This window comes from Pseudopodoces humilis, chromosome 1 (assembly GCF_049639895.1).
Source record: "Pseudopodoces humilis isolate 2021_Gansu_Grassland_sample_001 chromosome 1, ASM4963989v1, whole genome shotgun sequence".
Classification (NCBI taxonomy): Eukaryota; Metazoa; Chordata; class Aves; order Passeriformes; family Paridae; genus Pseudopodoces; species Pseudopodoces humilis.
Genome location: NC_142200.1, coordinates 13,250,373 through 13,320,594, shown reverse-complemented (window position 1 = coordinate 13,320,594; position 70,222 = coordinate 13,250,373). Strand labels below are relative to the sequence as shown.

General features: G+C 39.8%; 1 protein-coding gene across 1 annotated transcript; it reads right to left on the bottom strand.

Moving 5' to 3' along the window:
- Window positions 1-31,978: 31,978 nt before the first annotated feature.
- TNFRSF11B (TNF receptor superfamily member 11b) lies at window positions 31,979-48,063 on the bottom strand. Its single transcript, XM_005516944.3, has 5 exons — window positions 47,844-48,063; window positions 38,369-38,738; window positions 34,748-34,942; window positions 34,203-34,427; window positions 31,979-33,158 (listed from the first exon to the last, which is right to left on the bottom strand). Exons 1-5 carry the CDS (start codon window positions 47,871-47,873, stop codon window positions 32,770-32,772), a joined length of 1,209 nt encoding a protein of 402 aa, XP_005517001.1. The 5' UTR covers window positions 47,874-48,063; the 3' UTR covers window positions 31,979-32,769.
- Window positions 48,064-70,222: the final 22,159 nt, after the last annotated feature.

Genomic DNA, 70,222 nt, shown 5'->3' with positions numbered 1-70,222 from the left:
GTGAATTCAGTGTTAGTTCCCCTGAAACCCAATGATTCCAGAAGTACATTTATTTGAACCTTTTGTATATGCATAAAGTCCAAACTTAGGAAAATTTAACTGTTTTTAGTTATGGATAGATATGCAACAAAAACACTTCACCAGTGCTGGCAGCCTCTAATCCCAGATAGTCCCCTTTATGTTACCACTTCCTTCCTGTTTTTGTCATTGTTGGACACAAGCATGAGTGCATTGTCTCGTTGTTTGACCTTCCAATCTCCTGTGACAGTAATTTTCATCTGTCCCACATCTAAACATGTGGGTTGCCATCCAGCTAATTTTATGCAAAATTTGAAAATGCCTCAAACTAATTTAATTTCCTTTGGAGCTGGGCCAATAAAGCCTCATGGTAATCCTGAGTGCTCAGATGATTTTCAGAATGGTGGAAGGAAGGGAAGGAAGGGAGGGAGGGAGGGAGGGAGAGAGGGTACATTAACATAAAGCAAGCAATAATTCTTTAGGATATTGATCCATTTCTGACAATTTTTACTAAGCAACCATCAGGCCCAGTTAGGTGGCTATACTCAGGTATTTTGAAGTGATAGTTAACCTCTCATGTGTAAAACCTTTTATGAATGGTGAAGGAGTTTTCAGCAGTCAGTTGACCAAGCTTATCTTCCTGGCTGGCTGAGTGAACATGCTTGATTTTAAAGGAAGGGAGAAGTACTTACGCCATACACATGTATGTCATACTTCCTTATTTTTTAACTTACTTTACGTCAAATACCTAGAAGTATCAATTCCCATGTTCCCAAGCTTATTTTAATATTGACACTATTTTTACCCAAATAAGAGCTCTTTCTGATCATTAAGAGGAATAAAAAAAAAAAAATTGGCACACATATAAAGCCCCAGGAGCTTTCAAGTAGCATTAAATCATACCTTTAAAAAACCTATGATTTCTCCCAACTGACTTAATTATCTGAAGAGTGCCTTACCTGAGCAACTAACCAGAAGCATTATTTTAAAAATCAGAGTTTCTGTACTTCTTGCTTAACTTTTTCTGGAGTTCTTAAGGTATGCTAAAAATGTGAACTTTCACAACTCTGTCACATCATCACCTGGGCATTTTATTGCATCCATTTCAGATAAGGGCATTGATATGGACAAATTAGAAGTGACTTGCCTGGTAACAGTGAATTTTGTCTTGGTGGGGAGGGGGGCTGGTATGAGTACAATTAATTCTGTCCACTGCCGATAAAAGAATTTTAATCACATTTTTTATCTAAAGTAATTCTTGACTTTAAAGGACTATTTTTACCTTTGCACTTCAATAACTACCTGAGTTAGCATGATCAGACTTCCACACTCTAAATCCCTTAGGAGAAGGTCCTATAGTGTTCCTGCCTTGTGCATACTTGGCATGGCAGAAATCATAACTGGGATCCAGCCAAAGGCTCGTGACTTCCCATTTTTGGCTTTGTGTGAGACCTCACCCTTTCCTCAGAGGCCATGAATGCTATGGGAGTGAGCATGCTGTCGGGAATGCTGCATGTTGTAAACATGGCCAGTGCTCCAGCTGGGCTCATGGCCCTCATTCTAGGGATTGAAGCAAAATATTTCTTCATCACTTCTGAATTTTAGAGCAAATACAGAATAAGCCCATGGTCTTTCCAAACCTCAGGCAATTTACTTTGGCTACCAATACACCCACAGAAAGAGTTTTGCGATTTATATATTTATCCTTTCCTTACTTAGTATTGATTCTAAATAAAGAAGAAACCATGCTTGACGGGAAACCTATGAGTAAGGACATATGAATTAAAGAGTTTGTTTTATCTACCCACTTTCCTTCTCCTGTTGCCAAAGAAAGTTTTCTTCTTTGTAGTAAAAGTAATGGTGCTCTGCATATAATCAGTATGATATAGATCAAGTAGAAGCTTCTTTTTCAGATACTGAGTACTGGAGAAACTATCAAATTATTATTCTACTCCATTATTCATATTTCATTTATCTTATCAAATCTACCCAACAAGGAACATGTACTGACAAGCATTCAAAAAATTCACCTTTCTTATTTGCCTATCACTATAATCCATCATTTTATAAATCTAATTTATTTATTTTGAGTTTAGTTTGACAGATCTTATGTTTGCAGCAGAAAAAAAAAAAAAGAAGATACTTCTGTGACAGCAAGTGTCATGGGGAAAATTAATCTGAATAGACAACACTGTTATGTTTCTAAAGTACCAATGATTTTAGTTTACATTCATATGTTTCTATCAGTGGTAAAATGCTGCCATTTTAACTCAATGGATAAGTTTAAGATAATATTTTTGTTATGTCTGTGGAGAACTATAATAACCTTGAACCAGCACTCCAGATGCAGGTTGCACTATATAATTAGGTACCCTAGATAAACATTACTGTAGAAGTTAGAACTGAATGAACTTTTAAGGAATGGAAAGAAAGGGAATTATGATCCAGTGGTAAGAATACACTTCAGGCAATGGTCATACAACAGTGTTTTCCTGATGATAGTTTCATCCATTTGTTTTAGTAAATAAGCAAATGGACTTGGAAAAATAATTAGGTTTTCTTTTATTTTTTTTTAAATGTATGCTCACTCTTGTATTTGAATTTCAATGGGATATATATTATTCCATGATGGGGTGAAAAAGCTGTTCAGCCCTAAGCACTTGCATGCACACACTTCTCAGCTTCCTTAAAAATTGAAGTTTAGTTTCATTGATATAATTCCAACATTTGCCACTACTGCACTATATAGAAATGGTCATCAGGCGCATGTTGGACCCAGTGATATGGTTAATGGCAAGAAAAATAAAAATATCCCACAGAGAAAACAAATCACCAGAGGAAGATACTTGTGGGATTCAGAACCAATGGTACTTTTTAAACATGCCAGGTTCTTTCTTCTCTGTCCAGTAATATGAAATATGGGTGGATGCTTCTCTGCTGCTTTGGCTTTGGAGTCCAGGTGATGAACTCATCAAGGCAACAGAGGTGAATATCAGGTGATATAGCTCCATGCAACAAAAATGGGTACATTTGTGTTGAGACCAAAAACAGTGCTGACTTCAATCCCACAAATTTCCAGATGTTTTGGAGGAGGCTTAAAAGTTCAACAATGCAACGAGATACCTGTACTACCCAGATGAATGGTCCTTCCGTGTGTTTGGCCCAAATGAAGAGGTGATTTTTTTACTCCCTGTGTTAGTCTATAAAGTTGAAACTCAATTTAACAACTGACAGACTATTTCCTCCTATGCCAAAATAAAGCTGCCTTAATGGTAGCTCTGAATTGGCTTGTCATGGTGATAATAAAGGCCTCACTTGTAGCAATGGAGAGCATCTACTCCTCACTGGTGCTCACACTCTGCATGCCATTTTCCTTACTCATGCCTTCATTTTAGTTCTGGGAAAGTGGCCCTTACCTAAACTGAACATGAAGGAAATGGGTGCCTGCAACCAAAATAAGACTGTAAAAGGAGAGAAACATGAAAGTAAAAAAAAAAAAAAAAAGGGAGAGAGAGGGAGGTATTCTTACCAAAGAAGCAGAAGTCAGAAGTATTCATACTAAACTTGAGCAGCACATATTAGAGGATTTGTGAAGCATACATGAAGCTACCAGCTTAACTTCTGTGAACAATCTTGGGAGAGCTGCTCTGTGGCATAAATCTAGGAGTGACTAGATACTCAGTTCAGTTTTGGTGGGTGTTTAAGGATGGGTATTTTAATCAGTTGACTTAAGTGTTGCAACGTGTAGTAGTATAACCAAGACATGTAACGGCTTATAAACTACTTCAGGTCCCTAAAATAATTAAATAAAAGCTGTATGTTTATTATGTAATTTCAAGATCTTTTCCCAGAAAAGCACTGAAGTTAGGGGCACAGCACACAGCTGGGAGTGATCACCTGCCTTTCACAAAAACTTGAATAACTTACGCAGCCCGCATCAGATAGACACATGCAAAAGCACCTACTTCAGCTATAGAAATTACTACAGACACCATGAAAGCAAAGCTGTTGCCTTCACTTTCATGTACAGGAAGTAGCCAAGGTGATCTAACATCTCCCATGTACCACACAGTGCTGGCTTTCTTATTTTCTTTTTTTTTTACCTTTTTTTCCCTCTTAGAATAGTTGGAAGTGGATCCCTGAACCCTGATGTATGTGGTCCTTGCTTGATGCTCTATAAAGGCTTTCTGAAATCATCTCTATTTTTTCTTTGGAGCTGCAATTGTCATCCTTCAGGGCCCAAATCTGCTTTCAATCCTATCACACTGCTGCCAGGAAAAACAGCAAAAAAATTCATAGGTTTCCAGTGTCTTGTTGCAGCGATGAGAGCCTTTAATGCTCATTCCATCCTTAACCCTGTGCCTCTCTGCAGCATGATTCCTTTTAAAGGAGGTGATAAAAGTATAGAAATTGACTTTAGATCAAAAAAAATAACCTGAGAATCTTTATTTGTCCTTTGGGAAATCCCTTATTTTCAAGACAGGATCATCTGTCAAAATAAACTATGGTGACATTTCAATATTCTTCCTTAGTAATTATGTTTCACTTTGCTGTTTTGTAATTAGTTGTTTTTTCTAATACAGTGTCTGCAAAACTCTACAGGCTCATAACTCATGCCTGAGTTTTTGAAATGAGATGTTTCTTCATGTGAAGGGGAATCAGAAGTGCTTCTGTCATTCTAAATCACAGGGTTGGTGAGGGGAGAAACAGCAGTTTGTCAGTGACTGGAATAGTACAGCCTAAAGGCAAGTTGCAGAAAAGTTGATGTGGAAAATACAATTTACATTAGTGTTCAAAAAACACCCCTCGTAATTTTTTAATACTCCAAATATCCACACTACAAATGGCTGTAGTATAAGTAACCATAGGGCAAGAAACCCTTGGCAAAGGCTTGGAAATGGTTAATCAGTGGAAGGCTGTTCCTTGGCTCAGAAAATAAATGAATCATGGTATAAAGCCAGGGATTGTTTCTGGGACTGGGGGTATCTCAGGCATGGATGACCTGCAGGAGGAGGCAGACAGCCAGCTAATTAAAGTCTGCAGATGACTAAGTTGTTTTCAGTAATAAAAACTATGGAGGCTTGTGAGATGCTAAATGATTTGTACACATTGGAAATTTCCCACATGATTAACTTGTGTAAATACATTGCTATCAATGTACTTTAAACAGAAGAACCTTCTTCTGTATATATAGGACCCAGAAACTGCCAAAAATTTTTATGGAAAAGCTCAAGGACATGGTGACATCCTCTTTGATTAAGTGAAGAGGAGATCTGTGTCTTCACAGCTGCAAATCAAAAACCAGGACAAGCTCCTGAAAGACCAGGACCACACCTGGGTCTCTTGCACAAGAGTACATTCCCAGCCACAGAGCTGGAAGGAAATGCCTGTTGTGGCAGAGGGAAACCCTGTGTGCTGCTGTCATGCACAGTACCACCTCAGGCTTACCCACAGCATCCCTGCAGTGTCACCAAAAGTGTAAATGTGGCAAACAGAGAAACCCAGAGAGCCACAGTGTTTGACTGCAACTCCACTGCGTAAGTTGTGACACCACAGAAAGGTCAAGCACATTGGATGCCCATTTGGCTGCCTGCCTACTCACTCAGGTAAAGACCCCTCAGCCTCAGACTTCATTGCCACATTTAGCTGGTGTCAACAGGAAACAGCCTGTGATGGTGAGGTGTCATTGCAGAAGGAGGCTATATATAGCTGAATACTCAGAAATGGTGTGTACTTTCAGAGGGCAAGTTCAAGGAACCAGGATAAAAATTTCCACCAAGCTACGAGGAAATGGGGAAGCCTTCAAACTAGTCTGAGTCAGGCCTTCAGGGAAACCTCAGGGAAGCAGCCTGTCTGGATGCTCACCTCACTTTCCTCACTCCTTTGATGTTGTCAGAAGAAGGTTTTCCTCCACAAGGGGTGGCCTCAGAGCAGACAGCTCTGCTCTAGCTCTGGCAGGGCTGCTGAGGCATCAGGGCCCAGGGCAGCCACAGACTCTGCTGCCTGTGGCGTCCTGCAATGCATCCTGCTCCCAGTGCCCCTCCTTTCCCCATAACCTTTTGACTACCAACACTTTTGGTATGACTACCCATCTCCTTTTCACCACCTGATGATCTATTTCACAGGAGTTTCCATTTCACAGATTCCCAGTTTGTATTGTCACTCATCTCTGGAGTTTCACTCAACTGGAAGTGCAGGGCACTTATTAAAGAAATCTTTGCTAACTCCTTCCCGGCCATTCGCATGAAAAATAGCAGAATGTGAAATATAAACCTCTGTTTAGGCTTCATAAGTATAAGGTTTAAGCAGCAACAAAGCATTGAGAACATCTGAAATCACTGAAGAAGCTAAAGAAAACAAACAAGACTTGTTTTCCTTCATAGGTACCAATGCATTTTCATTTACTTCTTTCTATTAACTGGGTTTCCTTGACTGTGTCTGCAGCCATCTCAATTGTAATTATGTAGCAGTTAACCTGTTCCTCATGCCTAACACAACCCATAATTAGTTGTCTTGTGTCCACAGTTTATGACTCAATTCCATGTGGTTTTTCTTTATCAAAGGTTTGGTTACCAGATTTTTTTTTCCCTACCACAGTACTTGTGCCTGCACTGGAGGAGGGCAGCAAAACCTGAGCACATCTGTTTTGTTTGAGGACAAAACCACCAGAAAACCAGACAGTTTTAAGAAGATCTTACTTGGGTGCTTTCCAAATAGTACACAGGCTTGTAGGAGAAACTGTTTTCTTGAGGAATGACCCTTATTTTTATATAGTCGTCACTTGGATATAGATGTAAAACCTTCTCAAAACAAATACTATCTTTGTGCCTTATCTGGAGACAGAGAGAGAAATTCACATCCTAGGATGGAGATGAGCCATTCTTCATTGACAGGCAAGAATTTTATATCATGAATTCATCAACCTCTACATTAATTATGTTTCATTATCTCTTAGAGTTCCTCATGTGGACAGATAAGATCATTCCAAATGAGAAAACAGATTACTTTGATAAATAGAGAGCTTTGCTGAATGAGAATGAAATGAACATTTTAATAAATGTTTACACAAGTTTTCCATTTGATTAATTTTGCAGTGACACACGGGGAGAAGAAATGTACGAAAAATAAACAGGTCCTTTAGACTGATATAAGAAAACAGCCAACCTCTACTGGAGAATGTTTAGATATGAACAATTAAAGGAACTGACCTAAATATTAGCTCCAAGGCCTGTATATGAAGGCAAGCCTGACCACCCTGGATGCTGCACGCTCAGCTCAGCTGCTGTGTCAGAGAAGTGGTTGCAGCAGAGGAGCAGTGTCATAGGCACTGAGTTATGTCCTCTCCACCAGACTGGAACAGAAACTACTGGGAAAGCCTCACTTTGTTTATCTTTGCAGGAGGGATGTATTTGGCCTCAAATCACAGCTGGAGACATTATCTCAAAGCTGTGATGTAGCCATTGCTGAGTACTCATTAATGAGGCTTGTGGTTAAAGGAACGCAGCAGTTATAAAGCTCCAATATCAGATAAGAAAGAAAAGTGCCCTGGGAAGGACTTCTTTTTTCCAAATGAATTGGCCGTTAATATGAGCATTGTTTATTGAAGTCTCCCATTTGACCATCAAGGCTGTATGTTTTTGCTCAAGGACATGATAAGCAAAGATGTATGCCTTCAATGCTTTCACAGAATGGGCAGTCTGTCTTTCCTTGATTTTCTGTTTTTTGAGTACACTTCTACTGGCAGCAGAGCAATGAATACAAAGTCCCTTGTATAATTTTCCTGGAAGCAAGGAATAAATGATGTACTAATGCTTTGGCTCTTGAAGGATTATTAATTAACATGTATGAATAACTGAATTGTAGTTCAGTAGAAGGGGAAAATACCATGGCAGATGATTCAGTTAATGTGGCCCAAATTATCTTGCCCCAAAATATTTATAAAAAGTTGAACCCTGATGAATTTTGTGTATGTTTAACCAGATCAGAGCCATGATCAGAAAGATCTAGGATTTCCAGCTTCTAGTAGGACCCGCTCAGAGCAGTAGTCCAGACAGGAGGAGTTGTTCAAGTGCAGAATCTACTGCACATTTCAGATTCCTATACAGTGAGGGAGGAAGCGAGATAGCAAGATGACCACCTTGCATCAGTGTTTATAGTAACCTGGATAGACCCTTTGAGTTGGGCTTATGGACAGGTTCTGACAGAAACCTAAAGGGGAACAGCTACGAGCTGTACTTAACAGAATGAGCAACAGTAAAATCAGCCATGATGTTAATTTCCCTTGAAGCTACTGCTATTTTTCAGTTGGTTTTAATATCTATTTTTAATAATACCACACAGTTTCTTTTATATTTAAAACCTGAAGTGAAGGACTGATGCTCCAGCTTTTCCCTTCTCAGCAGAAAGGGATGCTTACTGTCATACTCTCTGGATAGCAGTGCAAGGCATCCATGTATGCATAATGGCCAGAGTACTTTTTCATAGCTAAAAGTAGAAAGGGGACTTAATGCAGAAATGTAACAACTATGGCATGTAAAGAAGTAGGTAATGCTGCCTGTTTCCTGGTTGGCAAAACTTTAAGTAGGACTTTCCATTAAAGTAGTGACAGCAGGAATTCAAGTGTCATTATCATACAGTTTTAGATCAGCCTCTAATATATGCTGTTTTGATTCCTATTGGCTAAAAGAAATGTTATTTATATCAAGGGGAAAACCTATGGCAAATCAGACATAACTTTTTGAATTTCTTTCCAAGGAACATTTTTTTAAGGTTTTCTGTTTGTTAGATCATCAGATATTTTACAAACAAAACAACACCAAACTAAAACCAGGACCCATAATTTTTTCAGCTGGAAAAGGCTAAAAAATCAAACCAGCCAAGAAATGGTAAGAAAACATTTCAGACCTAAGGGCAACCAGATGGCCTAAATTACTGGTAGTTCAAGGATTTTTACTTAAAGTAGAGGAACATGAACAAGACTAATAAACTATAAATTAAAAAGACACATTAACATAAGAGATTGTGGGTTCTAGAATTTAGGCTTTAGGAGATACTTTCTTGTGGATGCTAACTCTGAAACAGAGAGCACGGTGCCGGTGGAAATTGCAGGCCGCATAGCTTACTCAGCCTTGCCTGAGAAAGTGGCCTGGGAAATCATGGGGAGGAATTAAAACAATCCTCAGAGACAGGAAACAGCCTTGCAGGTGCTGTTTGTCTGTTCTTCATTTTCTTGCAAGAGAAGGTCGAGGGGTGGTGAGCCCCCCTGACCAATGATGGTGATGTGTTAGTTTACTAGCCAATAAGAGTTTCTTTTCTGTACTTTTCACGTATCGGTCTATAAAAAAGACCTGAGGTAATAAACCGAGAGAAATTGTCCCGATCGACTCCCAAGAGAGTCTGTGTCGTTCTTCTCGCTGTTCCTAATAGAGCGACATCTTCTCATTAAATTTGATGTGAGCTTGGGAAATTATTTGTGTTTTATGTCTTTTGCAGACAGCATTCAACTACAGATTTGGACTTTATTCCTTTGTCCTGAAAATAAAGGACAAGATTTTACCTGAGTTTATACGTGTGCATTGCATATCTAACCTAAGTAATTTTATCCCTTTTCTGGGGGTCAATTTTCTTATGGGGAAATAGAAATAATTGCTTGCTTCTTAGGAGTGTGGTGCATCTTTATGTATAGAAATACCTTTAGGTCTCCATATAGGAGGCACCTTGCATCTGCATTAGAAAGAAGCATTTTGTTCTGAAAGTCTTCTGAGGCATTTCCTTTGCTTCATGGACAACGTAGGCACTTAAAAATTACTTTTTTAGGTTCTAAAATATTAAACAATTTCCTTGTGCAGGATGGATCCTACCTAGTGTTTTCACACTTACAAAGACTGCTAAGTTTTTGAATGTTTGTCCATGAATTGGGTTAAACACAGCAGTGAAATGACAAGCACTGCCACCTGGGGTTTTTGGTTTTTGTTTTTTCAAAACACTGAAGTGAAAACTTTTAATTTGAATATTCAAAGAGAAGCTTGAAAAATAGAGCAGGCTGTTTTATTTGATCATTGAATTCTTCATTTCATAGATGGCTGCTGCAATAAGCAACCTCTCCCTGTAATTGTGGTAGTGCACAGTCACTGCTCTCTCAAGTTGGTTGGCTCATTTGAGATGGGAGTCAAAGTATGCTGCCTATTTTAACATTTAATCCGAACAGTTTAGAATAACCACAGTTTTGTAAGCATATAATTCATCTCAGTTTCCTATGAAAGTTTTAAGTGTTTTCATGGTCACCCCAGTTTTCAAAGATTAACTTTACAGGTCACCAGCAGCTTATATGAACACCCCTTTGTAAATTTCCTCTCCTTATTTTCCACCTCCCAGATTAGATACTTGCTGCTGTGTTGCATGTTGTAGAGGTCAATACCATCCAACTTCTCAATAAGCCCTCTATTTAGAGGTCTATGTTTGCCAGTCTGGCTTTCAGCAGTGATGCAGCTTTATTATAATAATAATGCATTTTAATTTATGGGCATCCACGCCTGAAGCATCTTAACAAAAACAACTAAAATCTAAATGGCAATAAACAAAGGCAAAAGAGGGCTTGGAAGCCAAGAACTGAAAATCCCTGCAAAACAAAACAGGAAAGGAAATGAGAAAGTCAGAAGCCTTGCCTAAAAAAGTGTTCTGGCATAAGCAAGAGACAGTGTGTTCCTGAGGCAAGGGAGGAGACCATCTCTTTTGACCTTCCAACAGACAATGACCAACAACATCAGCTTGAGTTACTGAGAAAGGGCACAGAGGTATAGGAGGTGAGTTTCTCTTACCTCAGAACAAGGAACTTCATTGGAAAAGCCACAATAATCTTGAAGTTATGTTGTGCAACTTTGCTTCCCTGAAAATATACACTGCAAATCTGTCTTCCCCTCTAGGTTTTGTTTCATTTGTTTGAAGACTAAGCAACAGATCTCTCAAAAGGCTGTGATGGTCCTGCAGCATTAGAGCTTAAATTAGCTTATTTTGAGAATAGCTAACTATACTATGTATGCACACATATATAACTATACTACACATATATAGCTAACTATGCTATATATACACTAACTACATCAGAACCCAAAGGATTAGTAGGTTTAAGGAAAACATAGAAGGTGTGTTAGCATAGGTTTTTTTTGTCTCTTCAGCAGCATTTTTTTTTAATCGATTTTATTATTTCTGTGCCTCAAGTGTCTGATCTGATCTGTGAATGAGAATATTTTTCTGGCATGATGAAAAATACCATTGACATGGCAAACCTTCTCTTCTTCACTTAATTCTGTCTGCAGCAAATCCTAGCCTTGGCTTGGAGCTCTGCCTTGTGGCACACTAAGCTACTTAGTGCCTAGAGGGGACCTTCTGCCAGGGTCCCCTCCAGCACCTTTCCTAGGTCAATTAAAATTTTAACAAAGTCCTTGACTGGAGGTTTTGTCCCTGTCTTGGAGAAGCTAATACCAATTTTTAAAAAATCCACTGAAACAACTTTAAAAAATGAGACTTTTGGGTTTTCAGCCTGTAATTACAGCATCAGTTCCCTTTTATGCTTCTAAATTACAGAGAAGCAAACTGCCCTCTGTTCTGATGTTTTATTTTTTTTAAATTACTCAGTGGCTTTGTGGGGAAAGAGTAACTGAATATTTTTGGTGGTGTTATATAGGCAACGCCTTCCCCATTAGCTCTTAGGGAGTGACTCTTCCTCACTCCCTAAGGTTCACTTCAGGGAGAATGGAAATTAATCCGCTTAAAGAGAAGTGGTAATAAAGAATGTCCCCTTTTCATGGTTCAGCCAGCTTGAAACAAACTCTTAAAAATGTGCACATCATTTTTAACAGAGGCTTTGCATTAACGAGGATTAAGCAGGCTCTGTTCTTGCTTCAAAACATAATTTTCTGGGTAGCCTTGCAGCATGGTTGGCATGGGCCTTGGCACAAGGACTGAAATGGCGCCTTTGTGCCAGACAGCCAGAAATGTCACCCCACCTACCCCTACTGGTTTGTCCCAGCTTGGCACCCACATGCCCCTGCACATGGGCCTTGCTCCAGCTGCATCATTGATGCAGACGCTGGATCCAGCTGCAGCCTGAAGAAACATGTTGAGATGTTTTTAGAGGTTATAGGGACTACTGATCCATCTTCTACAACAGTTGACTATGTTTCAATTTTCCGTGGGAGTCTTGCCTTTTGCTGTTATTTTTCCCCCATCTCTCCAATTTTAGAGTGTCTGTCTTTCAGGTTTTCCCCTTTACACTGAGGACCTGGCTTTCAGCCGATTGTCATGACAGCCTGTCTCACAATTTACACCAGCAGCTGTCCCCCAAAGTCACTGCAGTAGGGCTGGGTGGCAGAAGCTGGGTTGGCAAGGAGACAGTGAAAAAAATTTGCAGCACCTTCATATTTAAATACTTAATCTCCGCATCCAGAAAATGTTCCAGCTGAGGAATTGCACACTGCTGGTAGAGAGCACAGCAGGTTCGTCCATCCCACCAGTTCACCAGACTGTGTAGAATAGAATGGAATAGAAAAGAGTAGAACAGAACAGAAGAGAATAGAATAGAATTCAGTACTATAGTGGAATTGGAAGGGACCTACAACAATCATTTAGTCCAACTGCCTGAACAATTCAGCGCTGATCAAGTTAAAGCCTGATATTAAGGACATTGTCAAAATGTCTCTTAAATACTCAAAGGCTTGAGGCATTGACCATCTCTCTAGGAAGCCTACTTCAGTTTTTAAACACCTCTCACTAAAGAAGTACTTTCTAATGTCAAGTCTAAACCTCCCCTGGTGCACCTTTGAACTATTTCCACGTGTTCTATCACTGGATACTAGGGAGAAAAGATGATCACCTCCCTCTTCTTTTCCTGAGGAAGACACTCCTCTCCCAATTTATTCTTGTGCTTGGCATTACCTCATCCTAAGTGTGGAGTCCAATACTTAATGTTTTATCCCATTAACCATAGCTCAAAGTTCCAATGTATCTCGATCCCCCTGCAAGGGATCTTGTCTCTGAAGTGACTCAATAACACCTCCCACTTTGCTATGATCGGCAAAATTTCTAATGACGCAGACAGCACACATTTCTGGGCTGACAGTGCATAGAGCTGGGCATTAAGTCCACTCAAACATGCTTGTGCTGTCTGTCCATCTCATGGAACCACTGTTCTCTGCCATGCCTTTCCTAACTTTTAAAACCAGTTTGTACAGGCCTTTGCAACCAGCAGGTTGTATATGACATTGCTGAAATGTAGTCATGGGCCCATAGCCATGAAATTGTGCCTATTCATGACTTTTTTTCCAGCATGGGAAATGAGCAGCATAGACTTGTCAAGTAAAGAGTTGTCTCAATTTACTGCTTGGTTCAAAGAAAACATCAAGCACTTCAGAGACTCTAATTTCTAAAGCATTTCTCCAGTAACTCATGGATTTATATTTACTTATGGATCAGTAACTGGTTTGATTCATTTCTGGTATTTTTTGCCCAGGCTCTTCTGTTGTACCTGGACGATGATCCAGCCAGACCATTGACTTTAATAAATTCTAGGATTGTCTTTGGACCCCAGACTTGCCAGATGGCAAAAAAATGAACACTTTCCACCACTTTCAGATTTTAATTTTCCTGGGCTATGGCAGACATTTGAATTTACAAAAATTACTAACTCTCTGCTTTACAGTCAGGCCTCCTTATTCTTTTAATATTATTTTTATTCTAAATTTACTTTTCTTTAGTTTACTGTACTCAGTTTACACATACTCTTATGTTGTTCCTCCTCCCAGAATTAACTTTATATTGTTTTGTGTCAGCCTCATGGAAAGAAGGCTGGATGAAGACAAATCCAATGGTTGTTATACACAAGTCAGGAAGATCTCATAGGCTGAGGAATTCCTTTTTTTCTGGGATTATTAAAATTGTATTGTAAATTATATTGCACTGTGATGAATCATATTATTTGTAATGAGCTTTTGATTGCCTTTGTATGACTAGATATCTGGTTGGGTTTCATGTATTTTGTCGTTGCAGAGTGCAGCAATACAATGAGAAACAAGTAATCATTCTCTATGATATCTTTAATAAAATCTGATTTTTCTTTTGAGAACCCTGAGGAAAAATCACTATTCTCTGTCTGTCTTGCTACAGCAAAAAACAACTCCACAACACCTTCAGGTCATTATAGTCCATTGTTGCAACACTGGGATTAAATTTTGACCCAAATAGCAATTGTTCAGTCCCTTGTAGAATACAGGAAACAAGAGAGAGCTTTCACAACTGTAGGTAGGGGCAACATTTGAATTTTGGCCTGCAAATTAGCAGAGGTGAGCTTTACTACAAGGAATCCAGTGCTTCCATAGCCACTGTTTGGCAGAAAGGGATGATTTTGGCTGCCCAGCTCAAATGTCCATTCAGGCTGATCACACATTCACACACCCAGGGACATCCCTGAGATGGCCCTGCGGGGACAGAGACCTGCTGCCCTGGGGGAGGGCTGACATGAGCAAGGCCAAGCAACAGCCCTGGCCTGTGGGAGCCCCACCCAGCACACTGCTCACTGAGCACCTCAGGACTATTGTGGTTCAATTGAAAAATGAATATTGAAAAGACTGTTTGCTTCTGTGGCCACTCATCCTCATGCTGGTCCCAGGACAGTCTGCAGGGGTGGGCAGGGTCTGCAGTGGTGGTGCAGAGGGCATTCTTCTCTGTGGTGCAGGGCAAGGGACTGCAGGAGAGAGGAGGCAGCTGGGACATAAATATCATGGAAAGACAGAACTGGAGGGGAAACTTCTAACTTGTGTTAGTTCACCTGATTCACCACTATTACCACAAACTCAGATTGGTTTATTCAGATTGTTGAGCCTAAGGACTTGGTTGTCAACTAATGTGGGAGAGGGAAAAGTGAAACGTGGGGGTGGTGAGATGTGGGGAGCTTGAGGACTGACACTGCAGGGACATCCCTGGGTTACAGGCCAGGGAGGAAGACACAATGGTGTGTAGGTGGGAGGGTGAATGGCAATGTGTAGGGGAAGGCAAAGGCCTTCCTTAGTCTGACCAAGGCATCAGAAACACAGAACACCCTCAGGCTGCTTGGGAAATCCATAGGGCTTGGACACCAGTACATGGTTGTTCCCAATGCTCGTGGTGTCCCCAGCATGGGGACAGTCAGGGCCAGATGGTGCTTGCCCAGCTGAGGCTGGGACATGGCTTAGAGGCCACCACTGCCAAAGACCATGTCAGTCTGGGGCCAGGGCATGCTCCAAACACTTGCCCAAGTGGGACAGATGTGTGTATTTCAGGACATACTATGAAAGAGGGCATTTAGCCATGTTTGGAGGATGCAGCTTCGAGGAATATCATTCAGTCTTGCAAAATGATTCTCAGTAATAGGTGAGCTTGATGTGTCAGTAAGAAAACCAGTGTTAATCTCCATTATATTTCTGAAATACAGTTTTAATTCATCAAGATTTAAATTCATCAGATTAGAGTTTCATTGCTGATGGGAGTCACAATTGTGGAGAAATTGTGAAGTGGGAGAAACTATGATCTGATGCCAGAATCATCCCTTGATTCCACTGTGATCCAAGTGTTCCCAGAGAGATGCACTTTCTGTATATTTTCAAAGAGATGATTTAGGCATGATATGAGATCAAGAGCTAAATACATGCTTTCTTCCTGGCAGAAAGGAGATTTGCTTTGCACAGTAGTCCAAACCATGACTTTGTCATCAGACCTTCATGCAAGAGTGACTGACATAGTCTGTATAGACTGTGCTCACCACTTTTGACTATCAAGAGAACAAAGAAGTATGCTGATAGCTTGATTTTTCCAGGTGCACAGGAGTCACAGAGCTGTCAACATCTTGGAAAATGGTTTTATTAGTTTCCTTCTTGCTGTAGAAGTTCTGTTCTTTCAAAGAGCCAGAGTGGATGAGATAACCAGAAATGGCAAAGGGAGGATAAGACAAATGAGTGAAAGCAGGAAATTGCAAAAGACTCTGAGCCATTTTTTTGAATCTTCTTGGAATATATATCTTGATGTCCACCTTCAGCTTAATGATTGGCTGCAGGACTGGCTTGCTTCTCTAAGCATTTAGTATAGATATTTTAATGAGATGACAGAGTGGAAAATGCAGTCAACAGATTGTGTAACCCTGCACGTAAAAGGAAAATTTTACAGTGATGAGTAGATGGATTATCATTTGCTTGTGAGGCAGATTTAATAGACTTCTGGTTTGCTGTTGGAATAAATTACTCTGAAACAAGCTTGGGTCTATTTGCAGGCCTGTGGTGCTTTGACAGCAGTAGCCAGTACCTTACTGGGACCTAAGTCCAACAGTAAAGACACAAAGGACAGCATCATGGACTTTAGATGGTTTGGCTGTTGGAAGAGCTGACTGAATTTTATCTTGGAAGGAGATGAGAAACATGCAGACTCAAACAGCTCAGATTGAGATGGGCACAATAAATTAAGCCATGTTACATTTCTTGAGGGCATCTCAATAAAAACTAAATAAACATCGCTATTAAAATCTATTGAATGTCAATATTGGGAACTATGCTTTTAAGTTCAATTAAGTTTAAGCAAACTCTTTGTGAAACATTTTAAGGACTTCATAAGTAAAAAGATGATGATAGTAACATCAAGGTTGACATAAAAGCTTTGTTATCACAAATGCATCTTTTGGCTCTCAGCATATGCTGCTTCTGAAGTCTTGACTTCTTAGGCAGGAATAATTTCAACTGTAGTCTGTTTTGTTGCTCATTTGGGTTCTGTTCTTTGATAGAAAAGACATAAGATCCCAAAGTGGTAGTGTATGGTGAGCACCATCAAGGAATATTGGGGAAGGTTATACAGGTACGTAGAGACCTGTTAATATCATCATGATGCACAGCTGAGACATTATTCTGCATGCTAGTTCATGCCCACTTAATCCAGAATTATAGGGGGTATTGACATTTTTTCAATGTTCTTTACTGAAATTGATTACTATAACTCAACACCTTGGAGCTTAGGAAATACACACAAAATGTGCCAGACTTGAGTGAGATCTGTATTTTGTGTTCAGTCCATGGACTTGTTTGTTCTTCTCCATTGTAAGTGCCTTCACATTATTGTCTTTCTTTGGTTAACATTCTCTCAGTCTCTCCTATTTTGTTTACTACCAGTGGTATCTTTCCTGGAGCCAAGGACTTGACTTCAGATCTCTCACACCCCAAGTATGTGCCTTGACAAACAGCCTATTATGGAGACTGAACAGCCTGTTTTCACTGGAAATTCCAGGTAGACACTGCAAATTTTTTCCCAAGAAAGCTGGCATGCAAGCTCTCACTGAAATGGGTTGCTTTTGACAAATACACACTTTCTAACAAAATGGAAAATTCCATGCTGGCCCTTCACTTGCAGAGATGCTGATTTAAGCACACTTTGCCTGGCTGGACAGTGCAGTAGTGCCTAGAACCTCAAGAAAATGAGAAGGAAAAAAATCCCAACCCAACCTCAAAAATCAAGAGAAAGGTTAAATGTGAACCCATCATTCATAACATGCCAAGAGCATTGTGGTCAGCCAGCAAGACAAGGTGACATGTCACACTTCTGTCTAAGCTTCATGCTCACTTCTGATGAAGAAATCAACATAGAGTGTTGGTCTCTTCCCACCTTTATTTGTCTGGAGTCCCTTTGCGACTGGTAATCAGATCCTTAGATCCTGCTGCATCAGACAGGCCAACAGATCTTTCTCACCTCTCTTTTTGTTTTCAAAATTTTCTGAATTGTCTCAAATTTTCTTTGTTCTGCTTCCCTGTTCCACTCACCAAAGGCCACCTGCCACTCATACGGTGGGACATGCATGCATTGACACCCAGAAACAAATTTTATGTCAAAAGAACATACTGAGAAAGAGTTTCAATGGACATTCATAACCCTCCTATACTCAACTCCTCCATACTTGGCTTTCTCCTGTCCATGTTCCTCCTCTCTTGCCTGAATCCACTGCTCTAATCTGAAAATTATCTTCATGAGCTATGCAAAGCACTACACCAAGGAGCAAATAATCACAGGACCGTTTAAATTGGAAACAAGTAAGAATGGACAGTCAGGTTAACGGCACCTTATTTGCTTTCTTGCAAGAATAAGGAGACACTCAGTCATTTTTAAAGCACTGCAGTGTAAATCTTACCAAAGGGGAATCATCTTACATTATGCAGAAGCACTAATGCACAACCACAGGATTTAAGTAAAGCCAAGGTCAACAGGAATAATGACGGGAATTCAACATTTGTATAAGTAATAAGACTGTAAAATTATGTCTGATATAATCTGTTGGGTTTTTTTAAAGAAATGTTAAACCAGCACGTTTTTAAAAACCATCTGGGAGTGTTGCTGAACACAACTCATAAAGAAAGCTGATGAGAAATGGAGGACAGGCCATTACACAGAAGAAGTGGAAGAGGAAGGGGAAGAGGGAAGTGATATGACTCTCTTCCAATATCTAAACCTGTAGACAGAATAGTAGAGAGTTCCAGACTTCCTGGTCTGTCTGTGGCAAGCAAAAAGCCAGCAAGAGCCATGTGGACATTCAGCACTGTCATTCAGCCATTGTAGAGTGCCTCGGTCCAGTCAAGATCACACTTGCTACAGCTGGTTAAGTGGAACAAATCCCAACCACCAGACTGGAGACCTTGGTGTTTGGGATCAGGCAATTGCATTTATCATATCTTACCAAATAGAAATTACAACAGAAGCTCCGCTGCATTGCTTTCTGTAGCATCTTGCAGAGCTGTTTCACTTGAATTCTGAAACCACCTAAATTATTGTATTTCATTTCTTCTCTATGTAAACAGATTGGCAAGACTTAGCTGTCTAATGAGGTAGAAACCCTTCATCTTAAATCTCTGGAAGTTTCTACTGTCTGGAAAAAAGGCTTTTGTGAGAAATTGTTTAATTCTTAATTAATTTTTATCACTGCTTTATCTTAACCAGATAAAGAAAACATGAAAGAAGTTTAAAGACATTTGCTTAACCTTGTTTTATATAAGTAAATGAGGGATTTTCTTGTAAATTGTGTTCACTAAAACTGAGTGTTTGAGGATTATTTAATAGCAAAATCAAGATAAACAACAGCACAATTCTGAATATACCTAGGGTCTATTTCTGAATGTTGAGCTGAACATATTCGTCAACATTAGAATTTCAGCATTTGAATTGAAGAATTAGGGACTGAAAAATTTAGCAATCACTCCAACCAAGCTGAAATGTCACATTAGTAAGGAAATGAAAAGCTTAAAATAAAGCCAGTCTGTATTTATCTGTCTGCTTTAAAGCAACTTTTGCGCATGTGTTAACAATGTGGACAGTGCTTTCAGAATAACAATCCTTGTGAGTACTGGGTGTGTAACAGGAAGGATTTTTTTATTTTTTTTTTTTTTTAATGTTCAATGGAGAAAATAGAAAGATTTTCCCACCCTTATGCTAAAAATACAGAATAATTATCATCTGAGGAAGGTGCACTTCTGACCTAAGCGTAAATGCACACCGTGTATTTTCAGGTCCTCTTTGTTAGAATAAACAGATGAATTCTTCCTCAAGTACAGACTTTAAAAGCAGATGCAAGTGGCTTTTCTGGGGAAGGAAAAACACTCCCAGAGAGGCAGAGGAAAATGGACTCTTGATGTGTTTGACACCTTGTTGCACTGTTGCTTCCCCAGCAGCACAGTGACTGTGAAACATGTGCCACAACCCCTCTGAAGATGGTGCCAGGTGACCTGGACCTTGGTGACACAGGCCTAAATCATGTATGGCCTGTGCTCCTTCTGGCCAAGGACCAACACAGTACAAAGATACACTGTGGCATTCACAGAATCACAGAACCACAGGATGGTTGGGGACAGAAAGAACCTCTGGGGGTCAACTGGTATAACCCCCCTGTTCAGACAGGGCCACCTAGAGCCAGTCATCCTGGACTGCATCCAGAAATGTTTCAAGTATTTCCAAGGATGGAGACACCACAGCCTCCCTGGGTAACTTCTTCCAGAGTTCAGCCATCCTCACAGTATAAATAAAGTTGTTTGGTTTGGTTTTTCATGTTCATAGGGGAATATGAATAAAACCCCTGATGTTCATAAGGGATCTCCCATTTTTCAGTTTGTGCCCATTGGCCATTGGGACAGTCTGTCTGGTATTTTGCTATTGTGAAATCTTTCAGTAACCTCAGCAATTAATGGAATTTGATTCCTGATTTTTGACACACTGTAGGTCAATAAACAGTTTTTCCAATTGTCTGAGTGGATGCTAAACCTTCAGAAAACCAGGAGTCATGTAATAATTGAGTATGTGTAAAGTCAGTGAATATTCAGCCTGCATATTTTTGGTGAAAGAAGGTGAAATTTGCTGCTTTCTTCTTTCTGCTTGGATTCTGGTTTCAGTTTGTCAGTGTGTTTCACTTCTGCTTTCCTCCTTCTCAGGGTGCACTTGTGGTCTTCACCTCTAAGCATGTAGGTCACCAACAGTCCCCTCTGGAACAGCTCTTTTATGACCAAAAGGGTATCTAACACACATGAGATGTTCCTTGTGAGAGCTACAACACAGCATCCTATTCCAAACTGCTCCTTTAATTATACTGACTGCTATTTTATCCTTGATCATTCAATAGTGTCTAGTTTTTTTGCAGTCCTAGTCTCCTGCACGTCCCTCAGACCTTTTTTCCTTCTCAGCCATTTTGTAACAGAAGACTATTTAGCCATGGAATTGCTGTTCAGCATGGGCAATTGGATGAACTACCTGCAGAAGACACATTTCAGACTGCTTGTCCATGTCCATGAAGCCAGTAACGCTTCAGACTCGAAGCACAGGTTTTTTTCTTCCCACCTCACTGAGGAGTGCATGGTTGGGAGAAAAAAAAGATGGGAGAGGCTTTGGTGTGCTTGGTCATAGACACCAGGGCAGAGCTGAAAGCCTGGACCCCAATCACAGTTGTGCCAGAATCAAAAGGTGGCTCAGATCCAGGATATAGGTCTGGGCTCAAATATCTTCAGTGTGTCAGCTCTTCTGAAACATTTCATTACTACATCATTCCTCATCTTTTCTTCCAGGGCCACAGGAAGAAGGACAAGTTACACTCCAAAAGTGTTAAGGCCTTTTTTGTTTCAGGGCAGTGTTAATGCATATAGGCTACTAAAGCAGAAACATCAGCAGTTATTAAAAAAATGAAAGACCTTTCTTCCAGAAAGGGCGAAATAACTGATTTCCTTCATGCATGGTCTTTCCAGAATTATTAATTTGTGTAATAAAAACCAGCTACACTTCTGAGAAAGAAACAGTCTTACACAATGGCAAATAAAAGCCACTTTCACTGTTTGTTGAACATGAATTTTGTCAGAAATAAGAAGTAATGGATAACCCAGGTAAAAAAAAAATATATAAGAATGTCTGTATTTGAACTGTCTTGAAGGTAATCAACACCCAATTTTTGCTCTCACTTGGTAAGAAAAGCTCCTTCAATGCCTTCTGCCAACTCTTAAAAGTTTGGCTTCTCTTCTGAAGAGACACAGGAGTGCAAGCAAAATCCTTCATACTTAGCAACTTTGGGCCTTATTTGTTTTGGATATGATGGTTAGTGGGTTTGATTCACTAATTTGACTTTATTAAGAGGCTGTACAAGGTATCCCAGAAAGAACAGCCTGCAAGACAGAGAAAAACAGGGATGCACCAGGGACAGGGGGCCTATACAAACCTAACCTACTATACTGTAACAAAATTGGGGCTTAAAAAAAAAAAGAAAAGAAAAAGAAACAAAGAAATCGAATCTAAGCCAAAGGTAAATTTGTTCATTTTATTCTTCACAGTCCTCTCAGCCAGAAGATGTAAGCAACTGACAGAAGAAACCTGCTACAGTAAGAAACCTAGGGATACCTTCTGTCCCCATTTTCTTTAGTCTTTCTTCATTGTAGGCAGTTTTAGGCCAGTACTTTCAGTCCTTTTTGCACAAAGCAACTAAGTATTTCTGTCTACATCCCACAAATTGTATGTGACAGTGCCTGCTAAAGGAAACCAGTTCTGCATCATTTAAACTAAGAAAATATATCCACAATGTATGTACACTGTGTAAGGTAACACCGGTTTTTTTTCGGTCCCCCTGCCTTCTAAGCAAACAGATCTAACCATTTGCTGTATTAGCATAAGCACACACAATTTACATACAATTTAATTCTTTCTAAAGGTTTAAATAATTTTTCCCCTAATTTTACAAATATATACAGCTTTTGTGTGGACAGAAACCATCCCACTTACTGCAGTCAAGTGGAGTTATGTCAGCTGATCTCTGACACGGTTCTGCTGGAGCTCAGGCTAGCTCAGAGAAACACACCGGCAGCCACGCCAGGTGTGGGGAACTACCTTGGCTTTATCAGTGCCAAAGGCAGAACCTTTGAGCCTTGTGCTCAACAGGCAGGATTGTCAGCCGCAGTCAAGGAGTGGGTAAAGAAGGAGGAGGCTCTCAGTGTGAGGTTCCAGCAGAGAGAGGTGTATTGCTGAACGGAGTCAGGGACCAAAGAGCCCAGAAGGTGCCTGTGCTCAGGATTTTAAACAGCAGTAACACAATGGGAGGGTACAAACAAACAGCCAATGGGAAATCCAGGAGGGACCAGTGAGGGAGGGGGTTACAATGCAGGGACCAACAGGGATGAGGGGGAGGAGAGGACCGGTCACGCAGGCCAATGGGGCCTCAAGGGTTAGGGGATTGACAGGGAAGGATCCAGAACAAAGGGCAGGGTTTACAATGATGGACAAAGAGTAGGGGCAGGGTTGTGGTGACAGGCAGGGAAGGCTCAGGAATCAGGGTCTGGGTTTACAATGAAGGGCAGTTCAGGGGAGGATACAACTCTTAGGGGCAAACCAACTTGGGAGGACCAGGGGGGAGCACAAGAATGAACCATATAACTGACAAAATTACAACCATGAATAAACTTAAACAATCTCCACAACATATCTCTTATGCCTAGAAAATAAAAATACCTTTCTGAAAAAAAAAATTTAAAAGTGAAGATGTTTTTTCTCTTTTGTTTTAATTTAAAATGCTTTAAGTTAAACATACTACATTTGCTTTTGTTTGACTTGGTGGTGAGGGAGACAGAATTACCCGTTCAAATAAATAATTCTTTTCAGAAAGAAAAGCTAAGTTTAACCCCTTGCTTTGAATTCAAGAGTGCTTTCAAATTTTCCTGTGTGAATGATCTAAACTCTCTGACTTTTGCAGCTGGGGTTCCGTCAGTCCCTTGTGGCAGAAGAAGGAGAAATTTCACATTAGATGAAATCCTTGTACCCCTCTGGGCTCTGCCCACTCTTGATTACAGCAGGCTCTGCGAGTGAGGTGGCTCTGTGGCCATGGGGAGAAACAGAGCAGTGCCAGACAGATGCATTTAGTGACCATCCAAGCCAAGACTCCCTCTCTGGCCATATTCAAACAAACCTTGGTGCCAAATCTTTCTGAGCATAAAGCCATTGGACTGAGCAGTGAAATGTGAAGTGTTCACTGCAATTGACAGAGACAATATGAAATACTTTGCTTCTCCACTTGTAGCATATTGATATTTAATTGAGCATTTAAAAGGAAACCAAACTGTTGACTCAGATTGAGCTGGTGAAGTGACCCATGGACTTAAGCTGAGATTACTTTTTTTCTCTGTTCTTGCCATCAACAAGCAGCAAGCAGGCACTAAGCTTTCCTTGAGCTTCCTGCTGCTTCTGTAAGCAAGTAAGCTATGGAAACAGGAATTCCCAGAGTCTGTTTCTTAGTGGTAACTCCTGATTTGTCCTCTAGCTGGAAATGCATCTCCAAGAATTAGACAATTTGTTCATTATTCTTTCATATTATCTGGGGCCCCTTTCTACTGGTGGAGCTCTAGCAGGAAGAAGACAAGGTTGATCTGGGGTAGTCTGTAGAGCCCAGTCATTCACTTATGCTTCCAGTAAATGAAAAAAGCTACAAATCAAGATATACAGCTGTGCAATATGTACAGTCTGTGCGAGACCAGAATCACTGAAATTTCTATTCACAGAGAAATTCAAAAGAAAAGAGGAACTGAAACAGGGTTCCCAGAAAATTTACAGAGACCAGACTGAAACCAGACATATTAGCATATCCCAGAAAGTTTTTGGATAATCAGGTGTCTGTCTCTATGGATTCAAAATTCCCCTCTGGCACAACCAGCAAATGTTTGCTTGGGAGGTAGAAGTGAAAAGCCAGTGGATCTGAAATCTGAGCTTCCACAAGAATTTCTCTGGTCGGTGCTCAGCGTTGCCTTTGGGGGATGAGAAGGCTGGGAGGCAGGATGTTGGCTGCTGGGCTGACTCCCAGTGCCTGCGGTTATTGCTCGGGTAATCCCGCATGGTATAGCTGAGCTAAAACTAAGTTGGATCCATTTCTTCTCAGTCCATCTCTCCAGAAGCAAGGAGATTTTCTTACTCTGAATAAACATCAAAATAGTATTTTTTTCCCAATAATTCTTCGTCTGAACACTGTAGCTGAAAATATTTCCTTTTGTAGCAATGACTGTCTATGCTGGCAATAACTGCACTGGCAGTGGTGCAGACTGGCTCTATTTTATTTGCCTGTGGCAATTTAATTTTTCAGTAGCTCTTTCCTTTAAAACATTTACAAATCCCACAGAAACAAGTAAGCCTTGGACATGTGAAAAATTCCAGGCATAAACCTTAAATTATAATTTAAAAAGAAATATAAAAGGTAAGACACATCTTTTCATGCCTGACATGGGCCTGAAGATTGCCTTTTACTTTTGAGAATAAGCTGTGCACCTGAAGCAGTGATAAATCACACATAAATAAAAACATATCATAATTCAGATGCCCTCCCACAAAAAGCAATTCTAAAATGTTCATTTAAAGAGGCATTTTTTCATCCATTTCAGGTTTTCCTCAGAGAATGGAGTACTGCAGTGTGTTCAAAGTCTGGTGGAGAAAAAGGGAGAGAAGACTTTTTTCATGGCTTGGAATAAAAGCAGAGTTAAATGTTCAACAATTTAAAATTCAACACTGAATTTGTATTCCCTAGGCATGACACAATGAACCTGAATAAAACAAATTCATGCAGATCAGCTAAAGCCATGTATGACAAATGAGTCTAACTTCACTCTTACAATATGACTTCATACATAGGTCTTTTCTTCATCCTTGCTTTCTCATTTCTATTTCTTTCTTCTTCTGGCCTGAATAATGTGTCTATCCTAACTCTTCATATCAGAGCTCAGTATTGGGCCATCAATACGAGTGAGTCAGCATCCTTCCCCACAAGATTCAGTACTTGGGATTTTTCAGGGAAACACTGCCAGCTTGTTTGTTATGTCTCAATGGGAATTTTTTTGGAAAACACCTTGCATTTGGAACATTAAAAACAACCGTTGAGCGTTATGTAGATGAGGGCCAAGGACCCATTATATTCCCAAAGGACACCTTACCAAGGAGGTAGTAAACTGCCCTGGAGGTGGGGAAATTACTCCAAACCTTCCTCCAGTGTTTGCAAGCAGTTCCCTTCAGGCATCTCAGGATTGAACATTAACTTATTCTAGAGAGAGTGAAAAATATCTCCAGGGTTGAATTTGAAACTCAGTGCTCTCCTACAGAAAAAGAACAGAAATGGCTAAATGGCTTTTAAAGAACTGCATTTATTTTTTTTATTCTTATTATTGTAATTTTTTTTTAAATTAATGTATAAATAGCCAGCTCTGGAAATATACATATATTTCTACAGTTAAACTTTCTGTGGGAATGGTGTCTCTGGGGCATGAGAGCAAACCCAAGAAACTGCTGATTAAATACTTACTGTACTGAATGGGCTTGTAGATATTTTAACCTTAAGCAGGGCTAACCAGGTAACAGGACTGATGGTTTTTCCTGTGTGCATCAGATTTATTGTTGCTTCAGCAAAACTGGAGCATGCGTCTTATAATACTATCACTGTGGGAGCAATGAAGATTCTTCACAGGGCTGTATTTTCCTAGCATGAGGGTTTTCCTAGTCATTACCCTACATATAATCCAGGCTTTTTGTTTGTCAGAGTCCTTTTACTCTGTATTCCGTGGGTGTTTAAGTTTGTCCTGTACCCTTCAGGATAACACTGTGGGATGTTGCAATAACCACCCTCTTATCATCATGTGAGAGGGAGCAGGGACATTTCTGCGGGAATAGGTGCAATTTCTGCACTTCCAAAGCAGCTTGTAAATACAGTGTAACACAGAGCAATAGCACAGTGCTCTGTCATCCTGATCATTGCTGATGGAGCCTTTGCAATAACAAAGTATTTTTTGTAGGGTTGGTTATTTAGAGTGCAGTGGCTCTGTGGTTAATTGCTGCTTCTTGCAGCCACAGTATGTACCTTGCAAATTTTCTGTGTGATGATGTGAGGATGACAGCATGGCTAATTGGGAGAGGGTAAAATGCAATGTAAGAACAGAGCCTTTCTCTCTGCCAGAGCAGGATAAAGAATTGCATCAACAAACGGTGAGCAGTGTGAAAGCAGAAAGAGCTGTAATAGAGCTATTGTGTGATTATAATGGTTTTTAAGGGAGCAAGGAAGATGGGACATGAACAGTCAGACCTGTGTGTTTCACCCAATACTGTTGCATTTGAAATTAATTTCTTTGTGCACGTAGAAATACTCTACAATTAGTTTAACTGAAGAGAACACTAAATTAACAAGTTAACTCAGAATTTTAATTCATAGAGCTGTACAAAAGGGTTTTGATATTTCCCTGGTTGTGGTTCTTGGACATCACTTTTTGTCTGAGCAGGCACATTTTTTCTATGCCTGTTAGATGCGAATGCAGTTCCTGCCTGCCCATTTTTCTATGACTGTTTAATATGCACTCAGCCACTGGTGTGGCCCAATTCTGGAGGATGGTGTGTCCTGCCCTTTCTTCAGGCTGTCAGGGCTCCCCTGAGGCTGGGGAGGAAGAATTTGACTCCTGTTACCACCTCTCTTCTGTGTGTGCTGTTGGACAATTGGAGGTGGACACCAGCAGCTCCAGATGTGGCAGGAAAGTGAAGCAATTATCTGCACCCAAAGGAATCACTTGGCTGGATTGCACCCCAAGGGAGAGCTGGGCCAATAAGACCATGTTTCACTGAGACAGTGATGGGGTGGAAAGGGAGGAACCCAATTTCAGCACACAGACCTTTGCAGCAACTTCCTTGGTGGGACTGAACTCCCCCGTGTTGTGTTTAAATTGTCAAGTCCATGGACGGTAGAGAGAGAGAGCCTGGGAGCATCAGTGGGTCGTCACATCTACAGCTGGGCATTGAACCACTTTGATGCTGCCATTGATTGCCTGTGAGCATCCTCTGTCAACACAACATCACCCAAATACTGCTATGGGGTCTTTGTCAATAACTGCCAAAGATATCTTCTTTTCTGAGTACTTGGATTTTGTGATTGTTTCAAGAGACAAAGTCTGGTTTTGAGGCACCAAGTGCAAAATTTTTCTGCATCATTCCTCTGTCTTCTTGAGGTTTCAATATGTCAGTCTTCTCAGACTTTTAAAAACACTTCTCAACAACAGTAACTACCCATTCCTTGTATCCCGTGTTGGGTTGCAACCCACGCTGCGTCAAACCAAGCTTCTTCTCTCTAGCTCCAGAGACGGGAATAGCCCAGTTTCCCAACGGCTCCACCAGCCTGCCAGCTACTCTCAGTTTATTTTGCTGCAATCCAAAAAACACACCCTACTTTGAGTATTGACACATCTCCCAAGTGTGGACACCCTTCCCAAAAATGTGAGCCTATGTTAGTCTTCCCTAACTGCGGCCAGGAGGAGGCTTCTGCAAAACTGCTGGTGTTTAAGCACCTTGACTTTTGATGTCTCAGTCTCTCCCTGCCAAAGAATGCAAAGACCTGATCTATCTTTTACTGACACTGAATTTCCATTGTTTTAAATGGGATTAATCATCCTTTAGGATGTGTCATTTCGCTCATCTAAAGTGCCATAGGCAGAGTTATAGCACAGCCCAAATACGAAACCACTTATACTGTCAATGGACAAAAATTTTGTTGTCTGCTGACAAAGTTCTGCATATCCAGAATGATGTATAGCTTACTTGCCAGAAATTTTATTTATTTATTTAAAAGCGAATGTAGACTTTCCTTCTTAGATAAAGAAATAAAGGAGAAAAATATTCTCCAGAAACTTCTGTCTTCACCATTATTGAACCACACCCTGTCTTCTTCATATAAGAAATATTGCCAAAGCCACAGTCTTTCATCATGTGGTTCCTTTTAAATAACCTCCTAGGTACTAAAGGTCAGGATGATTTTAAAAAAATAGCGTGGTAGTATGAAAGAACTTTTTTTAAATGCAAAAAGACAAACAGAGGAATCCTACGCAAACTTGCCATAAATACAAGGGATGAAGATGATGATGAGTAGAATAAACTACATTCAAGTTACGTTCATCTGCTTTACTTCATCTCAAGTTTCGTTCAGTTCAAAAGTTTAATATAAAAACAGAATCATTCAATTAATTGCAATTCTGCATCCATTTTTGTAGTGCTTTCCCATAGATTTGTCCTTGAACTCCACTGTGAATAGTCACACAATGACCATAACCTTAGCTCTGTACATATTTTTTTGTCTCCTCACTACTGAGCTTATTGCCAATATTGCTTCTTCATCTAAGGTAAAGGAAGAAAATAAAAAACTTTTTTTTTCACCAGTCATTTGTGTCCATTTTTATTTCTCCATGTTATTTCATCAAAGAAATTTTGAAAGGTGGGCCTTTCCCATATGTGACTTTTGTCCAAAATTGAATAGTTTCCGATAGTTTGCAGAAATTACTGATATCTTTTTCTATAAATATTTGCTTATTTCTGAGCCATGGTTTTGAAATACTTTAAGGCTGAAAATTTGGGCACTTTGAAGGTGATTCATGAGCAAACCAGACACCTCTGCCTAGGTATGGCAATGCTGACCCATATCAGGACAGGCAGGCTGGGTATCTGAGGGTGCTGAAGAGCTTGGCTGAGTTGCAATCCCCACTACAGCCTGTGGAAGCCCCGGGATAAGTTGTGTTCCTCATGTAAGGCGTGTGTGAGCACGAATGTGTGTGTGGTGCTTGTTTTTGGTTTTGAGCACATTCCCAACCATCACTAAAACATCATTATTCAATTCTCTACACTTTTAAAAAGCTATCTAATACCTGGCTTTATTTTAAAAACATTCAGCCTACAGCAGACTATACTATTGATTTTTACTCTGAGAGCATTCCTGGGCCCTGGTCAGGGACCAGGTCAGGGTCTATTGTGCTTGGTGATGTGCATAGCATAAAAAAATGTTATTACAGAGCTTAGTGTCTAGTTTCTTCATTAATTTCTCCCATACTCTGAAGCATTTTCTGGGACCCAAGAGACTGCCTTGATGGAGGACAAATACATATAAAAAAGCATTTAAAAAGCAGAGTTGTAAAAGATTTTGGAATCATAAGGTTGTGCTTTAAACCCATGGTATTTTTTGATAGCTCAGGGTTGTTTCCATGCTTCAAGAACAGACCTGAGTAGATGACAGCTAAAGAACCTGCCTTAAAGCTCATCTCACTGTCTCCCCCAAATACTCCGAAAACTGCTTTTCCTTTCTCTCAGTGAAGGGGAAGCTGACAGGACAGGACAATCCCTGCCCCTGGCTGGGGCAACAGAGGCAGAACACTCCTCTTGCTTCCCTGTTCCTCTACTCCTTTCCATCCCAAGGCAAGGCCAGACTCACCTCTGGCCAGAGGATGGCAAAACATGATCAGCAGCCAGGCTGGGAGAAGAGCAGACTCTGTTACACTGGCAGGTCAGGGCACCCTGAGCACAAATTCCTCTTCAACTCACCCCCAAGGCCTAGCTCTGGTTATTTGTCCCCTCACACCTCACATTTTCCTCCCCAGAGCAGCATTTCCTCCAAGCCAGGGACACAAGGACCCCTCTCCTACCTGCTGCCCATTGTACATCTTCTTCCTCCTGCAGCCTTCCTTATAAAACAAGCTACCACCCCCAAACCCACATTTTTTTCCAAGCATTCCTCCCACTTTCAGCTTGCATCACCCTCTCCCTCATTATCCTGGGTCTTGCTTTTGTTTGTCTTGGCTATTTTGGGCTGGAGGCTCTTTGGGGAAAGGAATACAGTTTAAATGTCGCCTGCTCAGGATGTGTTCAAGTCATTCCAGCTGAGTGAAGCTGAATTGATAAAAGAGGCAAAAACTGGCTGAGAAGTGTCTGCCTGAGCATGGGCAACTGATTCACTGAATCAGCTTTAAGAGGTATAATTCATTAAGCATGTGTAACTTTTGAGTTTAGGAGGCAAAAATCCTATTTTGAAATGCACAGGTTATAGTTCAATGCTAAATTTTCCCAGGAAATCCACTCCAGGGCATACTCCACTGCAGTGAAGCATAGCATGTTCACATGGTAGTTATAGCTTAAACTGGAGGCTCTGGCTGCAAGCACCTTCTTCACTTTTATCATTACTGAAGGACCACAAACACTGCATTGTTTACAATAAGAGTTACATATAACTACTTGAAAAATGGAAGTATAAATGTATAAATTAAAACCATGTACAAAGAAACAACTCTGCTTTTCTCTAGAGGGCTCTATCTCTGTGATAAATTTTTACATTATAGTGCTACTTGATACTATAACTATACTATGAATTACAAAATTGTTCTATATGTAGAAAGGATTAAGATGATCTTGTGTATAGGGTGTGTGTGATCTTCATTTTGTTGCCAGTAAGATCATTATTCTCACTTTAACACCTAGAACACCCCAAACCTCCACACCTGTCAGAGTCACAGAAACATCTGGTATCTATTTTGCAAATTTGAGAGTCTGTTGTTATAATCTTTTAATTACATGTAAAACCACTTTCTGTTGTAGAAGTATGTAAATTATCCCAAATGAATCAACAGAAAACTAGGAAATTTTTTCATGTTCAGCACCATTTCTCAGCTATACCAATAAATGAGATGCTAATAGCCTGTGAAATTTTAAAGGGAGTTTATTCCTTTTGATAAAAAAGTGATGTGAGAATTCAGTGAAAAATAAATCCCTAGTATTTTAAATCAGTATGTCTCATTTGTATTCACTAGATAGAGAGCAATTCTGATGAGCATCTATCGTATCAACCAGAAATCTCTTTCTCATTCTTTGCTTAAGATCCTCTCATCTGTAATAGATGAATATTTGTCATACAAGGCTAAAAGCTTGTGGATTTCCTTTCCTTACACAATGGAAAAGAATATGTTGAATATTCAAGCTCTGTTCACATGGTTTAAAGAAAAAACCCCAAGAGTACAGTCATTCTCTGAAGCCACCAAAGCCTTTGGCTTGCATTGTGAATGACCACTGGTCCTTAAAATTGTGAGCTTTTGACAATGACACTCATCCACTCTCTGTTCTGTTTTTATGGGGCTCAGGGCTTTGTAGGTGCCTCATTCTATAGCTGAGAGAAATGGTAAAGGACTATTTTTTATGTGACCTCTCTGTGCTCCCTTCCTTTAAGCGCAGTGGCAATAAGTGAGGCTTTCCAAGCTCGTCAGGCCCATGCATCATCTTTCCTCCATCTCTCCTCCAATTACAAGCTGTGGTTAGGGCAAAGGTCATGAGCTCTCCAAGAAAGTCACTGGGCCAAGAGAGGTGCTGGGCCACATGTGTCTATGGAGCTGTAATCAGTCATATCACAACCACCTGGGCCTTTTAGACTGGAACCATTAAGCCTTTTTTAGCTTCCTCTACACCTTTTCAGTGACCATGAAAATCCAGTGCTGATCAATATTTACTTGGTTCACATATTAACTACTAGACCAGACAGGGAGTAGCAGAGACCCAAGCCCTAGATAAAGTGCAAAATCCACACAGTCTGTCTTTGTAATTAGTTCCTACTGTAGAATCAAGAGTAAAACACCAGTCAAAAAGTAAACTGAAAAATTTAATTGCTTTATAAAATAAGATTATAAATTCTATATAAAAATCCAGCTTCTTAAATATGGTACATTCACTTCCTCACAGAATATTTAAATATTCAGGTCACTTGAGCTATATTTTCACCGTATTTGAGTTAAAATCATTGGATAAATTAAAACATCCTTACCAAAAGATACCACAACTTATACAAATAATACTAAGCAACAATACATTTTTTATATACAAATTGTAAAGAAATTATTAACTCTTAGGGCATGCTACAAAATTTTGCCAGAAAAATATATGGAATCATTTCTGTTTAACTAGAAAATATACAGTGTGCTTTCCAATTCTCTTCCTAAAATTCAGTCTCATACAATTTCCATTTAACTTAATAAATATGTACAACAAAAATGTTTATTCCTTGAAGAATATAAATAACAAATACTGTATTTGTATTATATACTGTATACTCCAGGATTAGAGCCTGGTCTGGCATTCCTTTCTCATCTAGTGACAACAGTGGGACTTTTCAACTCTGAATGTGCAAAAATGCAGAATCAGGCTCTTAGTGTTACCATCGGGTTAATAGCTTTTACAAAAGTGATTTTTATTAAAGAGAATTTGAAAAAAATCAAAAAACATCTTCAAAACCATTGCAGGAGACTTAGAACTATTCCAGTCAGGCATTTCTATAAATAGTAAATCAAAATGTGCTGAAATAATGTTCCAGTTTAATTACTGCTGGCAGTAATTAGGGAAAAATAGTCAGTGAAGAAAGAAACATATCTTGAGTTAGACACATCTTACTTTCACAGATTTAAGTTGGTTCCCTACCATTTCTAAAAAGAGTTTCTGGTATAATCTATACATTGTAAATCTGTGAAGAAACTTAATCACCTTTTTCAGGCTTTGGATGGTTCGTTTTGGAAAGTGGTACATTTTCAAGTGCTTCAGTCCATACATTAAACCTTTAATGGTGTCTTGGTCACCATTCTTTATTCTCCACAGATTGAGAAGCTTCAGAACTTGCTCTGTGGGTTGACATAGTTTCATTGTGCGCTCAACATCTTCTTTTCCAACTTTCTTGCCTGGCAAGCTTGCCATCAGCATGTTGAGATGTTCAAAGGTGAGGTTCACGTGGCCAATGTGTTTTAAGACACTGTTTTCGCAAAGATCAATATCTATAGAAAGCAAAAAGAGAATAGAGGTAAGTATAGCACATTACAACTTTACTGCAGCCTACCAAAAAACTTCAAAATTCCACAATGAAATTGCTTTCCAAATTTCTTTGCTTCAAGTAATTCTCTCATCTTTGCTTTTTTGGAACCATCTATCCTGTAAAATGTTGTGTATCTTTCTGTGATAGGACACCTAGTATTTGGTTCCAGTGAATGAAAAGTTAGTTCATTCTCTTCAGAAATGCCTAGGCAAACTTTGTTAAAATAGTAATTTTGAATTTTGAAGTACTCTAGATACTTCACAGACTGACATAAGCATACATACTAAATAGCAGAGGGGTAGAAAAAGTCCTTTCTGCAGCATTTTTCAAATCTATTCTGAGTGGACAAAATGTCATTTGAATGTGGTGGTTGTTGATGGTGGCTTACATGGAGAGTTGGCCTGACTGTTGTAAAATCCTTTGTATTAGTACTGCAGCACTATTTCATCTTTGAAGTGTGTCTTGGTAGATTCAGCACAAACAAAGCAATGAATCAGCATGACAAAGAGGTACCAGAAGGGAAAAAGAAGGGAAAGCCTCTCTATGTATTCCTCACTCCCATGCGCTCCCACTCTGTGGATAAATGTTTCAGTCCAACATGTCAACCTCTGCTTTACAGAAGACAAACTGCACTCTCAGCTGCAGGGAACCATCTCCCTCTAACCTCAGTTGCTCAGATATTACAGTGGGAAACATTTTCCTCAGTTGATCAAAATTATTTATATGTTGTGCAGTCTCAAAAGGGGGTCTTGGTCATTGCACAACACATGCTCCAAAGTGGGCTACAAGTCTGGGAAAAATTCCGTTCTTGACTGATCTGGAGAAGTGAAATTCTGTTCCTGCTTCCCCTTGACTTCTCTATGTTTACTGCATCGATGTATCTCAGTGAAGGCCTGCAGGCCCTTCTCCAAGCACAACACATCCCCAGGGGATATTTGATCCAAGCAATTTTTAAAATGCCATTCAGAAGGTTGTTTGTAATGCACATGCTATCACAATAAGATACCTTGGATAATCTTCTTGACCATATCCTGTTCCTTGTTTTGCTGCTTCCACAGTTTCAAAAGTTGGAAGGTCTGCTCTTGAGGGCTGTGCCTTTGTTTAATCCTTTCAATATTTTCTGTGCTAACCTTTGTCCCAGGCAAGCTGTCTGCTAGTATGTTCAGCCAGTTAGATGTGAGATGAGTAGGAACAGCAAACCTGAACATAGCCTCCTCACACAGGGTTACATCTGAAATGAGAAAAAGATGTCAATTGTTCCCATCTCTTACCTTGCCCATCTCAGAAAAAAAACCAAAACAACCATGAAGCAAGAATGATAAGGAAAAGCATTTTAAAAACAGACTAAGAAATTGTCTTTATAGTGCCATTTCTCTTTGTGCTTGAGTTCTTTTTGGCCTGAACTATAATAATTAAAATTCTACTATGGTCATCACCATAGCAGGCAAAGAGTTAACAAGCTAGGTATTTTTATCCTGGGTTTTGGTAAATTAATGTTAACGATAACTAGAGGTATGTTTTCAGAGCACTCTTCCTTAACATTATACACACCTATTCCACATTTTTGAGGTGTCGTGTCTGTATTGTCCTGACAGATGTTGTCATGAACCTCATTTCCTTTCAAAGCTATTTTGAAACCCAGGGCACTACAGTTTGTGTGCTTAAGACAGGCTGCTTTGGAGGAGGTTTCATTTGAGAAAAATCCCTCTGGACATCTCTCACATACAGTGTCACTCTCAGGGGTACCTGTGAAAACAGGAAAACAATGCATCCAATTACACATAACCTCAACTGTAGGAAAATATTTTAAAAATAATATAAAAAGCAAACATTCCTCTCTAAACTGTCATGCTTCTGCTTTTTATGTTTGTGATCTATTAAGGAATCACTTAGGAAAATAAGAGACAGAAGATGCCTTAGGAGAAGGATGTTCCTGCTGATGGAATACAGTAAATAGTACTCTTAAATATGCCTGTCACCAAATTTAAAATCAGAGATAGCTGATTAAATCAGTAATTTAGTAAAGTAATATCTTTAAAACCTCAATTACTTGAGTCTATTCAGACATTACACTATGCCTGATCTTCATCCTTCAACTATACAAATATTCTGTAAAGTAATTAAGTGGCAAAAAAAAGTGTTCTGAATTTCACTCTGCTATAGCTGCCCAGAACCTTACTTGAACGGGTTACTTCAGTTCTAGATAAAAATACAATCCAACTAAATATCAACTAAAGACAACAATTTTGAAATTATTTTTGGGGCTTGAATAAAATGTCACTAAAAGTGAAGAAAGCAGTGTCCAATATATAAAAAAAAATATTTAATACACGTACATGTTTTGCTTGGTGATTATAATGCATAGTTTTACTTCAGAACTGAATATACGATACAACAACAGAATGATAACATATGTTTCCAGCACAATTAAAAGGAGTAAGAAAATGAATCTATGATCTGAAACTATGCAGTCTAACCAACAGTGGCAGGAAAGTAACAGCACCAATAACTGGTGTATATTCACTCCTAATTCATCCTTATTCATCCAACATTTAACAAGTCTGAAGTCTGGTATCTAATACTGCATTACTGAACTTGAATTTAAGCACACACTTAAAATTTATTTGAAAAATTTAGAAACTACATTTGAATAAGAAAATACCTCCATCTAGTGTATTTTTAAAGTATTTACAGGTGGATGTTTAAGTTAGTTTTTTAGGGGTTTTTTTGTGGTTTTTTTTTTTTTTTTTTTTTTATTTTGGGAAATCCTTAGAGAAAAAGCGTACGTTTTCAATCAGCTGTGAAATCAAGAATAGTACTTTCATACCACCTGACCTAGCACTTCATTAGACAACAAGTGAAAATGAAGGAGTTTATAGTTGCCAGAGACAGTGTATGTGCCAGCCCCCTCCCAAATTCTGTGCTTTCTGCAGCCACATCTTTGCCCTTGTGTGAAGTGCACTGCCTGCAGCTCCGGGCTGCACCTGCACTGCGCAGGCAGCAATCAGCTGTTCTGAGACATGCATTTTAGCAACTTTCCCTGCTACAGACAGGCTGCTGTTGTGTTCTGGCAGCAAGGAAGTGGAAGAAAGGAGTGTTCCTGCAAGTGGTGCATCATTCTGCTCAGAGCTTACTGCATAATCTTTGCAGCACAAGAGAGGAATATACCGGGTAATCCATCAGTGTTCTCAGGACTGATCATAAAGTCACCCTCCAGCTCTGCCAGCTTCTTCACTGTTTATTTCACCACTCTTGCTCAGGGCACAAATTGCCGCTGTCTGTCTGCCCTTCTGCCACTCCCTCCAACTCTCCTGGAATCCCCCATTCTTCCCAGGGAAACGCCACCAGGGAGACAGAGCTGTCTCGCAGCTGCTTTCCCAATACAATGCTGCTATAAACCCTGCCTCGTATAGGGCACTCACAAAAAGGGACCACAAAAGCAGTGATATCCCAGAGTCATCATGAGCAACAGGCACCAGGGAAACAGATTTCTTATGCTTTAAGCCTTAAATGAGGCACTGGACCACACCATCTCCCTGTGTGGGAATGGAATAATATTTTTCTGCTATTATGTTTTATTCCACCTGAATTTGCTTCATTACAGAGTTCAAGGCTATCATATGGCAAAAAGCAGTAACACAGTGCAGTACATGCTTATTAAACTCTTAGTTGTTGCCACACTTCAAAAACTGACTATTGACACAGGGGGATGCAATTATTTTTACAATGTTTTCATTCCTCTTTTGAGGTCTGCTTAGGTTTAGCTGGTTCAATCTGATGGTGTTTTGGAAACCAACTTTTCAATATATTACAAAATTCAACATTTAATCTTCTTTAAAAGCTTGTTTCATTCTGAATTGAAGGATTGAAATTTGTCTGCCGTGTTTCACCGTGCTCATGGGGATGCAGCAGGCTGGTTGCTCAGACAATTTATACTTTGTTCACCTCCCAGAGTCTTTCTGAGGATTTTGTTTCTGGCCCCTTTTGACTTGCTGCCGAGATACAGTGGAACCTCATTAACCCAAGCTCCTGGGTACAATAGTTTAGGTTAATGAAGGTTTAAAACATGGAAATATGGTAGCTGCCAGTGGAAATGCTTAACCGTGGAAGGGCATCAGGGTAAAGCTTCATCAACCAATTACTCAAGGACTAGTGAGCAGCTACCGCAGCGACATTTCTCCTTACATCAAAGCTGCTCTCTAGTGAGAGGTTCATAACCCAGAAAAGGACTCCCAGTCTGTCATTCAGCCCAGCTCTAAAATGTACACGCCTGCCCTAGTGTTTCTCACTGCGGGTACCTCATTCCTAGTGAAATCATTCTGTAGTCTGGTTGCCTGCAGGTGTCTGAGACACTTTGGTTTTTCTGCATTTCCTTCTTCAGTGCTCTTTTCCAGGCAGTTATCAAGCTCTGGTACAATGACAGTTTACAGTTCTTTCAGGTTGTGTTAAATACTGGAGTTAAACTGGGCCATAGCATTTGCCAAACAATAAATGATGTATTTTGTTTTGAGGGAAGAACAAATTATTGGTTTAACAATTTATGTTGTCTTAAATGAAGAATACACTCCACTAAAAAGTGCTGCTTTGCTCTATATCCCCACCAGACTTTCAGCACTATGCCAGCCTGCTTGACAAAGAAATGGTTGTTTGCTTGATAATAGTAACATTTTCCCTAAGAATTCCACCTAGGATGCTGATAATTAATTTTTGTCACATATTGCACTGATGCTAGAGCTATATTAATGTTGTTGTAATTATATACTGGGTGTCACACACGTAGTGCTCCTGGCATTTGTCAAGATACACAGTTGCTTGAAACAGCAGATTTCAAAATGAAAAACATTATTATTTATCACACACACAAATACTACATTCCGGATAATGTTCCTTTAAAAGAGGCAATCCATCATGTTTCTCATTAGAGTGCAATTTGCTACATTTGCTACTGCCATTAAGTTACATATTACAGCAGGAGCGGGGTATTCCACTGAGAAACCTTCCTTTGGCTACAGTCCAAACGATGCAGACTAGAACAGGTTCAATTGGCTTTAAAATTTACCATCCTGCAATTTCGTCTGGACAAGCCTCTTTCCTAATCGTGTAAGTGCCACGAGTCGTGGCCATGGGGCAGAGCTCTGATTACGTCTGTGCGTATGGAGGAGCGGGACCCACCTGCCTGGGCAACACCGAACCCGGGCGGACACTCCGTGTGCCTCAAGCAGAACTCGAGCTCCAGGTACCTGCCCGGGACGCACTCGCAGACGCGGTTCTGGGTGCTGGAGCACTCCTGCCTGACGAACTGCAGCTCCTTGCAGACGGTGCTGCAGTACTGGCACTCCTCGTTGCTGTTCCACTCGTCGGCATAGTACTGAGCCGGGCACGGAGCGCACTGCGTCGGGCTGCTGGCGCTGCAGTGCCGCTTCACGTAGCTCCCGGGAGGACACTGGTCACACAGCAGCTGGCGAGATGTCCCTGGGTCGTAATGGAGATACTTGGGGGGAGAGTCATCCTGGATGGTCCACTTGACAGAAATGTCCAAGAGCTATAGCAACAGGAAAATAAAAATATCCCTTCCTTTTAGCTCCAGGAAGTACCATGATCACAAGTAAACCTGCACTTCAATGAGTTTATGAGTCTACTCATGTCACTGCCTTCAAACACATATTTGCATTAGAAATTTCTGAGATACTGGCCAGCTTCCAGACTCTCCCATGTCTGTCTTAGAATGGGAAAGTATTAGGATCTTATCTAGCAAATCTTCCCGACCTAAGTGATTCCCTCCTTAGATGTAGATCCTATTCTTCTCCAATTTACAACATTTTAATATCACTGGACAATGACCTTTTACTGCCTGACACCAGAGAATTTGTCCAATGCACGGCAAAAGTGGGGATTATGCACCTTTGTATTCTTGAGTACTTCAAATGCGAAAGGAATTGTGCCTGAGCGTGTGAACCTGACCACTGTACTGCATCATCACCAGAGATACCTTTAAAAGTGATTCCTTACACTATTTCTTTTACACTATTTTTTTACCAGAAATTAATGGCTAGAACAACAGAGTTTACTTTTTAATGCCTTCCATTTTTTTGCACTGATATGCAGAAGCTCTTGTGATTTAATGTGGCAGCTACATCAAAGATGAAGACACAGCTTGAGACAAAGGTAAAGAATGATGCAAGTTATGAAGGGCACATTGAGGACTTAATTGCATGAGCTGGAAGAGACCAGGCCAATGCTTTCATTTCCTACCTAAAATCACATGCTCACAGTTGTTGTGAAAAGCTGATTCAGCACTGACACATGCCATGACAACTAGAGTCCTCCTGCTTCCTACAACAGTCTGCTTTGCTGGTGTGATTGGGGACCTAGTGGTCTGAGACAACCTCCATATCACTTCATTTTGGTCTTATAATTGAAAATTTAGTTCCGTGATTCCACCAGTCTACCACAAAAAAAGCTCTTGAGAACCACCCTGATCCCCACAGGGTCTGCCAATAGCTCTCTCCTCACTGATAACCCAGCTCTATCCCAGCACCGCATGTGCGGCTGCAGGTGCCACTTCTCTTCCAAAACTTGTACATTTTGTAAAGATGAAGTAAACTGGATCTGACTTAAGATATTTTTCTGTGTATCCAATAAAATTATAGATCTAACTGACTTGTCTTTGTTACTATTTTAACCCCTGACAGTTAATACAGAGTTGCCAATTCAATTTCAAACATATATTTCCTCTTTTCCAAATGTCCCCAAAGTAAAATTAGAATTTACTTTTTCTTTTTTTTAAGTCTGCATTTTCTTGAGATGCTTCATTTAAGGGCCTCACTTCTGCCACATCATAGCACTTCTAAAGCCATAATCTTATTAAGTTTGGAAAGGACAATTTAAAACTTCATCTGCATTAACACAATTGACAAGTGATGTGACTTAACTTATGGAACTTTTAGTGCTTAACTTAGGAACTCTTATTGCTTAAGCAAATACTCTTAAATGCATTCTCCTGTTGCAACTCTATGAATCCACTTTTCATACAGCTATACTTAGGCTTAGGAATGAAATGCAGATAGTATGGATATTCCCTACAGCCTCTTGTAGCTACCTTTGACTAACTCTGATAACTTATCTGATTTCTAGAGGTGGAGCTGTCACTTTTCTTGTGGTCTCAATGCACAGTACTTTTCATTGGGAGAAATTCCTTATTAGTCTTTGAAGTTTGATGAACAACTCCATTCTCCTTAAATGACTGGATCTGTTTCATGTGTTCTATTTAACAAATAGGGTGCAGCACATTTTCTAATAGTGAGTGGCTTTACATTGACGAAAAATGCCCCCACCCTTGGTAAATCTACACCTATGACTCTAGTAATAAGGAAGTCCTGGTGATCTCATTAATTGTTGATGTGAACAGTAAAGTTTTCTTCTATGGTTCTAATTCAGTAATAGATAATACAGCATCCCAGAGTCCAAGACCTGCATGAACACAAGCATTCACTTCACAGAACGTATCTGACTACAACAGGTGGCACAGGTGCTACAAAGACATGCATCAACCCACACTTCATGCAGGTGTCTGTGGAAACCCAAGACAATTCCCAAGAGAGGTGAAAATCTGACACTGAAAATTATTAGGGACAGCAACCAGTCATATGGGCAGTACATCCTTGGGCAGAAACACAGTGTTCCTGCTCTGTAGTGCACAGCTCCCCACAAATCCAGAGCTGTCACTGCAGTAGAATCTGCTCCTCTGGGCAGTGCCTCTGCCCATGGTGACACATTTTCACATAATGAACAGGTGGTGAATCATTTCATTACTGTTAACTCTACTCTGCATCATGTAGGAGCAAGAATAACAAGATTTTATCTATTTTCCTTACTCAACTATTTACATAGTTGAAACCATGTATGAGGCAAGCAAAGAGTTTTGCTGCAAGAGGCTGATTCAGCATAAAAATTAATTAGAATTCAATAATCAGGGTATGAAAGCATAGGAGTTTGTAGGGAAAAATGGAGGCACTTGCTTCCTGAAGAACCTACAGCTGTGGAAAACAAGCCAATAAAAATTGAAAACATTTCAACACAACTTGAGAGGAATTGATTTTAAAAATTGAGCAAAACAATACTTAAACCGTGTAGACATACAGAATTTTGTCCTTGGAAGAACCAATAACTATGAACTAATAATGGCAACTAGAATATTATTAATCTAAATGAGCATAACCAAACCCCATAATAATAGGATTAATAAATCAGCATCACTAAAAGAACAGTCTTCCCATTTGATTTTTTTTTCTTTGTACTTTTAGAAGAAAAGCACATCACACTTGTTTTGCTTTTTTTTTCCCAGAAACATACATTATGTAGCTGCAGTAATCCATTGATCGGTGGCTGAGCCACAGGTATGCTAGGATCCAACTATTTTATTTAGTAAAATATTACAACAAAAAGATTCTTCAGTCTAACTAAAGATATAAATGCAATTAATATCTCAGAATTTTATCAGAGCATTTTATATGGAATTTTCAAAACAGAGCTAGATTACCTTAGTGTCTACTATGGGCCTACTAGCAATGCCATAGGACACTGCAAAGAGTCGAGTTCAAGATGTTACCAACATCACTGACACAGTAATGGATGAAAATAATAAAGGACTATTAAATATAAACATCACCTTTTGATCAAGAAATCCCAAATCAAAAACTGAATTCACAAAAATAGTGATGTTTTTCTGTCCTTTTCTTCCAAATCTTCTATGCATCAGATATCAACCACTGCCACAGATAGCATATGAGTCTTTTTAGGGCATTTTTTTCTGGACTTTTTTTAGACCATTAGTATATTGCTAAGTACATTTCTAGACCTCAATGCCCAATACCACACTTCATAAGACTACTGTAGGTTACTAGATAATACTTAAGAAAAAAGATCTGAAAAATTGTCTTATATATAGGCCGAAAACACATAGCACACCTGAGTATTCTGAATATTGCAACCTGCAATATATGCAACCTGCAAATCAGACGTTATCTTTAAACCAACATCAAGTGCCAAAGTAAAGTCAATTTGCTTTTCAGATGTTTTGCAAGAATTCAGTAGTTATGGTGGAAGATAATTAAATACAATTTTCACTAGTTTTACTGTAGCAATTTAGGACAAACAGAATGAAAAGACTCTTTTGTCCCCCAGTTCACAGAATAAGCTGGAGGGGAACATCACTAAATTGTCCTTTCTCCTGGCCTAACACACACTGAGTTTGTGCTTACATTAGGAATTTGCATCACCTGTTACAGCAGATTTGCAGAGCAAAACAGATGGTGCCGAGCACATGACATCCACATTATGCATTATTCTGAGGGGATATTTTGGACTAACTTCAATCTGCACTCATGGACAAGCATGCATTAGTGGTTACAGTGCATCTGGTGTGTCTCTGGGGTCCATCTCTAGATTTACTTTCATCAGTTCAGTTTACTTTGGTAAATCCACTTTGTGCACTCCAGGGCTGCTCAGATGTGCAAACTAAAATACAGTAAATAAGGATGATCAGGAGGGGCCCTTCAAAAGCATGTTCCTAAGACAAATTAAAATAGTATTTAAATGCATTTTATGTGATTCCTGACATTTTCTCTCCTAAACTATGCTATGACCAACTTGATAGCAGTTTATTAGCTACACAAAACCTCTGATCTGAATGTCCATATTTAGAGGTAGCCTCCACACTAAGCATCTGAATGTCTTCTGTAGGAAACAGCACATTTGAGCAAAATTTGAGTACACCAAAGTGCCATGATCAGAACTTACTAGTTCTGAACAGCAGTCTCCCCAAAAGCTTCATAGAAAGAAAGATTTCTTCCATGATCATGCTGGCACTGGCCTGTTTTGCTCTTGCTGGAAAAGGTGTCATGTACTAATTTGAAAGAAGGAAGAAATTACAAGTCCTGCTTCAGTCTACTGGAATCAAAAGTAGGGACAATGAGTATGTTCATCCTATAACCCTTAAGAATCCAAAACTGGCATCTATCAGTGCTGCACATGACCACATTAATGGATTTGCCATTCAGAACATTGCGTAAAGTTCTGTTCATCCTTGTTTAGGAAAGGTTAATTCACTAGGAAGTGCTACAGAGGAATTTTAGAAGGAAATTGAGATCTTTTCCTTGAAGAGGATCTGGACTTTTTCAATAGCTTGGCAAGTCACAAGAGAAACTGTGGATTCAGTACAGATAGATGGTGAACTCAAAGAGAAGAACTTTCTCCATTAAAGGGTAATGCTGGCAAACGAAAAGGGGATTCTCTTGTAAGAGGAAGATTGGGAACAGCCTTTCACTGAGAAGCAGGTGTAAGAAACCCATGTGTCTTAAATATAGTTTTCAATGCCTTTCTGAAAGCAAATAAATTCGGTTTCCTGGAAGAGATGGCAAATGGACTAAAGAGATCCAGGCAGGTTTTTTTCAGTTTTAAATCCCCAGCTAATTCTTCATAACCCAGCACTAAGGGGAGAAAATGATGCTCAGTTCTTTTTCATCTTGACAAATTTTTAGTGTGATTCACTTGTAAACAATTTTTTCTAGGGTTAGTGAAATGCAAGGCTCAGTTTAAAAAAAACCTCACAAAGGTTAGGGAGTTTTTTGTTCTATGACTATGAAATGCTATCAATAATAAAATTGTTACAGCAAAAGAAAACTGGAACAAAACCTAATGTCATTCATTAACTACATCTAACAACCCTATTGTGTGAAATTGAGTTCTAGTGTCATGGACTCGCTTCTGAAAAAGACTGAAGAATTCAATCTTCCTCCATCTCCCTGGGGAAAATCCTGGGCACCTCTCAGGATGGCTGTCTCAGCATGAGGAATTGGGATGAACTGTAAATATTGAAATATAAGTCTAGTTTCAGTCAGTGTGATGCAACTAAATACTGAGAACTTATTCAACATGAATTACCCAAGGTTAGGCAGCAGTTCTTTCATCGTGTCACTCAGCAACATTAGGCCTGAAGCTATATTTCTCCATACCATCCTTATGCCAGCATACACAATCCTAACATAAAAGGCTTGTGCAGTCCATTTGTTTGATTCCTCAGAAGAGGCTTTTGAAAGAGAAATAAGGTGATTGTAAAATTTCATTTCAGATCTTGGGCATAAAAAAATACACGCCCTATTCTTTCATCTTTAAATATAAGGCAAAGAGCCGCTTGATTTCTCTTGTTGAATTAAAATGAACTAGAAGACAAAGCACATGAAGTAAAAATCCTTCAAGCACCATCCCTTTAAATCACTGCTTTGTGGCAGAAAAGAGAGTGGCTTTTCAGCATATGAAAATATTATTATATAGCTTGGCTTTGTGGTTTTGGGTTGTAGACCAAAGAAGAATGTTTAATTTGCTGAGAAAGATAAATCTGTTTCTGTTTTGCATTCCACAAGTATTCCAAAGCATATTTTCTTGTGTGATAAATAATCGTTCAAGACATCTGTCAGATTGCTCCCAGTGTTTGCACTGGGTTCAAAGTAAAAACTCACAATTCTCTTACTTTGCCTTCTATGCAAAGTATTTGGACAAACCAAAGGCAGGAGGCCTTCACATATCCTCAATGCTTAGACCGAATTCCTCACTGAAATCATGCACAGGCTCAGAGAAATCCCATTGGCAAAATACAGCACTGGATGATATTATCAAGGTCCTCCTCATCAATAGCTTGTATTTCAGATCCAGTATGTGACGATGGACGAGATCCACATCCACCTATTGAAAATTACTGTAGTAAATTACTTGTCATCCTGGGAGAAATTACTCCCATCTAGCTCTCATCCTTCTGATCTTGTTGTCCTGGAGGCCCATGCAATCAGCAGATTTAACCTCTTTGGGCCAGCAGCTCTGCAGCACTGCTGACCCATGGGTTGTTGCAGGCTCACAAGAGCACTGCCCAGACGAAGGACATTTCTGCAGACCACGGCAAAGTGCCAGGTACACAATGAAATCTAACATGGAGTTATCTTCATTGGCTTGAGTTCAGCTTATAAACCTATTCCCCCTTTCTGCTAACTGCTTCATTGTAATCCACTCACTTTGGACATAACAGGATGTACTTTTGTTTGGAAGACACTTTATAAAGTGGAGGCTGCTCTTTTACATAAGGAGTTCAATTGGTAGCTCTCCTGAGTGACCCATATTCAAAACTGAGGCTATGAAACACTGTCTTCATTTCTCTATCAGTAAAGCAATATGTCAAAAAGTCAAGTCTTGTAGAGACTTTTTGAGGCACCATTAGTTGTCATTCACAAAGCAATTTAGGGGTCTAAACTACTGTTTCATTTTCAGTGGTAGGAAAATGAAATTCAGCTGAAGAGCAGTTTTACATCTTATCAAAGAAGTGCTATATTCAAAGTCTTCATTTACAAGAGTTACATTTGCCTTGGAACTTTTAGAGGGAGAAAGCAGGGAAAGCTAACCAGATACTCTCCGAAATATGTGTAACATATTTTGTAACATTTTGGAACACTATTCACCAGAGTGCAAGATTTAGAGCTAACCCAAACCTGAGATGTTTCCACTGTAACTACAGTGTGCTTTTGCACTGACAGAATTACTAACAAAATTACTGACTGCTAGCTAGAGAATTTATGTCCAGTACTATGTGCAAATAGGTGCTTGTAGAGAAGGAACAAAATTTTTTCCATGAGATTTGAACAGTAAGTGTTGCGTCAATTGTGACAATATATTTTAAAAATTCTTCTGGTAACCTTAGTGTTTTATTTTTAACCAAGACACATGCAGACAGACAGAAAGAAAGTCAGACAGAAAGATAACTCCTACCCTCACGGGCTGCAAAGCCACTGCTGCCTACACACAGCAAACCCAATAGGCAGGCCATAAAAAGAATGTCACATGTGTCCAGAGATCCAAAATAGAGAAAGGTCAAGTATAAAGGTCAAGATAGTTACGTGACAAGTAATGAGATTCAGCTGTGGGGAATTTATTTCCATTCAGTCCGATTTAATAATGTTTGTAAGCAGCTTTAGTGTTCCAAGCAAACAACACAAACATGAGCATCAGCAGGTATAACCTTTCTGAAACCTGAGCAAAGAGGCCAAGGCTGAAAGTACATCATGTCCCAAAAGTCTTTTTAGATCCAGAGTCTCCAAACTAGGTTTGGAGATATGTGAGCCAAACACACAGAACTTTGAAGTACAGTTGTGCCTTCTAAAAGGGTTGTTATTAGATGGATACTAAAGCTACTTTTCTGAGCTCTAGCACATCTGACAGTACTTAAACTTCACTAATTTTACTTAAATTTCACAATATTTGTAATAATAATGCAGTTGGATGATGATCTCTTTGGTATGTATATGATTATTTTATGACAGTCACAAATAAGAAGCCAGGTTGATAACCAGATATTGCTGAAATTCCCAGATTAACTTCCTGTGATTTCTTATTGACAAAGCAGGCACAACATCAGACAGGGGATGAAAAAGTTGTTCTGCATTTCAATCTGCTGACCACAAGCCTGACAAACTATGCTTCCCTTGCACCATTAATCACTTTGGGTTTGTTTCTCAAAAAGCTCTTTCAGAAAGTTGTACAGAGAGTAATAAACATGCATTACTCATCAGATCCTGGAAATCTCATTGCATTTTATAAAAAGCTTTCAGAATAAATGGATCTCAGTTCTAATGCTCTGCCACAACATTAATGCTGTTGTACTCACCAAAAACAACCCAGAAGCAAGTTACTGTGCTGGCATAAGCAAGAGCCTGCTCTGAATATTATTTTTTTAATGTTTTTCTTTGAAAGTTTCCTTATGCAAAAGGTGAAGAGCCTCCAAATACAGGATCTGTCTGTAGGCAGGTTTTAATTAAACTGAACTAATATACAATTCCATATGACTAAATGGATTAAATAACATTTTGAAAGATTTACTGCACTGCTAACACCTCTAAATTTGCATCTGGAAGTAGCTTACTAAATCACCAAGTAAACAAAAACTTATTAAAACAGGGTCTTATACCAGATTTAATAACCCAACTTCTTCTGTAATAGCTACTGACACAACTACTAATTCATCACTTGCTTGCATATGAAGCTGAATTTTCTAGGAACAACACACTTGTGGGGTTTTTTTGGTGGAGTTCACAGTGGTTTTCCTGGGTAAGAAAGCCATCCCAGTATCTGAGAATCTGAGATACCAAGAGTGCCACTGCAGCAGAGATTAGAGGCAGGCAGGGATGGAGCTTTTCTAAATCAAACATTCTAGCCTAGAGTTTCTAAATTCATTACTCCATATAGGGTTTTTCTTCAGACCACTATGATAAGGCCTTACAAAACGAGGGAAGAAGTCAGGAAAAAAAAAAGCAAAATAAAAGCAAATCATGCCACTACCTTGAGAATGGGATGAAAATCCCTGCTGTCTCCCTGGAGCTGGACCTGTCCATCACATTCCAAACTCACCAGGAAAGTGTGGAGAGATTAAACGAACAGGGTTTACCAAGAAAACGGAGAGAAGACAAAGCAACCCACAAACAAACAAACAACCCCCCCACCAAAAAACCCCAAAACAAAAACCCCAGCAGAAAAGCCGTGTGTCTCTCCAGCCTGATGTCTGAAGCTGCAATGCAACCCAGAGCCTATCTACCTCTGCGAAGGGACTCACCACAAGCGTGCAGCACAGGAACTTGTTCATTGTGGTCGGTGGAAGAAACCTCAGCGCGCTGGGAACCAGGCAGAGAGTCAGCGCCAGGCTCCGGCAGCTGCTTACATTCCCAACATTAAAGACGATATATATATAGTCCCGGTGTAACAGGAAGCTTGGGCTCAGCTTTGATCACACATTCCCTGTCATGACCAAACTTTTCTCTCGCGCACTCCCCCTCACCTCCCCCCACCCCCACTCTTTTTATTTTTTTTAAGGAACCTGTAAAACTTGGTGACTTAATGGAACCCTTTGAGCGCCGTAACCACAGACTGGAAAATGCAGGAGGGAGTGTCAGGGGCTGGCCAGGGGAGGGTTTAATTGCTCTCTGGCTGGCTCTGCCGCCCTGCGCTCCGCTCCGCAGCGGGGCCGGAGGGGAGGCTCCGGTGCCTTGGCTCAGCTTCCCGGGGGCTCCCAGCGGCGGGGCTGGCTGGAAGCGAAGGCCAGGCCAGGGCGGGGAGGCTGAGGAGAAGGAGGGTCCCCGTTCGCTCCCCTTCCCTGCTGAGGCAGGAATGCGAGGGACGGCGCCCGCCTCTCGCCAAGGCTGCCGGGCGCCGGCGGCCTGCAGCGGCCCGAAGGGCTCGGCCCGGGGGAAAGGCCCGGGGGAAAGGCCCGGGGCAGCGGAGCTCTTTCTGTGACTTCTTAGCGACAGTCGTGTCTTCAGCATGCTCCTGTCCACAGGAGAAGCCGCACTCAAGGCACTGTTCTTCCTTCCCCTTAGTTTAAGTTAGAAAAAGGCATTTTTCTAAAGCCATAAGGATCAAACCCGACTGTTCGTGCTTCCCGGGATTGCTCCGAGTGCTCCACAGAAGCCCTGGCGAACCTGTGTGTGCCAGGTGTGGAGCAGAGAAAGGATTTCCTTTCCCAACCTGCAGATAGCTATAAAGAATTATGGGAGCCTGTGGAATCCTGGGGTAGAAGCCAAACCTGATGTGCCTCCAGATTTCACAGATGTTTTTTTTTCCTCCCTTTTCACAGGCCAGACCAAAACCTCAGCTCTGGCTATACCAGCGCTTGAGCATTTGAAACTGGGGCCCCTGTTGGCACTGGGCTGTGCAGTTTTGCCCCTTTCAGTCACAAGGCTGAGCAGGATTGGCAAGAGTTAGGTGGAAAAAGCCTGCATATTATTTCATAAAAATTCAGCTATATTGTCTGGAAACCATCATCTTCAAAGTCAGCCTCACATGTGCCTCCTTACAGTCCATAGCCATTTGAACATGTGTCAAGCATAACCTAAGATTGAAACAGATGCTGGTTGCACTTGTCAGGATGATAAAAATCCAAGACACTTGAATTAGTTGTAAGTTCTCTGTAAGAAGTGTTGTGAAAACTGGCACAGAGGCATTGCTGGTATTTGGTGGGTAGTAGTCAGAAAACTGGCACCCAAGGGAGCATTGCTGGTATTTGATGGGTAATAGTCACCACTTGATTGGTATTGTACCTGGAATGGATGATGCAAATGTTCCTGTAATCTTTTCAGAATTTTTTAGTACTTTAGCACTTACTCTTAAATATATTTATGAATTTACCGCCCAGATAAAAGCACAGTACTGCCAATAGATGAATTTTACCTGTACGTTCTTACATTTTCGTTTTGTTGGGGTGGTGGGAAGGATTATTCTTGACATGGACATATTTGAGCATGTCAGGATAGCCATGTGTGGGTATGGTGTTCTCCATATGGGAACCAACTTCAACCATAATGCTACAGCAACTCCATCAGCACAAGTTATTAAGTTCATGAGCAGAAGTTTAAACTAAACTACTTTTATCCTCTCAAAGGCCAAGAGCCAGACGTGACAATGTGTCTCTTCTGATTGGAAGCAGCTCCAGTGTCAGGTCAGGGGAACCTGGGAGGTAGGTGGGGCTGATTGCTTTTATCTCAGGTACAGCAGAAAGAAAAGCACCAAATACATAGCAAGCTCCCTGTGGTTAATTAACACTGTTAACTGAATTTCAATGGGCTTTGGATGGGGCTATGTCTTCTTATTGCTGGTACTAGCCATAAATGCCCAACAGCTGGCTCTCTAGAGAAAAATATAGAGAAATAAAGCTATAGCTCATAAGCCTATTTAAACAAGTTAATGTGTATGGACAATAGTGTTCATATCAGAATTTTCTAGAGATGGAAATATTTTATGCAATTAACCAGACCAGAAAACAAATTAGAAAGCCATTAAAATTCTTCAGCTGAAAATGATGCTGTTGTTTAGAAGTGTGCTCTTATTTGACACAATTGTTTTGTGTATATTTTTGTTCAGAGTTAGATATGCCAACTTATCTGAAAAGACATTTTTCATCCCTAAGCAGTGAAAAAACTGACAAGTTAATGAGAAGAAAACAGATTCTCCTCAAGCTCATTCAGGTAAATGGAATGGGGGAAAGGTGTATCTGTTTCAATGATGATAGCATGTTGGGACAGCTGCTAAGGTGACCATCGTCTTAACCATATATGAACATGAAAGTTTCAACTATCAAATCTCATTGCAGGCTGTAGAGCTGGCTGTGGATGTTAGGAGAGAACTGTATGCTTGTACTTAGCATGTTTGATCCTGAAATCACACATACACAAAAAATACAGGATCCCACACTGCCATTTTCAGTGTCACTTTCCAAAGAAGAGCTGCGCTTTAACAAGGTTTAAACTGCAGTTTGAATGTTTTCACAAGTGTTTTACAATGTTGCCACTTTGCCTTTGGGAATTAGTTAAGATGTGCTTTTGCAGAGCGTAGAATCATAGGCCAAGGCAGTAAACCCTGTAATAAACACTTGTCCATGCTACAAGAGAGTTGTTCTCAGCAGTGTTTAAAAGAACCACGTTTGTGACTACATGCCATACAGAGAAGGGACACAGACTGAAACTATTTTTTATAAGTTAAGTGCCTTAAAGTATTCATCATTCATAGTATGGCTTACAAACTGGCATAGGAAAAGAAACGGAAAAAACAGTTTTTCAAGTTTTCTTCTTTCACTAACAAACCTGAAGTGTTGAGTATTACAAGCATTGTAATTATTACAGTATTACAACCATTCATTCAATGTTACAGGAATTCACCTAGCTTATTTTAAGAGTCATTAGTTAAAAGTGGTGCAGAAACAACCCTCTAGCTAACAGAAATGGTTCACTGCCACTTGTAACAGTACATAAGACTGGAGAAAAAGGACAATTTGCATTGGGCAGACTGAAGGTTACCAACACTATGTTGCTTTCAATCTGCAGTGATGTGTGATGTGCTTCTGCTAGGACATCAACTTATTGATTCACTAGTAGTCATATTTCCAGACAGGTATTTATCTTTCCCTGGTTTTTATCCTCACTGTTTGTATTGCTGTCCTGGATGTTATTATTGTTGTAAATCTATTTTTGTTGCCATGCATCATTATAATCACCAGGTCTATAAATGGCTTTGCTCTTCCAGCCTGTCTGATATCTGGAAAAATTCACAAGTCCCGACCAGTGAGCTGGTGTGAACACTGTCTCACTGAGTCATCTCAATATATCAGTGTGATGTTTATTGAGCCCAAGCAACAAACAGTGGGAAGGCTGTGGCTTCAGGCTTGGGACTTAGAGTTCACCACATGTTGCATTTAGAGAACACTCAGAGACTCGTCATTAAGAGATTTCTGTCAAACTAAGAAGAAGAGGAATCTCAAAAATATTGATTGTCTCTGAAAGCAAAAATATTAGTAGCTGTAAGAAGGCAACAGTCTAGCATTCTACCATGCTATTACAGCTGTCTCTTAGAAATGAATCTCACTCTTTAAACTGTAAGAGCTGATGATCTGAACTATTCTGAGAACACTTGGAAAATGGAGGCTTAAAGAATACTGTTAATCTGCAGGCAGTATGGTGGTGCAGGTAGCAGGAAAATGTGTCTCAGATTTGACCAAAGTAGGAGAAAACCTTCTGCAGCTATTGCCCCATCCTTTTTCTATGTCGTAACTCAGAAACCTCGGGGAAAAGAATTCATGCCAATATGTACTGAGGAAAGAGAAAAGATATTTAGCTAATAATGTTGTCAAGAGAAAGCTTATACCTACATGGTTAACTTTGTTTTAACAGTATAAGTGGATTTGATCTTGTAAGTGGATTTGCCTCATTTTTTTTTAATTGGGACTTTGGCTTGTTTTGTAAATCTGAGGCATATACATGGGGCTATTATACAAAAAAGAAAATCCCACCTGTCAAACTGTATTCAGAGAAGGAAATATGGTGCTTTTCCTATCAAAACAGACCTTGATTTGCATTATAGGATTCAAAGGTTGCAATGGAGGAACTGGAAAATAAGTTGTACTGCATTATCAGCCATAAAAAATGGAAAAAGAATTAGAAACATCTTCTCCAACTCCAAAGTGAAGAAGAACATATATTCTTTGCTGTTTGGGCTTGTCTACCTGGGGAATTAAGTCAGCTTGTTAATTTGAAGAGTGCTAGTTCCTTGTGTGGACACCCTTTGCTGGTAGATGGTATCTTCTCTAGTGTCCTTTCAAAGTGGATTGATACCATGTAATTCAGCTGGATTTGTGAATGTTTCATGTTGTATAAACAATCTGAACTGGGTAAGATCAAATTCCTACCTGTCAAATGACTAGAGTTCAGGGTAAGCCCCCCTTTTGGTATAGGGGCCACCAAACTGCTGCACTGTAAATTTACATCCCAGCCTGCTTCACAGTCACTCCAACCTACAGGCAAACCAGCATGAGCATAAGGAATGCTGAAGAGCTGTGAACTGAGAAATGACAGTTTCATTTAGCCATTCCTGCCCTTGCATTTTTGGCCTTGAATTTTTTCCTAACTTGATCTCTGTGACATCAGGAGGCTTGAGGCAATAATTCAGATCCTTCAAGTACTCAGAAACGTTTTAAGTTTTCTGAAAAACTCAGTTGTAAACCCCCTTTGATAAGAAGGAATTCTTTGTTCCCAGAATTAACATTTCCAGTTAACACCAGTACTCCAAAAGAGAAAGAGACAGCACATATTTTACCAAAAGCTATGGAAACTGGAACTGAAACAAGACAAGCTTTAGCCAGTAAGATTTTCTGGCTAACAGGTTTTTCTTTTTTGTCTCTACTAATTTGCTTGCTACTCTGTAATTGAAGGTCACCGGTTAAAGAAAATGGTCCTCTTAGCTCATGAGGAGTGTCTGCAATTTCACTGCTTTCAGTCTGACTTCATTCTGTATATTTGGGCAGTATTAACATGGCACCAAGTTTCCCTCCTTACGATTTTCCGCATACACAGGATTGTCAAGCCAGAAATGCCATTTTTGGCCTTCAATGAATCCATTTGCATGGAGATCTGAGGTTTTTTGCTACATGTTCTGAATTCAAATCTCTTAGACACTGGGTTCTTTCAGCTGTGAACCAGCTATTGGCTTGTGCAGCTTGATGGACAGCCTGTGTAATTTACATCCAAAAGTTTCACCACCTGTGGATTGCTAGGCTTTCAACCAGGAAAGTAGTTAAAGGCAGTTGGCACCGGTGAGAAAAAGCTGACTTCTCCTGGACACAGGACCTCGGCTGCTTCTTGTGACAGTAAATATCTGTGGTACAGCAGGGGCTTCCAATGCTGAGCAATCTGAAATACAGGTGAGGTAAGAGACTGGAAGCTCAAGTGTAGACTTTGCTGAGGTTGGACAGAAAAGCAACTGTGAAAGAGTACAGTCTTTTAAAGGAATTAAACAAAATAAGAATATTTGGTATAAAAGCAATATCTTTCAGCTGCAAATATCAAGCAATCTACATGATAATTCTATGAGTTGCATAGATATTAGATAACATTACACTTACAGTGGTTTCAGACACATTGCACTGTTTTTTCCTTATTAATAGAAAGTTCCTGGCTTTGCTGACTGTCATATAAATGCCATGCTGTTTTGAATTTCAGCAACAGCCTTTCCTTTTCCTTCTGAGCTGAGTTCCACACCTTTGAGTGACATGGTCCTTTCCCTTACTATTTATCTTTATGTCTCTTTTCACGTGGCTTCTGTTTCCTTTTCCATGCCACTGAGGCCAGCCTCAGCTTTCCCATTTTCACCCAACCACCTCTATGTCTTCATCATTCATAGGTCACCCTTCTTGAATGAATATTGAAGACTCTTTACTTACTACTCCACCCACCTTCTCTGGCTGGGAGCAATGAGTGATGGACAGGCATAAGTGTGTGTATGCAATATATGTGTAATGTATGTGTGTATACATATTACAAAAATGTATGTACTTCTCTGCCTTCTACTTGCTGTACTTTTAAAAGGATTCTAAAATTTCTTATGTATGCTGCCTTCCTTAGGTAGGTTGCACAGCACACCCACAGAAAACCCCATTTACAACTATACACAGAAAGAATCACAATAAAGTAGCAAAATCAGTGATGAACACCCAATATTTCCTCCCCAAAATGGCTAATGGAATTTATTTTAAGTTCCTTGTACAGTGTCAACTTTGCAGCTTCTGGCTTCAAAGGAAGTGAGTGCAATGGTGCAAGCCAAGAAAATAAAGGAGGGACATTTGTGAAGTAACACAGAGGGGAATATGCAATTTGTGGGTGATGGCAAAAGTCACTGGGAAAGCTTGCCATGTCCCTGCAGATATAGCACATGCTCATGTACTAAATGCTCTGAAGCACCTTTTAGGTAATTTTATTTGTGGCCAGACTTCAAGCATAATAAAGCTTTTGTCCTTTCCTTGGCAGAGAAGGTTGAAAACCAAAAACAGGAGGGAAGAGGAGATGGAAGGAATTTCAGACTCCTCAGGAGAGGCATTCCAGCTGGTGTGGACTGTGCTACATCCTTCCTGGATGCTGCAGTGCATTCCTTTGTTTCCTCTGACCAGACATTTTCTTTTGTTTAGGTCAGTGCCCTGCAAAGTATGTGGTACCTCCTCAGCAATGTGGAATGCATTGCACAGTCTTCATCTTCCAGCTCTGAAGTCTCCCCAGATTTAACATTTTTATCACACGCTGCTCTTTACTCAATGTGTTAAAAGAACTATTAATTATTGGTTTTAATTTCTCTTATTCAGCACTGAGAAGTCAGCTAAATTAAACTTTGGTGGAAGCCAAACTAACTTCATGCATATTTATTCTTCATCACCATAAATGCAGCAGGGTGGCACCCTGGGAGCAACAGCACAGATTCTAGCACTTCACCCAGCAGGGACCAGGACTTCTAAAGAGATTGCCTAGAGTCAGTAATTATTGTCCACAAAGGAACACACTGGTTTACAGATTTTGCATCTATTGTACTGTGCCTAGTACCGTGTTAGTACTGGGAGTTCGCTGTGTATCATGCAATGCGAATTTTAAACATTGGACATTTGACTTCTCTGTGCATGTATGTATGTGTATATACTCTACCCTGAAGCCACCTTTATTCATCCCTCCAAAAATGTATAAACTTTCCTCTCAGCTTTCATCTAAGCTTGTCCTCTCCCAGGGGTATTTTGCCTTTGAAGCTTACCCTTAACTTTCTAGCCTTTTTTTTTTTTTTTTTCAATGGAGATCTCCATACACTTCCATATTTTTAGAGCAAGGATTCTTCTGGCCTGCTGTTGGAGCAGGCAGTACAACTTTGTACTGTAAGACAAGTTTGCACATTACCATGTTCTTTTCCAATCAGGATTCAAGAACATCACTACTAGGACAAATATTAAAGAAGGAGCCTGGAGTCAGTGGTGATGGGCCATGAACCAGGCTCCTTTCAGTGAACAAGAAATTAACAGTTCCTCCCAAGATTTTAGTAAGAAGCCTATTTGTTCACAGGAGTAAAGCAGAACTTGCTTGATAAATCCATGTATTGCAGGTGATGGTGCCCACTTGATCTTTAGTGAAATTTCCTGGCAAGTGTTCCTGCAGCTTTGAGTTCAACTCCAGGAGATGGAAGCATGGCTCCTTGTTGGTCTGCTGTTGGACTGGCTTGTGACTCAGGAGGCTTGAGAAGTGGAAAACAAAATTAGAGTAAGTGAGTGTACACCCTATTAAAAAGTATTAACACAGATCAATATACTTTTTTCCTATGTAAAAACAGATTTTGACAACAAGAAAGAGAAGAGTAGTGATAATAATAACAACTTTTAAGTAGCCTTTTAGTTAAAGAATTCAGTGCTGCTGCTTTAAATTGTTGATGCTGACTGCACAAGGAAAGCTAACAGCATTCTGATTTGTTGTAAGAACTTCTCCCTAAAATGTAAAAGTCTTTCTTATCAGACAAAGCCTTTCCGTTCTTTGCTTCTGCCATCTTTTTTCATATTGCTATAAAAAGGCTAACAGTAAATGTCAATGAAAATGAAGGCAATGTGGAAATTCATAGAAACTGATGCTCCAGTCTTTTTTCTATTTTTTTTTCCCTGTGAATTATTTTAAATAATTTGGTTCTGCATCCAGAGCAGTTTATGGAGGCACAAAATAGTGCATGTGGAACAGCAGGCAAGAATGTGGAATGAATACTAATGTACTCAAACACCCTCCCCCAAGCTCTCTAAGCCTGAAAAATCCTTCTGCAGCATAACTACCAGTTCCTGTGGAGCTTGCTTATATCCTCATGGAGAAAAGTCCTTTAGTATTTAATACAAAATTATCATATTTTCATATAATTTTTGAGCTGTTAGAAATCAATACAAAATTTCATCCTTTCCATATAGTAGCTTGGGAAAAAAAGCCTCGACATGAATATACCTCTATCATGAATAAATTCAAAAAATGTTTTTAGGGAAGATTTTTCAAGCCAATAATACCTTTTTATAGAACCTGCCTGAATACCGCTTGATAAATAAAATGTGATTTTTTCACAACAGCAGAATCTTGAACTAAATTGATTTTACAGGTAAATTTACAAGGACAAATTTTGACTCTTCAGTGTAAGAAGAGATGAAGAAAGAGCCACCTGTGAAAAACAGAAGAAAATTGAAAGAATAAAAAAATCACCTTTTTTCCTGAAAAATATATTATCATTTCTGGAAGGCTAAATACCTAAGTTATTTAAAACTTTTTGGCACAAAATGCCACAAAAGGCCTTTCTTTATTTTCTAATTTCAGAGGTCTAATTACAGTCTGACCTATCACTCCGAGATGCCAGCTGAAGTCAGTAAAGTACACAGCATAGAGTTTGGGCCCAGACTGGTATCAGAGCATTTTTTTACCCTAAACCATTAATTCTACGAAAGGGCCATGTGATGTCTGGCCTGCAGTAGAAGAAAAATACAATCAGTGGCATTCCCTTTTCTGTTCCCTCTGCCTCCCATTTCCCATAAATTCAGGTTCATTTTTCCTCCCATTCTACCTATATAATGACTTTACATGTTCAGAGTGTAAATATACTTAGGTAACCACTCAGAAGGACAAATGTAAAATTTCGGTCTTAAATGTGCATTGTATACCTCTCATATAGAATCAAGGAGCTCCAAGGATAAAGTGGCTGCTGTTCCTGCTTATATGCAGTTTGAAGTTGCAAACAGAGAAAAAGCATCACAATTCTGTAACTAAAGACAGCAAATTTACTATTTATAAAACTTTTGTGGCATGGGCTGTTTGCAGATGCTTACTTCCCCAAGGCCATTTCTCCACAAAAGGGCAGGAGGCCCCAGTGTAAGGCTTTTGAACAAGCTGACTTCAGTTCTCTGCTGGGGCATCACCTCACCCATGCACTCCCAGCCAAACATCTATACTGGTCTCCAAGTTATTTTGGCTCTGTAAGAAGAGATGGGATCGGACAATCTTACAAAATGGAGCCTGTCATTTACTTTTTGCCTTTTTAAAAATTATTTTTGGGTAAAGCTCCATAAACTGGTATTGCTAACAGCTGGATTCTGCAATGAGAAGAGCTGCATGATTACCTTGGGTAGGTAACTAAGAAGTGGTGCTGACAGCCCTTGGCATTTAGCATGCTGACTGTGACAATGGAAAGATTTATTCAAAACTACTGCATCAATTAGAGTCCGTATTTTATTTCACTGCAATATGCTTCTTGGTGTTTTGCTTTGTAGCTTATTTAGCAAAATAAGCTCCCTGTTGAATATATCAGCTGACTGTTAAAATGAGTGAAAATCCATGGCCTTCCACAGCAGCAGTGTGCAGAAAAGAGAAAACAAAATTAAATCCAGACATGCTGATGAGAAGGGTGAAGGAGATTCATCAGACAGTCTGGCAACAGCAAATGGCAGAGAGTGATGGTTATCTCTCCATCTCCCTTCTCCCTGCCTCCTGGTGGTTGGAGTTGATTCAACAATGAGGGAAGTCAGAAGCTAAATTAATGCTCTCTTTAGTGGAATCTCATTGTCCCACAGTTAAGAGCTGTTTCTTCCCTCACCTCATCTCTATTTCTGTTTAGGCAGCCTCACCATCCTTCCCTTATTTCACCCCTCCCTCCCCCACCTTACTCCACCTTCTATCCAAAAAAGAAGACACATAAACAGCTATGATGTTTTTTGCTGCTACTACCATATTTACTTTCCTTGTGAAAAGTTGTGACATCTCTTTTGGTGTCCCTCTTGACTGCATTTCATACTTCCCTGGTCTACATTCATCACAATGGCACTGTGACCTCTTGAATGTTTTCCAAATAAATTAGGCCTAAGTAAGGTCAAGCATTAGGCAATGGCACCCCACCCGTGAAAAGCAGAGTGTCAGGCACTGCTTTAAACATCAAATCAAAACTCCAGTGTATGGTGCTGTGCCAGTCCCTCACCCTTTTTCTACTTGAGCAATAGTCATCAGTAGTGGTCAGAACGGCTGTGTCTGTGTTGTTGGATGCTGGAGAGAAGGGCTATGAATCTTGCTTATCAGCTCTTAAAAACGAGATTCACTTAATAAATTATAAAAAGAATTTAATATAAATAAAAGACAATTAGGAGACATAAGAAATAAAGCAAAGGGTTAAAACGGCCGGGTGCCCTGGCGCCTTGCCAGGAACACACCCGGCATCCCAGGGACACCCCCTTTATCCCATCCTTGCTGTGAGGGGTTAATGCATATTCAAGCATGTCCCCTCCCTGGTTCCGCCTTCTCGGATCATGCTCTTGCACAGTCTCAGTTTCTGCTGGTCAGCATAATTTTTTTGCTGGTCATCATTATTCTAGCTGGTCAGCATTCTTTTGGAGTCTGGTTTCCTTTTTTCTGCAGATGGTCAGTTGTTGATAAGGGTCTGGGCCCCTCATCCTTCTTCTGAGGGCAGCTGAGCTTATCTTTCCCCCCTGCCCATGTCCTGGTACTGGCTTTTTGATAACAGTTTGCTCTCCATTTCCTGCTGCTGATAACAGCCTGTTTTCCACAGCTTGATCCTCCCATTGTCTCGCCTTGTCCGGATGAAACATATCCTTACCATTCAGAATTCCTATCTAAGCCTATAACTTGCTAAGAGAGAAAAGAATATAGTGAAAGCAAATAATATATATTTATCAGAATAATTGTGAAAAGCCAATATTTACAACATGAATTCACAACACAGCCAAGGGCTAGTTGAGCATATGCCAGCCAAAATATGGCTGGTATGCTGATATCACTATAAGGCAATCAAGTTATCCCATAACTAGTGGACAACCCAGGACTGGTTGAACTTTCCTGCACAGCTGGAGAGTTGTGTTTCAGGATCTCACCTTGAGTGAGGATGCCTCTCAAGGTTACTCCTCAAGGCTGAGAGACTCCTTATCACATCAGATACCCAGTAGGTGAATTGGGAATAGGAGTACTAAAACTTTGAAACTTTTTCTTAGCTAAGTCATATAGAGGCTTTATTGTGTATCTGTGATTATACAGACATAAACCATTGACCAAATCTGGGACTAAGCCGGAATCCAGCCACACCTGAAAATCCCTGCTAGGAGGGAGTTTAGAATGCAAGGGGATCCTTTCTGAACCTCATAACTCAAGGGAGGGTATCCTGCCAGTTTTGCCTGGCACTGGCCCCTATCAGCACATCCCTTGCCATTGACCCTTGTGAAGCCACTGTCACATTTACCATTGACCTTTGGTAACTCACTGTCTTATACCAACAAAATGTATTGTTGCTTCTGCCTTGTGAGTGAAGCACACAACTCCATCTGAGACAAGGTGAGCACACAACTCCATCTGAGACAAGGTGAGACTCAAATCATGAGACAGTCCCCCATACTCCAGTGGTTTCATTGTATGCCAAGGCCTCATTACTGGGATATGTAAGTACATGTGCAATTCTAAGTGTGTCAGTGGCCCACTGCTTTGAATAGGATTACTCACACTATGAAGTACCTTCCTGAACTGGAGCTTCAGTATTGAGTTGAATAGCAGAGAAAAATGCTTTTGAGTTCCATTGAAAAAGTGCTAATTCAAACTCCATGTAAAATGTAGGCTAGTCTGAACAGCTACATTATTTCTCTAAAAAAATATACAACCATCTTGGCAGAGTTCATTTGTTATTGAATTCATTTTTATATGACAAGTTACAGGAAATTTAATAACACCACATATTTTTCTTTTTTATGGAAACTATGTGAAAATATTTGAAGTTAACAAATGCTAACAACCTTTATTAATCTTCAAAGCATAACTAGAAAATTAACTTTTTCCTTTATGATGGTCCTATTTAAAAATCATAGATAGACACAACTTCTTTCCCTCTGAAAAAATGGGCAACCTTTTTAAGTAGCTCATATCAATGAAAGAAAATGCAAGTAGGTAAAATCCAATAACACCAATATGAAAATAGTTCTAGATCAAATAACATTTTTGTTTTACTGCCAACTCCTGTGGAGATCCTTTGCTTTCTCACATGCTGAATAGTTGCTCAGGGCAGAATTTGGGAATTGTGTGCATTTGCCCACCACTGCATTTGTCTCAATGACTTTTCTGTGAAACCATAATTTGTGGTACCTCCTAAGGGCACTCACAGTGAAAACTTTGTGCATCATATTAGGGGTGCTGAAATTACTGAAATGCTGTGAGTAAGAGACATACAGGAATTTCCATTACCAGCAGGAGTGAATTAAACAACTAAGAAAATTCAATTTCATCATAAACCCATTGGGATTTGGGGTTGGGTCACCATGTAAGCCATATAGAAAGAATATCTTGGTTTCTATGTTCATTAAGTAGTATTCCTCTCTGCTGAAACTGCTAGCAAGAATGCTAATTAGTGCTTGCCACTCTCTGTTGGACCGACACTGAGATGTCTAAATATTCATCTTACTAAAAAACTTCTTGCGTAGCTTCTTGTGACCTAACTTATTTCTGAAGCAGTTATTTAGAAGTAGAAAATTCTGCTTTCCTTTTCAAAACCTCTCCATCTTAGCTGTTCTAATTTTGCAAAAAATGCACAATTAATGCTTCCTCCAATCAGTTGTTGTTACAATACTATATTAACGTTACTCAAAGGATCATGTTACAGCTGTAACATTTTGCACTGAAACTATTGGCTAGATTCATAGTATTGGCTACATTAATGAACTCCAGAGCTGGAGAGATAATTTTGCTTAGCAAACCTGATTGCTTGTACAACGTAGATGATGCAAATGCTTTGTGCTTACTTGTGGAAGATCACAGAATCATAAAATAGTTTGTGTTGGAAGGGACCTTTAAAGGTCATCTTGTTCTGCCCCCACATGTGGAAATTACAGAATACTTAAGGTTGGAAGGGAACACTGGAGATCATTTAGTCCAACCTGCCAAGGCAGGATCACTTGGGGCGGGAGACACAGGAACTCTTCCAGCTGGGTTTTCATTGTCTCCAGAGAGGAAAACTCCATGACCTCCCTGGGCAGCCTGTTCCTGTGCTCTGCCACCTTCAGCGTAAACAAGTTCTTCCTCATATTAAGGTGGAACTTCTTGTGTTTTAGTTTATGGCCATAGGTCATTGTCCATTTTGAATATGTCCCATTTTGATTGTAAGATCACTCCCTGAAACTCTAAATTGCTGTTCCACTCATTAATTACAAACAGCACCAAAAAAAAGGGTGTGGTTTATCTTGTCTGTCTACACAGACCATCAGCTTATCTTTTATGCCATACAGTCCACAGAGCACCACTCTGCTACCTCAGTGTTGAGTCCAGCAGGTTTTGTCCATTTTTTCCAAAGAGACATCTTTGTCTGTATTCAAAGACACAAAGAAGTGGGGAATACACCAGTATTCTTGCTATTTTGTCCTCATGGCTAACCACCACCAAAATAATTTTCCTGCTGCTTATTTTTGACATCTTCTGATATAAATAATGTAGACTGTTCTTTCTGATGTCATTTTGAACAACTGAAGCCTCAGTCCAACACCTATGTAAATCAAGGGAAACATTCCTATTGATTACAAAGAATATTGAACCAAGCTTTGAATTATATATAACACTTCTCTGTGGTTTATGAGATGAATGTTAAAGAAAGTCTCTCTCTTAATTTTCTAGCAAAAAGAGAATATGGATGATAGAGAGAATGCTGCCCTCTCATGGTTTTATGGATAAATATGACCTTATAATACATAAAAAATACAAAAATAATATTTTAGGTCATTAAAATCTGTTCTCTTTTATGTATTGCACTGAAAGGCATACTTACAACAGGTATCATTCCTACCCCAAAAAATGCTATAAAAGCACTGAAAACCCAGCTCATTAATTGCAGACATGGAAGTAATAAAGCCCAAGGAGATGCAAGTTTAGTATCATTTTCTTCCAATCAGTTTGTTAAACTCATCCATTCCCCAGATAAACTGTTCCACACATCGTGCTTTCCCTGCTGGAGAAGTCCTGGGTGCCACTGAGGAAGAGGTACAGAAAGTATTTTTCTAGATTAAGAGCAAGTCAGTTCCAAATTACTGGGATCTTTTTCCTCTCCAAATGAGTAATTTCCTGAGCATGTATAAAGGAATAGAAACAGGTACAAAATGACTGAGAGCAAATCAGGCTTCCTACACATCCTTGGTAGCTATTGAACAGTATGGAACACATCCAGCACACCCAACATAATAACATGCATGCATGCAGGCCCCAGGGCAGCTGCTGAACAAACTGCAACATCAGAACTGGTTTTGGTCTTCTGTGCCCTCTGTGCAGGTTCTCTGGCCAGTTGATAATGACCTTTGTTGTCTTCATGACCAGTTGGAAATTCACAGTGAAAAGTGTGACATTAAATGAGAAGACCCTGTGTGGTGTTTTCCCTGGAAAAGGACTTCTTCAGGCTGTTCAAAGCAGCTTTGTATTTTTTTTTGTGAGAACCTGATGTCATACTGTATAACCTCAGACCAGGAGCTTAATCATATCTCACATCCTGTGGAATCCTTCATGTGCAAAACAATGAAAGAAACCACATCAAGATATGCAGACCACTGAAATCTTCAAATAAACATTACCCACATTTATCTATCACTTCAATACTAGGAATAACCAATTTCCATCTTGACTAACTGCTAAACTATGTTGAACTGGAAATATAAAAGCATAAAATAGCCAGTTGTATTTAAACAAATCATAGGCCAGAACAGACCTTTAGGTCATGTAGCCTTGTCTCCTGCATAACAAGAATTTCCCCTAATTACTGCCAAAATGTTACGTTCAACTGTAACAAATACTTCAGGAAAGCACTGGTGTGAAAATGTCAAGAAAGAAAAGTTTCTTCCTTTGTCAGTTTGTGAAGGTTAAATCTCTGTCTTTCTGAGGAGTTTGAGTATTTTTCCTTCAATTCTCACTGAAAGATATCTGTCTTTCAGTTATTTTATAACCTCATTGACAGAATATATCTTAATTTAATAGATGGATCTTCCAAACAGTTCTTACTTACTCAAAGGGCTTTTAAAAGTAGACTTTCTAAAGAAAAAAGTAAATAATGGCTTTGTCTCCACAGTGGTATTTTTAATAGTTTTTAATAGTTTTGGGTGTAGTCATGAAAATAAAATGTAAAATAAACTTTTGTTCCCACATGGGGTGGTAAACCCAGAAGTTATTGCACTGAAAGGGGGAATTCTCCCTGGGACTAAGGTGGCTTACCCATTTTTTCAAAATTGGACTTGGATGTTTTGGTCTGGATATACTAAGGCTAAACAATTACTTGGATACCAAATGTGAATATTCAATACATTTCAAATTACTTTGTTTTGGGTCAGGTTAGAATGCTGTAATAGCATTGAATGGGTGAATAGCATTGAATGTGTGAATGGCAGCAGAGTTATTCTGCTTTCCAGTTGGTCTCAGGGAGGAAAACCTACAGTCAAATAGATATATCCATCTGACCACAGACTGGATTTTACTTCTCTTGAGTGTCTTAGAGACAGTCAGAGTCCAGGCTTCCCCAGCTACTTGTCTCTGCTTTTCCATGATGCCAGTGTTGCATGTCATAATAAGTAATTTTAAAATGTCAGAATAAAGGTAGGATAAAAATATACTGTAAATAATTTTTACTCCTCCATTTCTCTGTAGCAGATTTCTGAGCTTCAAGAGTCATCTTACACATAGAATCATATTAAAAAATCACCTGAACTTATTCCTCTGTCTCTTCCCAAAGTAATTGCATCAGAAAAAACACAGGAGAAGAAAAGCTGATGACAATTAATATTGCCATATGGACCGAATAAAATGGTAAATATCTGCTTGGTACATGCTTACACAAGAGGACAATTCAGACAGCTAAGCAAGTATACCTCTTCAATTCCTATGAAAAGATTCAAGTGGAATAAATGTCTGGCAAAATTATCTGATAAAGTCCACTTTGGGGATTATCGCAAACCTCAATTTTCCATTCCGCTAAGAGTTCTGATGCTGGCAAACAGAAAGAGATGCACCTGTAGCAAATCCACAGATACAAAGTGAAATACTCAGAGATTTCCATCCTCTCTGATTTGTTTGATGGTCTAAGAGGCATGTGCCTTATTCAGATATACATCTTGCTAACAAGGCTATCCTCTTACCCATGTACTCTGGGCTTTTTTCCTAATAGAGCGACATTGAAATATGACCACTTTGCATTTATCATACTCCATTGAAAATGCATATAAGCAATGATGCAAGTTAAATAAGGTTTTTCAAAAGCTACCCTGGCCTTTTGATTCACCCAGTCTGCTGGTAAATGTTCTTTCTTCCTCTCTGCAGCTATGCTAAATACAGCATGGCCTATTTTAAATATTCAGGATTGGAAAGCATTTAATTCATTACATCATACATCTTCAGAATCTTAACCAGAAATATACCTTGCCAAATACATATATTTAGCCAGTGGCTAAACCTAATGTTACAGAAAACAGCTTCAGAAGGCTGTGCAATCCAAGCAAATGATAAGTAAGCTCTGTAGCCTGAAGCTTTAGAGAAGTGGCTTATGGACAACGCTACAGACTCTCCAGCTTTCAGGATTATGTGTAGCCGGGCATGACAGCCATTACCATAACTCAAGCTGATAAGGAGAAAAAATGACCTTGATCCAGAAGGTATTTTCAGTCTGCATTGTCACAGACCAATAAAGTTTTGGGTCTGTTGCTCCACAGGAAACAGCTCCGCCTGAAGGGGCTGAAGGGTACATGCTACAGAGCCATCCACCACTGCACATGAATGAAAGATCTGAGATAAAAGGCATGAAGAATGGGAAATGGCACTTACTCATAGATGTCTTTGGGTCCACTGAGCCCAAATTTTCCCTCACTGTTGAGCATGGTCAAGTGCCAGAGAGAATTACAGAATCACAGAATCATTTAGGTTGGAAATGACCTCCAAAATTATTGAGTTCAACCTTTGACTGATCACCACCTTGTTAACTAGACCATGACACTGAGTGCCACATCAAATAATTTCTTAAACACCTCCAGGGATAGTGACTCCACCATCCCCCTGGGCAGTCCATTCCAATGTTTAAGAACCCTTTCTGCAAAGAAATTGTCCCGACTGAGGTGCTCTCACTGTATTTCAGAATTGCTGCTTTTCTCTGTGGAAATCTACTTATTGAAATAGCTGTACAGTGGAAACAGCTCCAGACCTACAAAACAGAGACTTACCTTCTGCTTTATACATGTTTTGCATTACCTGTGCCTTGGGGTTGTTTTTTTACCCATACCTCATCCTGCCTTGTTAGTATGGATAAAGGAGCTGATGACTACAGAAACTACAAGGTTTTATTCAGAATCCCCCAAGGGCCATTTTGAGCATTTTTGTAGCTATCTATCTACACAAAACAAAAAGGAAACAGAGAAATTAAAGAGAGGGGAATTGAGCATTATGCAAAGAAAGAACTGAAAGAACTGGGATAACTTGGTCTGAAGAAAGGGACCTTCTAAAAAAGCAACAGCAAAATTAGCCATTTTCTACCCATATGGAGCACAGAAGAGAAAGAAATTAAGTTAAAAGACAGCAAGAGAGCTGTAGTCTGCACTCTGGAAATACCTTCTGGCTGAAAGACTTGAATACTGGGAGAGGTTGTGTGAAAAAGCCATGGCTTCAGCGTCACTAGGATTGTATAGGTAGAGGTTATAAAAAACTTTGCCAGCTACAAATGATTTTATCTGAAAATCAAATTATTTTGTCTGAAGACCAGCAGAAGGCTTTTCACTGGCTTCTCAGGGTCCTTTTTAGGGAACAGCTACAGTCCTGAATAAATTCTTCAACTTCTGCTCCCCTTTTACTGACACTGAAATAACAAGAGCTGCAAGTTATGAATGCCTCAGGAAAGAACCAGGCAACATTTCTGAAAGGTTTAGGGAGAGGCTTTCTGAGTACTCCTGAAGATTTAGGCCCATTACACCCACTGTCACCATGGAGAGAGAGCATTAGCAGAGGTGAAGGGATGAAGCCATGTGCTTAGAGGACATTTTTTCTTGGGTATTTACACGAGTGGACAGGAAATCAAATTAATAAACTTCTGGTAGAGCTGTGAGCTTTGTATTTATTGTTCATAAGGAGGTATTGCTATTTTCTACCTCTGAGTCTGTGTGCCTTTTCCTCTGATTGCAGTTCCAGAAGTCTCCTATAAATTATTTGGCCTCATGGCAAGTGTTGTGTATTTGGGGCACTTCAGGAGGCCACACAGTCTGAAACAGATCTTGAGCTATGAAAGAAGGTCTGCCCAGGACCTATCCAAACATGTTCATTGTCTTTGCCAGGAACACTAACAAGAAGGCTAACAGACAGAAAATAACTTTCTCCTAATACTGGCCAGTTTTTTCAGGAAACAGTGAAAAAAAAGGTATCTCCTAGTAGAGCCACTTTTCTTGCCTCCCTGATGGTCCTTAACTACTAGGTCTAAGAAGAAGCAAGTAGGTGCAGAATGGTTCTGAAATGTTTGATTAGGTATAGGAGAAGTAGCAAAGCTCAAATTTTCAAAGACCTTAAAGTGCAGGGCTGAGTTTGGGACGTATTCTGTACAAGAAAGTGGGGGAGGTATTCACACCAAATAGCTGAGGAAACACAGGGAAATATACTTGTGGACTCTTATCACCATAAAATGAATGTGCTTAAATCTTCCAAGTGGCTTTGCAATGGCAGGGGAGAATCTTCTAATATGACCCTCTGATCGGAGGAGACCAAGAGAAACCCAGATGCACATCTGGAACAACAATTTCCCCCCTGCCTACACCATTTCCTCCTGGGGAATCAGAAAGCAAGTTCAAAGACAGCTGAGACCTGTAAATAGTCCACAGTACTTTTATCCAACAAGGCATGTCCTCTGCCCATCCCACAGGCACTATCAGACACCAAGCTTCCCAGAAGTCATGTTGTGTCAGTAATTCTTAGTACCCAGTCAATTTTTCTAGAGAGCCTTTTACAAGCACTTTAAAGCAAGACTCAGCCTCTTGTTGCAGTCTGACATCTTTTCCAACCATTTCTAGGATTTATCTGGTGTGCTTCAGACGTGCTGTAGGCTCTGCTCCAAATCATGTTTCAAGGACCATTTGTTTTAGTAATTTCTGGGTTAGTCTGTACCTCCCAGCACAGCCTGGTCCAAGCACTTGCTCTCCCAACACAAAAGTGACTCAGTCTGCCAATATACTGTCTTCTCCACCCCTTCTCTCTTGGGTGAACTCACTGTCACCAAATAATTTAATCTTTCCATTTGGCTGCAGCTGCCTCTTCCAATGAAACTAAAGCTTCTAGCAATCAAATCTTCATTCCTGAGAGAAACACCATGAACAGTCCATCGGTCTGTTTCTTGATCATTTGAGGCTGTTTCTTCCAGTCAGAGGCAGAAGATAGAAAGAAATGTGTTCTTCAGTCACAGGAAATTCAGGGGGCAGGCTTGAGCAAAGGGGGAGTAGCTCCGGAAGAGAAACAGTAAAATATAAAATAATGAAATGAAATGAAATGAAATTAAAATTAAATAAAATAAAGTAAAATAAATAAAATGTTCAGAATCTGAGTGTCATTTATGGCTATACTGGAAAATACGAACCTCTCTGTGATCTCGATGTTTATTGAAAGCAATAAAGTTAACCTGGACCTAGTCCAATCTCTAAAATTCTGCCACAGTGTGTTATTGCTTATTCTTGAAGATTAAAGCAGCCTCTGGCTCTCCCTCAGTGGCCTAATAAGTATTGCAGGCTGCCAGAAAATAAACAAGCTGTATTCATTGCCCTCTGTGGTGGTGTTTCTCCAAGAATGGTTGGCACTATCTCTCTAGCCATTGTAAGATCTTGCCAATGACTATGACTAAGATGTGGATGAGTAATTGTGACCCGTTTTTTCTGGTTTCCTACATTCACCAGAGATATATCACGCCACAGTGAATTTGGTATTAAAGATATTGATGGTGCATAATATCAAAAGTTTCTCTTCAGGCATTCATTATCTACAAGAAAAGTATTGAAGAAAGTATCCCAAGGTTAAACTTTACTAGTAGCTGGTGTGGACTTAAATTCATTTAACAGCAGAATTCACACTTGAATCACAACAGCATTTTCCTTTCCTGGGCAAAGTTTTGACTGCTGACAGGGTTTTCCAGTAAAGAAACTCAAGGGACCTTCAATCATTCCATTTGAAGACTCTCTTCATTGAGAGCTGCATTCCATGGAACTATGGAACTGGAGAGAAAAAATAAACACAAACAATGCATTCCACTCTATTTTAAGAAGTTTGCTTTTCTCTCTTTATTTTTTATTTTTTATTTAATCAGTGCAGATATTAGCTCAGATGCACATTCTCAGCTTTCCCAGTGTTCTCCATAACACATCCCTTACAGGAAAACCCTAATGGGGTCTTAGATTCAGACTGTGTTATGCTTGTGCTCTTTCCAGTACTCAGGGGAAACAACACATTGCCAAAGCTCCTTCAGTGTTTATATCTTAAAGGCAATACCTGGTGTGTGAGATCACTGCACACACCCAGGCTTTTCACTTTTTTTGACAACTCTTGTAAGAAATAATAAAGAGAATATGTTTTGCAAAATGGATTGTTTCCAGGACCAACACTTTTAACTGTTCACACTTTGGTTCATACTTTATCCATGTTTTCTGTGATCTTTGGATAAAGTGTCAAGAGGATGCATCAGGTAGTGTGGAATATTGATGTAATTTTCTGGTGACAGAAGAAGGGAAGCTTGCAAATGAGATCTGACAGCTCTGAGAAATGATGTGGGTAAAAGGAAGAATACAAATCAGAGTATTAAACTCTCACTGTATTTTATTTAAAATTTAAGGAAAATAAAAGAAACTACGTGAAGACATGTAAGCTGCTAATCATTACTGACTACAGCACATGCAAACATATAAACCCACTGGTTTGCATTAGATTAAAACAAGATGCTGCATTTTTCCAGTGTAATTGATAAAGCTGAGTAAATAGTTCAGTGTACGGTACACTCAAGAAGCTGGTACAGTAGATTCTGTGAGAACAAGCAGCATTATGCTATTGTATTCCACTTTTGAGATAGCAGTATACTCTGGGAAAAAAAGTGAATCAGGCCCTGTCCCTGGGAATTTCCGCCTGACAATATTTAATAGCTGCCTGAGGGGGTCAACAGGGGACAAGAGATCTGGTCAGCTCATTTCCTGCGCCTTAGGTGCTAGTTTAGGCTCTACTAGTTTCTTGTCATTAGCAGTGGACCTAGGGTTTGAACAGAGGGACATTTAGTGCTTATGAGTTATGCACACGCTCTCCTTGCTTTTCTGTATGTCTTCTTTTTTGTAAGTCTTTCCCTGATCCATGGATTGAGACCAGCACTCTAAGTAGAGACAAGAAAAAAAGGAGGATGTCATTCCAGTCTCAGCAGGAGCTGCTGCCTCATACAAACACAGCAAACACATACACAGTGTCTAGCAGGAAAATTGTATGGTTTAAAAAGCAAAGCCTTTGAACTAAACACAAATCTTTTGCAGCAAAAGTTAGAAGAATTTTTGTGTTCAGCACAGGAAATACTTTTTGCATTTTTCCTTAGTGGAAGCAGCACAAAGAATAATTCATACTGAATTGAAGTTTTGTGGTG

Excerpts from the sequence above, each read along its gene's own strand:
- TNFRSF11B (XM_005516944.3), bottom strand. The coding sequence starts at position 47,873 with ATGAACAAGTTCCTGTGCTGCACGCTTGTG. Across the intron at positions 34,943-38,368 it reads GTTCGGTGTTGCCCAGGCAG|GTACCCCTGAGAGTGACACT; the intron begins GTGGGTCCCGCT and ends CTGTTTTCACAG. Across the intron at positions 34,428-34,747 it reads ACCTCAAAAATGTGGAATAG|ATGTAACCCTGTGTGAGGAG; the intron begins GTGTGTATAATG and ends TTCTCATTTCAG.